The sequence below is a fragment of the Ursus arctos genome, unplaced genomic scaffold (genome assembly GCF_023065955.2).
Source record: "Ursus arctos isolate Adak ecotype North America unplaced genomic scaffold, UrsArc2.0 scaffold_4, whole genome shotgun sequence".
NCBI classification, from domain to species: Eukaryota; Metazoa; Chordata; class Mammalia; order Carnivora; family Ursidae; genus Ursus; species Ursus arctos.
Window position 1 is genome coordinate 81,070,300 of NW_026623056.1, and position 72,089 is coordinate 81,142,388.

The 72,089-nt window shown below is 37.4% G+C and overlaps 5 protein-coding genes across 5 annotated transcripts; 2 read left to right on the forward strand and 3 right to left on the reverse strand.

Moving 5' to 3' along the window:
- Window positions 1–16,909: 16,909 nt before the first annotated feature.
- Window positions 16,910–17,161, forward strand: LOC113255817 (keratin-associated protein 6-1-like). Its single transcript, XM_048215077.1, has one exon. The coding sequence runs from the start codon at window positions 16,910–16,912 to the stop codon at window positions 17,159–17,161; it is 252 nt and encodes an 83-aa protein (XP_048071034.1).
- Window positions 17,162–24,615: 7,454 nt separating this feature from the next.
- LOC113255809 (keratin-associated protein 6-1-like) lies at window positions 24,616–25,178 on the forward strand. Its single transcript, XM_026499584.2, has one exon. It carries the CDS (start codon window positions 24,616–24,618, stop codon window positions 24,946–24,948), a length of 333 nt encoding a protein of 110 aa, XP_026355369.1. The 3' UTR covers window positions 24,949–25,178.
- Window positions 25,179–32,063: 6,885 nt separating this feature from the next.
- On the reverse strand, window positions 32,064–33,148 carry LOC113256860 (keratin-associated protein 6-1-like). Its single transcript, XM_026500816.3, has 2 exons — window positions 33,075–33,148; window positions 32,064–32,391 (listed from the first exon to the last, which is right to left on the reverse strand). The coding sequence occupies exons 1-2, from the start codon at window positions 33,146–33,148 to the stop codon at window positions 32,064–32,066; spliced, it is 402 nt and encodes a 133-aa protein (XP_026356601.2).
- A 12,324-nt stretch (window positions 33,149–45,472) lies between these two features.
- LOC113256855 (keratin-associated protein 6-2-like) lies at window positions 45,473–45,832 on the reverse strand. Its single transcript, XM_026500801.2, has one exon. It carries the CDS (start codon window positions 45,830–45,832, stop codon window positions 45,473–45,475), a length of 360 nt encoding a protein of 119 aa, XP_026356586.2.
- Window positions 45,833–60,658: 14,826 nt separating this feature from the next.
- Window positions 60,659–64,295, reverse strand: LOC125281492 (keratin-associated protein 21-1-like). The gene is made up of 2 exons (XM_048215078.2): window positions 64,141–64,295; window positions 60,659–61,311 (listed from the first exon to the last, which is right to left on the reverse strand). The coding sequence occupies exons 1-2, from the start codon at window positions 64,293–64,295 to the stop codon at window positions 60,945–60,947; spliced, it is 522 nt and encodes a 173-aa protein (XP_048071035.1). The 3' UTR covers window positions 60,659–60,944.
- Between the last annotated feature and the right edge of the window lie 7,794 nt (window positions 64,296–72,089).

Below are 72,089 nucleotides of genomic sequence, written 5' to 3' on the forward strand. Positions count from 1 at the left end.
CAAAAGTTTTAATTTAAATTGATAATTTAAAAGGATTAAAATTTACATTATCAATATCTGGAATCAAAGAGTTGACATCACCACAGATCTGACAGACATGATTAACATATACAGGGATGGGTGAATAATTTTGTAACAATAAATTCAATAACTTAGATGAAATAGAAAAATCTCTTGAAAGACTCACATAATTAAAACTAGTACAAAACAAATATAAAATCTAAATAGCCTATATCTTTAAAACATACACATATTTTTAAGTGTTCTTACACACACCCACACACACACAAACACTCAAGCCAACATGGCTTAAATGATACATTTTATCAAATATTGAATTTAATAGTATCTATTTCATATTGAAGAAGGGGGAACATTTTTCCATGACAATTCATGAGACCAATATTACCAGAGATGTTTAAGAAATATTTGCGTAATATCTCTTTGCCAAATTAAAGTTAAACTAGGAAGGCAACATTTGTTTACCATGTGATAGTATATTTCACCATATGGACGGAACAAATAAGGCAAAGGATATCAACAATCATCCCAACAGATGCAGAAAAAACATTTAAAGAAATTAATTCAGGGGCGCCTGGGTGGCTCAGTTAAGTGTCTGCCTTTGGCTCAGGTCATGATCCTGGAGTCCTGGGATCAAGCCCTGCATTGGGCTCCCTGCTCAGTGGGGAGCCTGCATCTCCCTCTCCCTCTGCCATCCTCCTGCTTGTGCTCTCGCTCGCTCTCTGTCAAATAAATGAATTCAGTCTTTTAAAAAAATTAATTTATACTCATGTTCCCCGAAGATAACCACTATTCTTATTTCTATCATCCATAATTAGTTTTGCCTGTTCTTTAACTTCCTATAATTTGATACAAATAAGGCATATGGTCTGTATATTTGGTACCATCATCCTAGACACAAAATATTTTGTTCACTGACTTAAGGTCCCTGGGTTCCAAGCTACCAGAGTAAATACCTTGACACCCATTTACACAATAAGTTAATAATTAAGAAATATTATGCAAAATTACAATGGCATCCATCACATTCTAGATCACTAACTTGTATCAGGAACAAGATATGTGGGCAGGAATAAATACATATGATGTTCAGTTCTGCACAATTTCAATAAAAATCCTTCAAGTTTACCTTTCTGAGAATTGGTTTAATTTGGCATAGCTAAAATAGAAATTAAAGTGATTAACCTATAAATGTGTTGATTCATGAGAGGGGATAATTTATGCAAATACCAAGCAGAGGCCCAACATATATTTTATTAAGGAGAAATCACTTCCCTCTTCTCTTCATATTTCCTTGAAGGAATGATCACCAACTTTACCCAGTCACTGGTTCAGAAAGTAAAGTTAGCACTTCATAATGGATTGACTTTTTCACTTTGTGGAGGAAGGACAGACACCAACACAAGACCAAGAAATTCTTGCCTCTGTTTGCTTTTAGAAAGCCTGCAGTTAGGGACCAGGGTGGAGAATGCCAGTCTGTCATGTTGATCTACGAAGTATAATCCCTACATGGATCTTTTTATCATTGATGGGCCTGCTACATTCAAGAGTAGTAAATGGGGGCGCCTGGGGGGCTCAGCCATTAAGCGTCTGCCTTCGGCTCAGGTCATGATCCCAGGGTCCTGGGATCAAGCCCCACATTGGGCTCCCTGCTCAATGGGAAGCCCGCTCTTGCCTCTCCCACTCCCCCTGCTTGCGCTCCCTCTCTCGCTGTCTCTCTCTGTCAAATAAATAAATAAAATCTTTAAAAAAAAAAAAAAAGAGTAGTAAATGAAAGAATAGTAGCTATTGTTTCTTTATGTTTTATTGCCATTTCTTTATATTTTTAGTGACTAATTAAGACTATCAATAAATAAAGGAAATAAAAGGAGCAATTCATTACCGGGAGCATCATTGAAAGTCAATGAAGCTACCAGGATCGAGGCCGTATTATTCAGCATGCATTTGGGCCACACATGTGTTTTGTATGGTGACCACCACCTTCTGGTAACAGGGACTCTGCCAGGAGATGACTAGAGTCTGACACACTCAAAACACTCACTGAGACCTCAAAATGAGGTGATCTTTGCTGTGGGGATATCAGATTACCAGGCATATCAAGCAGCTACATAGAGAGATTCTTATCTGTGAGTGAAAATTAGTACAAGCACACGGCGCAGGGGGGAATCATCTGTATAGAGGCACGTTTCAGGGTAGACTCTCAGTCCAGAGAAAATTGCGATAGAAAATACGATATTTGGTGGGCAATAGTGCTACTGTTTTTACCCAGTGACCTGGACCAAACACGGAATTTTCCTCAAATGACACTTACATTAGACTAACGCAGAACATAGTCACTCCTGGAGCCGCGCGTGAAAATACTTTTACACAGTCGCTCCTTGGAAAAACCATTAGCCATGACTTACCTGTTTCGCCACATCAGTTCAATAGTCACCAGGCCAGCAGTATCTCTCTCTCTCTCCCGCCCCGCCTCTCCGCCCCCCTCCGCCACCATGTATGCACACATACATTCCCAAGAAGATGCAAATAATCGAGAGAAAGGACTATTTATGACAAGCACTATATATTGTGAAAGTTATTACTTTATCGAAAAACAAAACTAGAAATTTTTCCACATGAAAAATTTTAGTATTATACGTAAACAAACATATAACAATAACAAAATATCAAAGCCTTGTTCCCCCCCCCAATTGATAAGAAATTTCACGAATCAGTGCAGTTACGACCCATAGTCATTAAAGATTAGATTGGGTCCAATTTGGACAGACAATAGCAATATTTGTATAACATTTCCACAGGGAAAATTTCATTTTATGTATGGGAGAAATTACACTGATATCGTCAAGATCTGTCTGCTAATAATGTTTCTACCAAGAAGGACACTACATAACATTTTGTCACAATAATGTGTTTATATATTTTATTTACAAAAATATACTCACAAAGACACATATTTAGAAAGGAAACATTTTGAGTGGATAAAAAATTATTCCATTTGTTGGTTTGTTTGTGTTAAAATCCAATTTCCTTATTTGAGTTTCTTATCAAGGCAGATGAAGTCAGTGACATAAAGATTTTGTGTCCTCAATCCTCTGCTAATTAGGACAGAGCTGAATGAGATACAGAGGGTCTCCCAAATTGCCTTCCTACTCTACTCTAATCTTCATTCTATTCTTTAATCTCATCACTGTTACTTAAGCCACACAACACTATCTGACTCTGGCCTGGAACCAGAGTTAAAGCTGTACTATGGAGGACAATATAATTTTAGAGGGTCAAAGAGAAAAAAGAATTATGGTCAAGAGCAAGTCAATTGAAACCATTGAAAATGTTCCCTGTGTTATATGGTACCTGGTTATAGAATTTTAGGGTGAAGATTTGTTATGAAAGAGAGCTTTGTTAGTGTGACTCTACCATCTTATTAAAGGTCTTCGGTTGGTTAAAGCAAGCCTCCTGAATGCCTTCAGGCATTAGGCTCCGGTCCTGAAACAACACGCTAATTAGATGAGTCATAAAAATAGCCAAGGACATGAGCACATGTGGTGGGGCCCCCTCATCCTGAGGCATATAAAAGGCCCTCAGCAAGGAGAAATCCACACTGAAGTAACACTTCTCCTCTCCTCCTCTAACCAAGCACAACCTCAACAACCAACACCATGTGTGGCAGCTACTACGGAAACTCCTGCGGGGGCTGTGGCTACGGAGGCTGCGGTTATGGAGGCTGCGGCTATGGAGGCTATGGCTACGGAGGCCTGGGCTGTGGCTATGGCTCCAGCTATGGCTGTGGCTTCCGCAGACTGGGCTGTGGCTACGGCTGTGGCTCTGGCTGTGGCTACGGCAATGGCTCCCGCTCCCTCTGTGGCTATGGATGTGGCTCCGGCTCCGGCTACGGCTCTGGCTTTGGCTGCTACTAACTGAGGTCGCCATGGGAGACTGTCACCCTCCACACCTGGACGTGGGAGTCACCAGTTCGGAGCCCCACACGTTCTGAGCCTTTCCCTTGGGTGATGATAGCCTGCAAGCTGAAAGTCTAGCACGGTCTGTTGTCGCCTACAGCCTAACCTACAGATTCCCCGAATTTACACAGGAAGTGGGAGATGGTGAAATTCACCTGTGACCCCCACAGTTCTGTTTTCATTAGGATGATGGTGTCAGAGCAACCGCCTCGATGATATTCAGGCTGGAGCTCGTTTCTGTGTTGACCTAATAAACTTGTTCAATCCAAACAGCAACCCTGGTTTTATGTCAGTCATTTGATGTCCCAAATGTCTTACTGAAATTTTTTGGTTTCCGTTTAGAAGAAAGTGAACAACGATCTCCTTAGGGAACTATTTCCCTAATATTTTCTAGGTCAGCTTCTTGACCAATTCCTTTGTCAATTGTCTTAGGAAAGTAATTTATTTTTGGTAAACTTCAGTTTCCTCCTCTGGTACTGAGGGAATAATATTTGTTATGGGTAACTCTTAGCAACAAATGCAATATTATTTTATGAATTATAAATTAAGCTTCATGCAGTATATGGTAAATAATTAAGAAAAATAATAACTTCCCCAATTTTATATTCATAGATGTGGTAATATTCTTCTCTACTTTGAATCTTTAAAAAAATATTTTAATAAAAGAAACAACCTAAGGAATATTTTTATAGTCTATTACTTCTTAAGGTAGTAGTAGACTAAAACCATTTGGCACATACAGTGGGCCATAATAACTAGATAAAAATTGCATTTCAGACAGTTTCAGGTCTCACAATTCAGTAACGAAGATGTTTGCCAGGTGTTTGATCTCATCTGGGTCTCAACTAAGAAAGGGTCTTCCTTCAAGCTCACATACTTAGCAGAATACAATCCCTCAACATTAACTGTTGCTTGACATTAACTGTGGCGAGAGGCCTTTGCAGAATGTCTGCGGGAGACTACCCTCAGCTCCAAAGCTGCCCATAGCCCCTTGCCATGTGGATTCCCACATGCGGTTGCTGGATTTCTCAAAGCCAGGCAGGAAGGGGAGAGAGACTCCAACAAGAAAGGTGCTATAATTCCATACGAATTTATGCAACATAATCACATAGACATGATGATACGTATTTTACTACCTTTGCTATATTTTATTTATTAGAGGTAAATCACAAGTTTTGCTCACACTCAAAAAGAGGGGATCGTACAAGGCATTGACATACAGAGGCAGAAATCACAATTATCTGTCTACCACCAATATTGATGGTGTACATCCTTCCTAATAGGAAGTGGGAAGTTCTCATTCACCTCCGATGCTCTGGAACTATTTATAGCACATTCAGAGTATTTTGTCTCTAAAGATTTAGTAGAATTTCACTGAGAAAAATATCTGGATCTGGAATTTTTTGTGGGTCATTTCCTTACTTTTCTGTTTGTTCTATGAAAATTAATCTCTTTATAATTTCTAAATGTAATGGTATTGGTTTTGGTAATCCGTATTCCCCTAAGAATGTAAGTTTTCAAATCTATATCCATAAAAATCAGCAAAGTAAATTTATATAATTTTAAAACTTCTTGTTTACATATTTATTTCTTTATTGCTATTTATTTTGCATATGCCTCTTCCCTTTTACCCTTGACCAAATTAGCAAGTGATTTAGAAATGTTAATCTTTTCAAATAATAGCATTTTGAGTCATTTAAAATTTCTTTTGTCTTTTCTCTACTTCATTAATTTCTGCTTATCTGTTTTTTTATTATTTATTTAAAGTGTTTCCTTGTACTTTCTTTGGTTTACTTAGTTGTTCTTTATGAAGTTTTTCTTAACTGGGATGTTAAGTTATTTACGTTATTTCTTTCATTTTCACTGACAAAAGTGTTTAGTACTATGATTTTTTCTCTAATTACTGCTTGAAATTTTTTCATTCTATTAACTACTATTTTCATTACTGCTATTTATTTTAAAATGCTATAACCTGGGGCACCTGGGTGGCTCAGTGAGTTGAGCATTCAACTCTTGGTTTCAGCTCAGGTCATGATCTCAGGGGATTGAACCTGTGTCAGGCTTCACACTCAGTGGGGAGTCTGCTTGAGATTCTGTCTCTCCCTCTGCCCCTCCCCCCTTGCTTGCTTGTGCTCTCTTTCTCTATCTCAAATAAATAAATCTTTTAAAAAATAAAATACTGTAATCTCATATTATATTTCCTTTTTCACAGGAGAGTTGTTTAACCAAAGATTTACTTTCCAGGTGAAGAAATTTTCTGTTCTTTGTTTTTGTTAACAATTTTTAATGGGCTAGCCCAGTGATGGGTAGTAAGGAGGGCATGCATTGCATGGAGCACTGGGTGTTATAAGCAAACAACGAACTATGGAACATTACATTGAAAACTAATGATGTCCTGTATGGTGACTAACATAACATAATAAAAAAAATTAAAGAAACAAACAATTTTTAGCTTTATTGGATAGAAATCCGAGAGTGTTTGTGCAGTATTTTTACTTTAAACATTTATTAATTTTTTTCTTTGTGACTTAATATATGAATAATTTTTGTGTATTTTCAGTAGAAGCTTGAGAAAGTTTATCCTGTACTATATGTGAAGAGGTGTATACATATCCATTAAAGCTACCTTTTATTAATTATATTGCTTAGATGTTTTCTCTGCTTACTTACTTTTTCTACTTGATTCTGTTTTGTGAGAGTGGGTATATTAAAGTCTTCCATTTTTAGTGTGTTTCTATCTACATCTCATTGATAGATAGATGATACAGATAGAAATAAAGATAGAGATGGACATATGAATTCTTCATAAAAACGGTTTCTGTGTTTTGGGTATGAAAATTAAATACTAAAAAAACAAAAACAAAAACAAACAAACAAAAATATAAGTGTAACATACCTCTGCTCAGTATCACTTCTGGAGAAAAAAGATTGGGGTTCAAGTACCAAGGCTTCTGCCATTTTCTTAAGTTACACGTAAGAATGTGGTATAAATATTTAATAGAATTTTTCAGTGAAGACACCTGGACTTAGAGTTTTCTTTTTGGAAAAGCATTTTTAATTAATTCCTTTTCTTTATTAGATATAGTGTTACTCAGATTGGGGTCAATTTTGGTAATTTGAATATTTAAAGGAAATTTACCATTGCATCTGTATTGTGGAATTTATTGGCATAACAGCCTTCATAATACTGATTTTTCCTTTTTGTTGCCTGTAGAATCTTAAAAAAACATTAATTCTTTTATTCTTCTTATTGGTGATTTGTATTCCTTCTCTTACATTCTTGACCAATCTCTCTGGAATTTTTCTATTTGGTTGATTTGTTCTAAGTACCAACTTTGGGTATTATCCATTTTCTTTTCTTTTTAAGTTTTTATTTAAATTCCAGTTAGTTAACATATGGTGTAGTATTAGTTTCAGGTATATAATATAGTGATTCAACACTTCCATACAACACCCAGTACTCATCACAACAAGTGCACTCCTTAATCCCCATCACCTATTTCATCCATCTCCTCACCCACCTCTCTTCTAGAAACCATCAGTTTGTTCTCTGTAGTTAAGAGTCTGTTTCGTGGTTTGCCTCTCTCTCTCTTTTCTTTTTTCTTTTTGCTCCTTTATTTGGTTTCTTAAATTCCACATATGAGTGATCATAGGGAACTACCCTATGATTCAGCAATTGTGCTATTAGGTATTTACCCAAAAAATACAAACATATTAATTCAGAGGGATACATGCATCCCTATGTTTATAGCAGCATTACTTATAATAACTGAATTATGGAAACAGCCCAAGTGTCCATTGACTGATGAATGGATAAAGAAGATGTGATTGATATATATATATAATGGAATATTACTCAGCCATAAAGAAGAATGAAATCTTGCCCTTTGCAGTGACAGGGATGGAGCTAGAGAGGATTGTGCTAAGTGAAATAAGTCAGAGAAAGACAAATACTGTATTATTAATTTTCTTTATACTTTGTTCATTTTCTATTGAGTTGATTACACTCCTGTCTTTATTTTTCTTTCATTCTTCTTACTTTATATTTAATCTTTCCTTCATTTCTAGCTTTTTAAGAAAGCTGAGAGCACTGATTTTTAACATGTTCTTTTTTCTAACATAAATATTTAAAGCTATAAATGTCCTTCTCATCACTTCTTCAGTGGTAAGCCATACATTTGGAATGTTGTACTTCTTTATTAATCAATTCAAAATATCTTCTAACTCCCCATGTGATTTCTTTTTTCAACTATGTTATTTAATGGGAGTTGTTTACTGATCCAGAAAGACTATCCTCATGTATCTGAGACCCTCCTGCCCCCCACAAGAGACCTCTTGGCAGTGAGGGAGGTAGGTGGGGATTCTCACCATGCCACTACTCCACCAAAAGACGCACAGCAGATGGCCTGGTGAAACTCCTTCCACAATTTCAGGTAGCAATGGCAGGGGCCATGGGACAGCCAGTGGGACAAGATAAACCAAACAGACCAAAATAACACTGCAATAACTCTGAAAATTATGAATCATTACCCACAAGACCCATGTGCTAAACCCAAGCAGGGTGACTACCTGCTTTTGAAAAAAAATTTTTAATAGGATCAAGATGCTTCTAATACACAAAATTACTATCATACCCATCATACCAAGAAACAAGAAAATTACAACTTGAATGAGAAAAGATAATTAACTGACCCTAACACTAATCAGGTTTTCCATTTGTATAATACAAATTTTACAGTAACTGTCAAAAAATGTTTCAACAATCAAATTCTCTTGAAATAAAAGAAAGTAAAAGAATGGAAATACATATACATATTATGCAAATAGCAACTATTAAGAAAGCTGGAGTGGCTATAACGATATCAGATTAAATATACTTTAAAGCCAAAAACATTTAATAGAGATAAAGGGAGAAATTTTCAGATGATAAGTAGGGTAATCTTTCAGAAAGATATAATGAACGCACTGGTGTTAAATCCACTTGGTGCTAACAACAGAGCACCAAAATAAACAAATCAAAAAATTGACAGAATTGAAAGAAAAAAAAAAGGACTGCATTAATAATAATTGAAGGTGTCAAAATCTCACTTTGAATAATGGATACAGCAACTACATAAAAGATTATAATATACATAAACTTGGAAAAAAACACTATAAACCAGCTAGAAACTAACACTCCTCTAGACAGCATTTTACCCAACTGCAAGAAAACACAAGTCTCTTTTAAGTGCACATATAGAATGTTCTCCAAGATAGATCATATGTTAGGCCAAAAACAAGAGCCAATGAATTTAAAATAATTGAAATTGCACATAGTCCCATGTGTTATCTTCAGCTTATCAAAGAAAACATATCTACCTAATTCTCTTCACTAGATGCTTTTAGAAAACATGCATTTGGGGGCAGGTTAGGATTTTGGCCACCCTCATAATCTGGTCTCTATTCAGAAAGTAATTTTGTCAGTCTGAATTTTACCAAATTCCACCATTAGTTCCTAAAATACTGATAGATATTATTGATTTATATTTTATTATTGCTGACATTATTGTTATTTAGTAGTAATAAATTGAGTGAATTAAGAGAAGTTATTATAAACAGCTTTACTGAACAGACTATTAGGATCAGGGATACACTTTGCAGCCTATATTTTGGATCAGACCTAAGCTTACATTATTTTTGTCCACATAAGCCACTGCCTTGTTATGAAACAGGCAAGCAGATATTTACCAAGATGCAAGCAGAGATTCACCTCTTGAAAACTTCACCAAAATAAACTTCAAATTCTATATCTTCCTCAGTATTTTTCACAGGACTAGAACAAATAATCCTAAAATTTGTATGAACCACAAAAGACCCTGAGTAACCAAAGCAAACTTGAAAAAGAAAAACAAAACTGGAGGTATCACAATTCCTGACTTTAAGTTATTTACAAAGCTATAGTAATCAAAACAGTATGGTACTGGCACAAAAGTAGACTCCTAAATCAATGGAACAGAATAGAAAGCCCGGAAATCAACCCATAATTATATGGTCAATTAATATTTGACAAAGGAGAAAAGAATATGCAATGAGAAAAAGTCTCTTCAACAAATGGTCTTGGGAAAACTGGCCAGCCACATGCCAAAGAATGAAACTGGACCACTTTCTTACATCATATACAAAAATAAACTCAAAATGGATTAAGGGACTAAATATGAGACCTGAAATGATAAAAATCCTAGAAGAGAGAAGAGGCAGTAATGTCTTTGACATTAGTCGTACAAACATTTTTCTAGATATGTCTCCTGAAGCAAAGGAAACAAAAGCAAAACGAAATCATTAGGACTACATCAAAATAAAAATCTTCTGCATAGCGAAGGAAACAATCAAAAAATCTAAAAGACAACCTACTGAATGGGAGAAGATATTTGCAAATGACATATCCAATAAAGGATTAGTATACAAAATATGTCAAAAATTTATACAACTCAACACCAAAAGAACAAATAATCCAATTTAATATTGGCAGAAGACATGAACAGACATTTTTCCAAAGAAGACCTGTGGATAGCCAACAGACACGTGAAGAAATGCTCAACATCACCCATCAACAGAAAAATGCAAATCCAAACTGCAATGAGATATCACCTCACACCTGTCAGAATGGCTAAAAACAAAAGAAACCACAAGTATTGGTGAAGATGTGGAGAAAAATGAACACTCATGCCCTGTTGGTGGGAATGCAAACTGGTACAGCCACTCTAGAAAACAGTATGGAGTTTCCTCAAAAAGTTAAAAATAGAACTACCATATGATCTAGTAATTTCACTACTGAGCATTCACCTGAAGAATACAAAAACACTAATTCAAAAAGATAATGCACCCCTGTGTTTACGGCTGCATTACTTATAATAGCCAAGTAATGGAAGCACCCCAGGTGTTTATGGATAGATGAATGGATAAAGAAGATGTGGTATAGATATACAACAGGATATTATTCAGCCATAAAAAAGGATTGAAATCTTTGCATTTGCAAAGACATGGATGCAGCTAGAAAGTATAATGCTAAGTGAAATAAGTCGGTAAAAGACAAATACCATATGATTTCACTCATACATGGAATTTAAGAAACAAAAAAAGAGAGAGAGAGAGAGAGAAATAAGCCAAGAAACAGACTCTTAACTGTTGAAAACAAACTGATAGTTACCAGAGAGAAGGTGGATGGGGGGATGGGTGAAATAGGTGAGGGGATTAAGGAGCACACTTGCTGTGATGAGCACTGGGTGGTATGAAATTGTTGAATCACGATATTGTTCACCTAAAACAAGTATGACACTGTATGTTAACTATACTGGAATTATAATAAAATAAAACAAATAAAAAATAAATGCACTATATGAATAACTCTATTCAACCACACATCTAATTTATGAACTATAGATAACCAAAAGGGTCAACAACCACACACACACACACACACACACACACACACACGCACAGAAGAAATCTAAATAAATAAATATGCACAAAATGCTGTGGGTATCAAACACTACTTTTTTTTAATTAAAATATTTTATTTATTTATTTGAGAGAGAAAGTGTGCACAGGAAAGAGCACAAGGGGCGGGGGCAGAGGGAGAAGCAGACTCCCTGCTGAACAGGGAGCCTGATGTGGAACTCGATCCCAGGAGCCTGGGATCATGACCTGAGCCAAAGGCAGACGTTTAACCAACTGAGCCACCCAGGTGCCCTGCAAACACTACTTTTAATGAAAAATGAATTTAGACATTTTTCCCAAATGGAAATGGTGAATATTGTTTGTGTTCAATCATGTAATAGTAAAGATCAAATGAATATTTTTCTCAATTGTTGAAAACTCAAGTGATTTCTATCAAAAAAGTTCTTATGTTACATGGTAGTCTAAGATTTGACAGTCATTATTTGAACAGACAATAACATGGTTATTGTAAATAATGCAGGGGATACATATAGGACCTCATAGGAAAATTCCCTAAACAAATCAGTAATTTAGAATTTCTCAGAAGAAGCCAGAAGACCAGCATCCTCCATAGCAGCATGGACGGTAAGAGGCATAACCATAGCCACCATAACCACATCCATAGCCACAGCCCAGGCCACCATAGTGGTTGTTGTAGAAGCTCATAGTGTAAGGAGAAGTCTCAGTTGAATAGCAGAATCAATTTCTAGGATTTTAAGTTTATAATCTATACAGGGCCTGATATACCAACTGACTGGTATGTAGGGCAAACCACAAGCACTATTGGATTCACGCTTCAAACTAATTGGCCTTCTAACCATCTTAAGAGTTCCTCATAACCAATGTATCCAAGACAATTTTGCTGTGTGTCAGGATGCTTGTAATGAAATCATGTGCCTTTAATGAAAGGGTTTTCTCCTACTTTTGTGACTTGTTTACTCCAGATGTGAGATCTCAACTATGTTACTAGCTACATGAGCTCATATAACCCATACATGTTCCACTTCTTCAAAATTCTTTTTCCTTTAATAACATCCTCCTTCCTAGCTGCATATATGCACCCTTGGGAGTAAAAGTATGGTTTCAAAGATGTAAGGAAGGTTGGAAAATTTGTGGAGAAGACACGGCAGAAGTCACATAGACTACATAGAGAAGACATGGCAAGCTTCGGTTGTAAATATCTGAATGATTAATGTGTTTTATTGTGGGTTTTTGTGTTTTTTTATGGAGCAGTATTAGCCACTTTGGTTTATACTTCACATGTATTTGCATCTATCATTTTGTACATGATCAAAAACCATGGTAGAATCCCTGAAGTTGAAATCCATGGACCATGTCTATATTTACTGTATTAGTAATCTGAGCTTAAAAATCGATTCCAGAAACTTTTAAAGATTTACTGCCATCATGTAACCCCTGCTATGACACAATGAAATAGGTATGCCTCTTTTGGTATTCTTGCCCCAAATGTCTAGCCTCAACTTTGTTATAAGAAAACAAACAAACCCAAATTGAGCAACATACTACAGAACACTTGACTTTTTAATTTGTTAATGCCATAAAAGTGAAGAAAAGACAGAAACTGTCACCAATTCGAGGGAGACTAAAGAAATAAAACAGTCGAATGCCAAGTAGGATCTTGAATTGGGTCCTGGATCAGAAAAAGTACACTAGTGAAAAAAATGGCAAACCCAACTAAAAGGTATATATTAGTTAAGAATATTGTGCAAGGTTAATTTCTTAGTTTTGATTCTTAGTACTTGATTATGAAAGGTGTTAACATAGTTGTGTAACTGGGTGAAGGGTATATGGGAATGTTCTATATATTTTTTGCAACTTTTGGTAACTGAAATTATTTTCAAAATAAAAGAATTTTAAAATGCTATTTGATTGCTTTGATTCGGCCATTTATTAATCTTTTCATGCATCAAACTTTTAAGACTCAATTACCTGTTAAGCACTACTGTGAGTGTTGGGAATGGAGCAGTGAACAGGACAGACAAGCTCCCTATTGTTATGGAGCTTAAAGTCTAGATTGAGCAAGGGCAGGAAATGCAGTCGGATATTTGAAAGCAAATATGACATGTGAAGGAGATCGTTTCTGATAGCGATAACCAATCAAGGCAAGGTAAGGTAAATTTAAAAAGCGCACTGGTGAGGGATTACTTCAACCTGGAGGGTAAGGGAAGGGAAGAAAAGGTCCTAGCCATTTTTGCTATCACTTTCAAGGTATCAGCAACCCCCAAGCAGAAGTTTTAAGTTGGGAACAAATTTGGTACATCTGAAGAACAAGAAGACTACTAATTTCTGTGTACTATAAAGAGAGGAAGAGTGTTCCAAGAGACACTCATAGATCTGGTCAAAGCTGTAACCGGGCAGCCCATAAAGGCTGTGTTTCTAAGCTTTGGGTTACTAGATATAGGAAATAAAAATTTGATTTTCAGATAAACAATTTTTTTGTATAAGCATATCCCATGTAATATTTAGGAAATTCAATATTCTGAATTTCAACATTCTGAAATTCAAATTTAACTGGGAATCCAGTGCACTCTAGCAACCTTAATGTGGAAAGGCAGTAAAGGATAAACCACGGGGAGGAACTTCATCTGACTTATGTCTTGTATGCTTTAAGATGTAGGAAAATAAAGAAAGAAAGAGAGAAGGAAAGAAAGAAAAGTAAGAGAAAGAAAGAAAGAAAGAAAGAAAGAAAGAAAGAAAGAAAGAAAGAAAGGGAAAGAAAGAAAGAAAAGAAAGGAAGGAAGGAAGGAAGGAAGGAAGGAAGGAAGGAAGGAAGGAAGGAATAATTGGGGCAATGAAGAATCTAGAACTTAGTTTCATTTTATTACATTTTTGATGACTGTTATCAATCTAAGAGATGTCAAGTGATCATTTGGATACAACCAGAATTGGAAATGTGAATTGAGATTAATTGGCTAGAATAATGTATCCAAAGTAATCCTGAAAGAAAGTTTAAATACTATATTGAATACTACAAAACCAATATAACACAGACTCTGTGTTATCTACACTGGAGTTAAAAGAAAAAAACAATTAAAAAAAAAAGTGTTTAAATGTAAACTACAGGCAGGGCACACACCTAGCTGGGCACCCCCACATTTGAAAACAAGATCTGAAGAAGACAAGAGAAAAAGGATATTAAAAGGAGCACTTGCTGATACTGGAATTAAATCCAATGTGTGCAGTAGGTTGTAGGTAAGTGTCGGGGAGTCTTTCAGGAATGAAAAGAGAAACTGGTCAATTTGAACGCTACTCAGAATCTTAGTAAAATGAAGACTGGCTCTCTGGCTTTGACAAGATTGGAGTGTTGGTGATCCCCGCAGGAATGTTTTGGTGGAGTGGTGAGGACCAAAGACCAAAAGGTGTGAGGAAAGTTGTAAAGAGAAAGCTACCATGGAAATAGATGTGAAGTTATGCAATGAAACAGAAGAAAATGGGAGAGTACCTGGAAAGGACCAAGGACACAAGAAGGGTTGTTTCATTCTGCTTTTGATCATGGAATGTACTTCAGAACTAAATATGGTTCAGAAAATCACAGTAGAAAACAAATTGTTAATGGAATCTCCTTGGGTACAAGCTCTCAGTTATGATCAGAGACAACTCGGTTCTTCAAAAGAAACAAATTAGCTCCAGGAAGTAAATTCTATAAGAAATAACCCCATAAATGCTATTATTAGGAACATTGTATTGCACAAAACAATAATGTCTTTTGTAACCATATTAATCAAATACCAAAAAAGAAAGTTAATTATAGTTTGTTTGTTTGTTTGTTTGTTTGTTTGTTTGTTTTTTTAACTGACTGGTCCAATTTAGTAATACCAATTTCGAGTGATGTTCTAAGATCTTAGCCTAGAAGAAGACTGATCAACATGTTATTTAAATTAGTTTTTACTGAAAACTTATTCTAACTTATTACTTCATTGACTGTGATAGTTGAGGCTACTTTTAATTTCTGAATGGAAAATCTGAAAACGATATCGTATAGATGCCCTCTCCTTCTAAGATCTCAATCCAGTAAATGGTGATTAAAATGACACAATAATATGCCCATTTTACAACAATGAAGCTACCAAAAGACACACATGGAAAGAACATTCAAAACACACACTAAATGAAAGGTCGAATGTGTTTGATCAGATCCTTAGTACGAAAACATTCTATTATTAAAAGGCGTTTTTGTCTCCTTAGATATATTTAAAAAGTCAGATGAATTGGAAAATTTTTAAAAATCTTTTGTCTTCATTCTCATAATCTATGGAGAAGAGTTAACTAAAATATAGAGAGTTTTACTCCCTGTCTCGGCCTATGGTCATGAGGGGATGCATAAAAATAATAGTTTGACTCAGAAATATCATTAGAATAACAGAAATACACTGACAGATTACATATGATGTGTGGATAATGACACCTCCCCACATACATTCTTATAAAGACACAAACGTGTATTTTTTTAACTGTCACATGGAACTATTTTCACTTTTCCAGTGCCTCCCAATGGGAAGAATTATCACATTAATTTGAATAAAAACTAATAATGGTAGGTCTATGCCAGAGAATCCAGTATGATCAGTTACAAAGAGAATCATGACTGGGTATTTTGATAAAGGAACAGACTTCTGTGTGATAACATTGATAAACGTAAATATGCGAAGTTAAGCCTATTGGATAGTTTCTTAGAATATAATTCTAATATTAACGAGAATACTTATTTGTATAATTGTATGCTGAATGTAGAGAGAGAAAAGCAGAGCAATTGGATTCCAAGGAATAACTTATTTTGTAGTTCTTTGGTAGAAATTAAATGTAAATGGGAATTAGACTCATTGATACACATAGAAAAGGGTAATGCATCTTGCTCAGACTCAGTATTTTGGAAAATTTAATTGGATTATTATCAACATCATGGGGATGAAAGATACATTATGGTTTTAGTATAAAAAGGAACTGAATTCCTGCAGAAAACAATCAACTTGGATCAAAAAAAGAAATATTTGTGAGTCAATAGTAGTATTTTTCTTATGAAATGTTAACAATGTTAGTGAAACTAGTGCCAAGAGCAAATAAGATTGAGACTAATAAATGTATTCTTTCTTGATATAAAGAATGGTTACAGGAGCTAAAGTTGAATTCTAATTTGGGGCTGGGCTGCATAGGTGTGAGTGTGCCTCCTCTCGTTGAAGCCCTTGATTGGCTAAGCGGGAGTCCAAACTGAGAACCAAACACAGCGAGCCTCCCAAATACCTCTAAGACTTATTTTATGGTTGAGGAACAACAAACTAATTAGATTAGTCATAAAATTAGCCAATAGCATGGCATATACGGTGGGTTACACCCACATCGAGGGTATATAAAAGGTCTCTGCTGGGGGCAGTTGTCCACACTGAAGTGACACTTCTCTTCTCCTTCTTTACCCAAGCACAACCTCAACAAACAACACCATGTGTGGCAGCTACTACGGAAACTCCTGCGGGGGCTGTGGCTACGGACGCTGTGGCTACGGAGGCTGCGGCTACGGAGGCTATGGCTACGGAGGCCTGGGCTGTGGCTATGGCTCCAGCTATGGCTGTGGCTTCCGCAGACTGGGCTGTGGCTACGGCTGTGGCTCTGGCTGTGGCTACGGCTATGGCTCCCGCTCCATCTGTGGCTATGGATGCGGCTCCGGCTACGGCTCTGGCTTTGGCTGCTACTAACTGAGGTCGCCATGGGAGACTGTCACCCTCCACACCTGGACGTGGGATTCACCAGTTCCGAGCCCCACACGTTCTGAACTTTGCTGAAGACTTGCCTTCTGGAGCCCTTCTGGTCGGGTACAGCAATCTTTTTCCTTCCTGTATTTAACTCATGAGAAGTGGGAGCATGTGAAACTCATCCTGAGAACTGTGTGGTCTCTCCTTGGAATGAAGCTGCCACAGATCCTGCCTCTTGATGTTCGTGCAGGAACCATTTCTCTAATTTCCTAATAAACTCATTCAGTCTGGAATAATAAACCTGGCTTTCTCGTCATTTAAAGTCCAATATTGGTCACTTCGGCTTTTTTTCCCCCTGGATGAATTAAAGGAAAGAATTGCCTTATTGGGGAGACGTCTTGTTTTACTGTTCCTACTTCAGTTGTTTTACCAGATCCTTGATTTGCAACATTAAGGAAGGGACAGACTTGAAGCCCTCATTTTTCCGCTTTGGTAAGGCACTGAGGATGAAAACAGGTAATTTGATGATGTAGTTAAGCATTGCCTGAAAACATTATATATTCCAAGTGCTTTTACACCAAAACCTTAATGGTGGAATCTTTTAGAAGATGAGAAAGTTGGCACAGAATTGTCCAATTCTAGTCTGTTTTGAGGCTTATTTATGTATTTATGAGAGACAGAGAGAGAGAGAAAGAGAGAGAAATCATGAGCATCGAGGGGCAGAGGACAGGGAAAGAGAGAATCCCAAGCAGGTTCTGCACTGATCTCAGGACCCTGAGACCATGACCTGAGCTGAAATCAAGACTCAGATGCTTAACCAACTGAGCCATCCAGGCACCCCAATGTTTTGGGTCATATTTAAAGAAGAAGCATTTCCCCTGCTTGCTCAACGCAAGAGGTAAAGAAGTTTAAACCCACTCTTGCACCTAACTTCAATGTGTCTGGAAATGCACAGCTTTTTTTCAGTGACACCTGTTCTACCATCCATTACGTATTCAAGTTTAGAGCCACTTGATGGTTTTCTCGAGATTTCTTTTTCTGTTATTTATGTGATTTCACAGTTGTAGCCATAATCATTTGTTTCTCCACTAATTTTCTGTGACTAATGTATCTGTTAACTTGGCAATTATCTTCTCTTGATAGAGTATTTCGAGCTTTCATGTTAGACATGAACGAGTTTAAGTAGCGTTTTAGTGTAAGTTAATGGATATGTCCCAATTCATTTTGACTGGTCCGAGATAGTAAAAAAGTTGAAGCCATGGAAGGAATAAAGATCCCTGGAAAAATCATAACACAGAAGAAAGTCCTTTTTTCCTTTAAAACCACTATTTTATGAAGACTTGTCTTTCCTATTTACTTTATTCTGGAAGCTTAGAATTCTCTATTTAATATTATGCAAAATGGAGATGGTTTATGCTTGCCCATCTCAAGCAATGGTAGATTTTTTTAAAATTATTTTGGTCTACTTGGTAGGTCATAACAATTGAACACAAAGAAATTGGGTATTGACTTGAGTTAGGGAATAAATGCTTAACTATCGGCTCACGAGACCAGGCTGTTACTGAATATAGTTTTCCAAGATCTGCTGTTACACTGTCTTAGCGTGAGCCTATGTGGTTGACACGTTAGCTTCTCTGAATATTTCACTTCAAGCAAAATGCCACTACTCACAGCCCCAAACAAGCATCTACTTGGTATTCATGTTGGCTTGTTTGCTCCTTTAAAGGCTTCAAATTATGAATAACTCCAACTGAAACTGAAAAACATAAGATTCTTTTACATTTTACCCCATTCTGGAGTTGCTTCTTTCTCTCTTACAGTGAAAACTCTGGGCCCCGACAACATCCCTGTGTTATGTCTATTCAAACCTGTGCACAGTATACGCTCTGAACTGCACTCTGAAAGCAATACCCCCGAGCAACCTGCTAAAATTTCTTAGCAGTGTTTTTAGCATCAGAAGCGATCCCACTAAGAATGGACAGAATATTGTGCTCAACATTTATATGAATTAATTTTCTTCCTGAGTAGTTATGCTATTCACTTTATGGATAGATTTCTTTTGTTTCCATTTATATTCGATTTCAGGTGTATTTATTCTGTTTTTAAAATATATTGAGTATTTCCATGGTTCAGAAATCAAAACTATATAAAAAGATATACTCAGAAATAGTCTCGCTCTCGTTTTTATCCCTTCCACCCATTCCCAGTCACCCTGTTTGTAAGGATTTTCATTTTGTTCTGCTTTCTTAATACAGAAGCAAGCATACATATCATATTCATGTATTATTTTCCCTCTGTGTTACCTAGAGGTTGCATACTTTTTACACTCTTTCATTTTTATTTTTTATGTTTTTTATTTTCCCTTTTACTTTTTTTACCCTTTATGCTCATATTCAAGCTTTCAAACAGGAGTCATTTACATTTAGGCATTAAAGAAATGACTCACTGCAAATTTTAGTACTCCAAAAAATAATGTTTTTCTCTATATCAATTCGTTTCTCCCGGCATTTACTTTTGAAAAATTTCAAACCCTCAATTAAGTTGGAAAGAGATATAATGAACAGTTAAATACTCTTCACCTAGATTTGGCAATTTTTGGTATTTTGCCAGTTTGGTTTCCCCTTTCTGCCTATCTGCTCTCTGTCTGTCTCTCTCTCCTTCTGTGTCTGTGTGTCTCTCACCACACACACACACACACACACACACACACACACTTATTCCTGAACAATATTATTATATAATTCATAGTCCATGGCCAATTTTTTTAAGTGTCTTTTATAGCTTTTATTTCTGATACAGAATCCAATAAGTGAAAACCATCATACTTTGCAATTTATTGTCTGTTATAATCTAGCATTTCATGAAACATAGAGCACTTCTTAGCCTCTTATTATTTTATGATATTAATACATTTTAACATTGCAAGATAATTATTTACTAAAATAAGTCACAATCTATTTTTTCTGACTATATCAATATAATAATTATGTATTTCCAAAACCAATATTTTTAAGACAGAGATTAAGGTCATTCGATATGCCAAAAATAAGGAAATTTGTGCCAATATTAGGTCAATCAAGCATTGAGTAAATACAAAGCAACTTCGTGTTCTTTTTTGGGGGGGCAACTTTGTGTTCTACAATAAATTCCGAGAACAAAATTCAAGTATGAACTGTCAAAATCGTATCACTGAGAATCCTGGGTAATAGGTGGATTACTTAAGAGCTTTATACCAGATTTGTTAATATTTATAACTGGATCACCCCCAGCATATATGTAAGTTTAAATGGTGTGCATTCATCTTCGGTCCCCATCTTCTGGGACTGTTTTGTACAACAGTACTCTATTCCTCTGCAGCAATGAAGAAATGACTCTCCAGTTGCTGGGGGTGTTACAGGCAGAGTACCTTCAGCTGAAGAGCACCCTTAACGCAAGACAGTACCCATTTCCTGCAGCCAGACTCCCGTGATTGATCAGTGGAGGGTATAAGGATACACCTTCTTGCCCTAACCTCCAACTATTCTTCTGGGAAATCGCAACTTTGGAATCTTCCATATTGTTTCCTGAGCCTTCCATTGAGCCTACTGCCAACTCAGCTCTCCTCCCTACCCCAATCTGCCTCCTCCTCTTCCTTTCTACAATATTCATTCCAAAAAGTAATTGCTGTAATAATGTTCTTATAGAAAAATAATCTAATCTAGGGTCACAAATGCACCCAGTTGTCACACTGTTTAAATTCTCTAACCTGACTTTAATATTTGTACAGATGATAGGAGATATTTTCTTTTAGAATATTCCTCCATTCTGATTTGCCTAATGTTTCTTCCTGATTAGAACAAGGTTATGCATTTTGCCAAGTGAATAAAGGAAGCACTGATGTTTGATTTTTTGCCCTCCTCTACTGGTTGGCACTGGAAGTTGATTTGATCCATCACTGACGGGATTAATTTCATACTTCATCCATATGGTGACTACCAGATTTCTCTACCTGAAAGCTACTTTTATTATTCTTTCAGCCATTAAGTATTGTGGTAGAGCTATTTTGCAACTATATAAATATTCCATTCAAATCCCCAAATTTATCATTAGTCTTAGCACTTATTTTTCTTTCTTGACTGAATTATTTATTATGATGATGGATTGCAAATGTTGATTTTTCTGATTTTCTTTTTTTTATCAAATATATTAGCTGGCATTCTGCAAGGAAGTTTTTCCACTTCATTGTTCATTTATTTACATCAGTCTAAATTCATGCATTTCTGTGATAAATAATCCATTATTATAAAGGGATAGCAGCTCCTAGGCTCTCTCACGAGGCAAAAAGTGAGTATAAATATATTGCATTGTGTGAGATTTACATTCTGCCACTTAGCTGCCTATAACATGGGGCAAATTATGTAAATTCTTCGGCCTTGTTATTCTTACATAAAAATCACCACCTACAGTTTGATGTTTTTATGAGAATTAAATGTGTTAAGATATGTAAAGCATTTAAACATGCCTGGAATTTAATCAATCTACGTATGTGTTATCATGTACTATTATACACATGGTTTCTTTCTGTTCTTCCTATATATAGGAATATTCTCTGTTTATCTTGCCTGGTGCTGTTCATGGAATTCTTATGTCAGAACTCTGTGTGACAATTTACAATTATTATTTTAATAACAATAACAATTAAATAGCATTTACAAGCTGTTTACCACAGAGAAGATACTGTGTGAAATCCCTTACACGCATTATCTCACATCATCCTCAGAACAAGTCTGAGATGTGTTAAAACTATCACCAGTTTACAACTGAAAGAAGTAGTGACTAAGGAATGTGCTCAAGGGGCAGTTCTCATAACTACAGGATTTTTGTCTCTTAAGATATAAATGTAAAATATTTTTTCCTGCCTAGGTAATATTTTCCCCAGAAAAGGCAAAGAAGCTCCCAGGACACTTAAATATTAGTATCTTTAATTATTAATATCTGATATGAAACTAAATATATGATTTTGTTTTAGGAATCCCCCACCTAAAAGTGTCTTTCTTTACGTGTTTCCCCACTCCTCTTTTCTGTTTATCACTTTTTTTTTTTAAGATTTTATTTATTTATTTGACAGAGAGACAGCCAGCGAGAGAGGGAACACAAGCAGGGGGAGTGGGAGAGGAAGAAGCAGGCTCCCAGCAGAGGAGCCTGATGTGGGGCTCGATCCCAGAATGCCGGGATCACACCCTGAGCCGAAGGCAGATGCTTAACCGCTGTGCCACCCAGGCGCCGCCTGTTTATCACTTTTTAGGTGTGTGATTCTTACTCTACCATATTAGATATCTAGAATCTGTTCTACACATCTCTTCTATTTTTGTAAATTTTTTCTTATTATAGTTTTATTCTAAATTTTAGGAGAATTTCTGAATTTGCCCCCCATCTCAACTCAGATTTGTATTTGTCTGCCTTTAATGAATCTTTACAATTGGAAGTCAACTCTTTCATGACAAACATGTATTTTCTCTTTCCAGATTTTGCCATTTGCATGTATTCTTGCTATACTTTTCTAAATTATTTGGCTTTTAAACATTAGTAAGTTAAAAAAAAAAAAAGTCTGAGAGCGTTGTCCTTGTCTTATAATAAAACTATTTCAAAAGTTGGAGTCATTCTGAGCCCTCAGATTGATGTCCTGATTTGGAATAGCTAGTTCTTTTCAGATAGTTCTATCCTTAAGAAGATTGATCTATACATACTCAGTGCTGAGACTAGAGATTTATTCTATCGGAATTTACATGTGTTCATATGTAAACCTCTCAAACACAGACACCTAAAAGAAAAATATTGAGATTTCCCTCATTTTAGTTTGCCTAATTAGGAATATCCATTATTATCAAGAGAGACAATGTGATAGGCAAAGCTAGTTCTTTCTAATACCATGTAAAAGACTTTATACACATGTTCATTGATGTTCTACTTCAGATTCCTTCCACCTTCTCCCTAAGTGAGATTTTCTTTCTTATACAAAGAATCCTAAGTTATTGTGATGTTCTTTCATCCTAACTGTTTGTAGTTAGGTCAGCAAGCAACACACTTCAGATTCTTATAGGAGATACTTGGTGTCCCAACCCTATTCCTTTGAATGAATCACGCACACAGTATACATATGCTCACACGAAGAGATGGCAGAGGTAAATGAATATACATGTCAAAATATGCTTCCAAAGGAGTTTATATTAAAAAAATAATAAATAAGAATTTTTTCCTGAAGAATAATTGAGTGATTATGTGCAAACATTGAGTAACACACATTTTATACTTACCAAATATGTTCTATTGACTCCTAGGAGTTGATTTTTCTAGAAGTTCAGAGTGGTTATTTGACTTTTTCATTGACTTCAACAATGAACTTCATTGTAGTAAAAGTAATAACATAATAATAATATTAATAACAATGCATTTCTCATATTTTTCAGAGTATGGAATATTTTACCAAGAACCTGTTTGTTAGGGAAAATCTATTAGATTCTATGAAAAGGTATCTCTGGCAGTATTATTGTTTTGAAACACTATACTCCACTCAGATCACAAAGAGTTCAAACTTTTTTAAAAAAATTTCATGAAAATTAAATGTCATTTCATGTCATTTCATAAATTAAATGAAACCTTGTCATTTCCCTTTTTTTCTGACTGTGAATTCAGGATATAAGTTTGAGACCATGAGGGCACACATTGCATGGTGCACTGGGTGTTATACACAAGTAATGAATCATGGAACTTTACATCAAAAACTAAGGATGTACTGTATGGTGACTAGCATAATATAATAAAAAAAACATAAAAATAAAAAAATAAATTTGAGACCATGGGGAAAATATTTCATGCTTTAAAATAAAATGTTAAAAGTTTAAGAAATATTAATGTAAATGAGAAAGTCCAGTTTTCTTAGGCCTGTTATTTCAAGATTTTAAACTACTTGCTTTTTATCAAAAGCATCATGAAACTAAGCAATAAATTTTTGGCTTTTAGTGGCAAAACATCTCTTGCATGAAAATGAGAAGAATCCCTCATGGAAAACAATAGGTTTGGGCCAGGAGGTAATAGATGGAGAATTTGGGGTTAAAGGAGTATACTATGATCTGCCGAATGTCAATATAACGAAGTAAAATTATTTATCTGGAGCATGTCAGAGTTTTTCAATAAAAATGCTATTTCGTCTCAAAGAGATTGGTTACAAGGGATAATTGAAGATTTCATGAGTAAAGCTTTGAGGATGAGACAACTGATTCTCATTAATGGCCCAAAGAATGGTTCAGATGTGGTGAAACAAAGCAGATTTCTTCATTGCCTCTGAAGCCATGTCTAAAACCAGAAGTCAACAAATTACTCACATTGACCCTGCAAATTAGCCAATGACAAGACACGTGTGCGGCTGACACCCACTCTGAGAACATATAAAAGGCCTCTGCGGGGCAAAAATGTCCACAATGAAGTGCACTTCTCACCTTCTCTACCCAAGGAGAACCTCAACAATCAACACCATGTGTGGCAGCTACTACGGAGGCTGTGGCTACAGAGGCTGTGGCTACGGAGGCTGCGGTTATGGAGGCTATGGTTATGGAGGCTGCGGTTATGGAGGCTGCGGCTACGGAGGCTACGGTTACGGAGGCCTGGGCTGTGGCTATGGCTCCAGCTATGGCTGTGGCTTCCGCAGACTGGGCTGTGGCTCTGGCTGTGGCTACGGCTATGGCTCCCGCTCCCTCTGTGGCTGTGGCTATGGATGCGGCTCCAGCTACGGCTCTGGCTTTGGTTGCTACTAAGTGAGGATGCCGTAGGAGACACTCACCCTCTATACCTTCACTTAATGACTCAGAAGTTCTAAACCACACACATATTTTGCCTTACCCCCACATGATGTTTGTTCTACCCTACACTGCAAACTTCTGATATGATTTGGTAAAGGTCTGATGTCTGGAACTGATACCATTTGATGTCTGGAAGAATATGAAATTCAACCTGTGAATTCATGTTCCAACAAGATGATGTTGGGATAGCTCTTATTTTTGTAATTTTATGTTAAATTTGTTTCTCTGATTTCCTAATAAATTTTGAATTTCCTCATAAATGTGAAAGAGAAAACTTTTTTAAAATTAATTTATTATGCAGAGTTTGACTTTGCTTTTTTGGGTTATTAATAGTGTAACAATTACTTTTCTTTGGGAAATAATGTTCCTCAGTACTCATCTTGTTTTTGCTGTACTGATTCCAGTATTTGTGACTACAGAAAAATCTGTGACCTTTGTAAATCTTAATTTCTTGTCTGGTAAAGAGAGGGAAACATATATATATATTTTCTTATAATGATTTTAACTCTTTATGTTTCTTGCTCTATAAATTCTACAGTTTCTTAATTGATACTTTAGTTTGTCAATAGGGACCTGGCATGTTGGGAAGAAGTTGACTTCCCTTACATGGCCCGAGATCTGTGAGTGCTGATATTGTCAATAATTTTTATTAATAGTGCTTAGATAGGATATATGGAATTTTGTCAGGTGCGTGTCAAACCTACAATGCAGAAAGCCCTAGATGAATTCTCTCCACTGGAATCCATACAGAGCCCTAGCTTGACTTATACCTAGTAGCTCACAAGCCCTATCAACCATTCAGATCAGGCAAAGAAAATTGTATTTAGGAATGGAGGGAAAAATAATATGGTACAGGTTGCCCAATTGCTCTATTCAAAAGATTTAGAATCTGCCATAGATATGGGTTAATATCAATATTTCAGCAAGTTATTTGACACTAATTTTTATGGGTTCATAATAGACAGGAGATATTGCAGCCTGAGAACATATTATATGAACATAGCTGAATGTATAAAATCATACCTTCTGCCTTCAGGATTCTTCTTTAGCTTTGATATATATAACATATTCAATCATGACTTTGAGACAGAAATTATAGTGGGATGAAGCTTACTGGGCTAATCTCCTGCTAACGGAAACCATCGATAACAACAAATAACATTTCTCAAGATTTTAAACAAGATCCTGATAATCACAACATAATATTCAAAATGTCCAAGATATAATATAAAATCATACGGTGTACAAAAACCTAGTAATTGTGATCAATTTTCAAGGGGGAAGAACACTGAGACAGGCCCCACTTTGGCATATATAGTAAGATGGCCCACATTTTCCCCACCTACTGATATTCACACCCTTATATTACCCCTCCTACTTCTGTGTGACAGGACCTGTGGCATCTTCTAATCAATAAAGTATAAAAGGGTTATAGGATATTACTTTCATGATTATTTTATGTAAGACCATAATGTCCATCTTTCTTATATACTTTCCTCTTTGCAGGCTATGATTAAGCATATAGCTATGTTGTGTGCTGCCTAATGGAGGCCCACTTGAAAAGCAACTGAAAGTGGCCTCTGGCCAATAGCCTGCAAGAAACTGAGGCCCTAGGGGCATTTGGATGGCTCAGTTGATTAAGCATCCAACTCTTGATTTTAGCTCAGGTCACATCTCAGCGTTGTGAGATCAAGCCCAGTGTCAGGCTCTATACTATGAATCCTGCTTAATATTCTCTCTCTCTTTCTCCCTCTGCCCCTCCCCCTTTCAGGTGCACTCTCTAACAAAAACAAACAAACAAAACAAAAGGGTAAGAAACTGAGGCCCTCAGTTCCACAATGCAAGAGTCACTGAATTGTGCCAACAACCATGTGGACTTAAAAATGGATCCCTCCCCAGTCAATTTTTGAGTCAGTCCTGGGTTTTAGACCCAGCTGACACCTTGACCACAGCCTTGTGAGAAATCCTTAAAAAGCAGAGCCAGCTAAGTCATGCCTATAGCAGAAACTAACAAAAAATGTGAAATAATAAATGTTTGATTTTTAAGCTGTAAGTTTGTGGTAACAACAATAGATAAACTATTATAGATGCAGAGCTCAATCTCACAATGCTGAGATCATGACCCTGAGATCATGACCTGAACTGAAATCAAGAGTCAGACACTTAACTCTCTGAACCATGCAGGTGCCCCTAAGCAGCTTTATAACTATGATCCATAGGATAAAGATAAACATTGAATGAAAAGAAAAGGAAAAAAAAGGTATCTTCAACAGAGAAATAGAAATGTAAAAAGTACCAAATGAAAAGCTTATAACTAAAAAGTACAATACATGAAATTTTTAAAAAGATTCTTTGGATGGGTTCACTAGCAGAATTGAGATATCAGAGGAAAGAGTCAGAAAATCTGATGATAAATCAGAAGAAATTATTGAATGCAAAAAGAAACAAGGAAATACAATTTAAAACTATGAATAAAAAGTCTCAGGAATTTATGGGACATACCAACATTTCTAACATTCATAGCACTAGAGGGGGAATATTGATTGGCACAGAAAACATATTTGAAGAAATAATGGTTGAAATTTTCTCAAAGTTGGTAAAATTCACAAATTTAGAGAGTCAAGAAGTTGTAAATCCCAATTAGAACATACTAAAAAAAAAAAAAAAAAAAAACTATGTCCATATGTAAATGAACCAAAGTGAGTTTGCTCCTTGGTGAGTCAGAAACTGCACCAGGTTGAGTTGTCACACGAAGAAACTTCTATTTGCAATAAATCAGGAGATCATGGGAATGGCTTCCAAAGCCATGATGCCCCAAGAGAGGGTGAATGGATTCCTTTTGTTTAGGGTTATGGTGAATATTTAGGTAGTGAAGACTTGTCATATACGTAGAGGCAGGCATAAGATGGCACATACATCTTAAGGAAACATGCCTATACATTCATCATATGTTATGTAAATTAGGCTGAGGCTCCTCCCAAGGCAGAGATATTAGTATTATAATGAGGTAAAGGTGATGGTAGGTCATTCCAGAGGTCACTCATGGTCCATCTGCAAAGGTGCAAGTCAGGTTTAGCTCAAAGAGTCTGGATGGTCTGGACAGAAGGGAGGTTTGTCAGGGCAGTTGCCATCACCTGGGGGTTTCATTTGTCTGAGTTAAAGGGAAAGTCTGAAAGAAGAGCTTAGGGAAAAACGTTTAAGACAAAGGTTAGTGAGTAAGAGCAGGTGAGCAATAAAGGCCAGGTCTTAGGGTCTAGCTGGTGACACATATACATCATAGTCAAGCTTCTGATAATCAAAAAAGAGAAAAATTCTTGAAAGCAGCTAGAGATAAATAATATGTTACATATAGGAAATGATGATTCCAATTACCGTGGATTTCTTATCAGAAACGGAATCCAAAAGACAGTGAAAAATATACCTAACATGCTAATAAAAAAGATTCCCACATTCTATACTTAAAAATATGCTTTAGGAATACAAGTGAACTAAAAACTTTCTCAGATGAAGGAAAACTAAGAGAATTTGTGTCCAGGAGATTTTTTCTAAAAGATATGTTAAAGAAAATTTTTCAGGCTATAGATATTTATACTGAAGGGATAGCTGGAACTTCAGAAATGAAGCGAAAGTAATAGAAAGTTTATACATTTGGGTAAATAAAATAGACTACTCTTTCCCTCTTAAATTCTTTAAAATATGTATAACTACTAAAAGAAAATATTAAAATACTGAATGAGGGCGTTTGAAGGTAGGCTGACATAATATATATAATAAATGTAATAAGAGGAGGCAATGGTAAAGGGACATTTCAGTTTGTAAGCCTTATACCTTTTACTTAAAGTAGTAAAATATGAGCTCTGAGAACACTGTGAAACATTAGTTATGTATATTGCAATCTCAAAATTAACCAATAAAAAATAGAGATATGGCCAAAAGGTAACTAGATAAATTAAAAACTAATATTAAAAATACTCAAATAATACAAAGTAGGAAATGAAGTGGAACTGAGAATTGGAAAACAGAAAAAAAATAGTAAAATGATAGAACTGATTCCAACCATACCAACAATTAAATAATATGTGAATATCCAAATAATCAATGAAAAGACAGAGATTGTCAGATTGGCTAGTATTAGACCTATCTATATATTGTTTATAAGAAAATCACTTCAAATACAAGTGTGTGTGTGTGTGTGTGTGTGTGTGTAAGAGAAAATGTAAAGGTATGTTAAAAATATTTCGAATTGAAGGAAAATTAAAATATAAGTTAGCAGAATTTGTGAGATGTAAATAAAATAGTGTTTGAAGGGAAATTTATAGAAATTAATTTTATATTGAAAAAGAAAAAATTCTCAAATCAGTAATCCAAGATTCCTCCAAACTAATTAGCAAAGAAGTTCAATAAAAGGAAAAGGAAAATAATACAGCTAATAGCTGGAATCAGTATAATCTAAAACAGAAGATTGAGGGGGGGAAATGAAGCCAAAAACTAATGAAGCCAAAAACTGATTCTACGAAAATTTCAAGCAAATTGATAAACTGTAACAAGACTCACAAAGAAACAAAAGAAGACACTACTACCAATAATAGTAATAAAATAGGGACATCACTACAGACCCTATAATCATCTCAAAAACAATAAGGGAACACAGGGAATAATATGCTCATAAATTTGATCACTTATATAAATAGACCTGTTCCTTAAAAGACAGAACATTGTCAAAAACTTGATCAAAAGGAAACATATCATCTGAACAGCCACATAACTCATGGGAAAATACATCTTGTGATTAAAATCTTTCCAAAAAAAGAAAACTCCCAATTCATATAATTTCACTGATAAATTGCACCAAACATGAAAGGAAGAAATAATACTAGTTATATGGAAACTCTCCAGGAAAGAGAGTAAAAAAAAAAGAGGAGGGAATGCAGGTGCATTTATTTTATGAAATCAGCATTACCCTGAAACCAAATCTAGGAACTTGGATGTCAGAAGTGTTCGCACCATTCCCTAACTGATAAGCAGATTCATTGTGACTAGATTGTTTGTATAAACAATGTGTTTTTTGCTGAATACATGTTTTCGTTCTGGGAGTCTGAAATTTTGCTGATGCCTTTTTTTACCTGTCCCCAGTAAAACTTTTGGGCATTGAGTCTCTCATGGGCTTCCTTGAGCAGAAATATCACCCACAGAATGCTTCATTTCTATTGCTGGGGGAAGAGCAAGCTCTGTGTGGCCCCTCCTGCAGGGAGAAAGCATAACAACATCTTCACATGGATACCGCCAGAACCTGCCTGGGTCTTTTTCCCTTATCTAGCTATGTATCACTACCACTTAGCTATAATAAATCTTACCCAAGAGCACAATTATATGCGGAGTCCCATGTGTCCTTCTAACAAATTTCCAAAACTGTGGGCAGTCTTGGGGACCTCCAACACAATATGACCTTCTGGAAAAGGAAAAAGTAGAGATGGATTGAAGAATCACTTATTTACAGGGTTTAGGAGTATGAGGAAGGCTTGATTGCAAAGGGGTTTGGAAAAAGCATGAAGGACTTCCATAGTGTTTTCCAGAATGTCTGCACCAGTTTGCATTCTCACCAACTATGTAAAAGGGTTCCCCTTTCTCCACATCCTAGTCAACATCTGTTGTTTCCTGTGTTGTTAATTTTAGCCATTCTTACAGGTGTGAGGTGATACCTCCTTGTAGTTTTGATTTATGTTGCCCTGATGTGAGTGACATTGAGCATGTTTTCTTGTCATTTGCAATGGTGTCAATGGAGCTGGGTGTATTATGCTAAGCGAAGTAAGCCAATCAGAGAAAGACAAATACCATATGATTTCACTCATATGTGGATTCAAGAAACGAAACAGATGAACAGAGGGGGAAGGGAAAGTGAGATGCAAACCATAATACAGACTCCTAACTACGGAGAATAAACTGAGGGTGCTGGAGGAGAGGTGGACAGGGGATGGGTTAATGGGTGATGGGGATTAAGGAGGGCACTTGTCGTGATGAGCACTGGGTATTATATATAAGTGAGGAATCATTTAATTCTACTCCTGAAACTAATATTACACTATATGTTAGCTAACTGGAATTTAAATAAAAACTTGAAACTACCAAAAAAAAAAAAAAAAAAGCACGAGGGATTTTGTGGGGAGAATGATGGCACTGTTTTTTATCTTGACTTTGATGGTTGTACCACAACACTATGCATTTTTCAAAATCACAGAGCTATACACCAAGGGAATGAATATTTCTGTCTGTAATTTAAAAATAAAACATTAAAAAAAAGATTTGAGGAGGCATAGAACTTTGCAGATGATGGTTTGTGAAAGGAAAAGATATGCAGAATATTTGCCATGAGATAAGCAACAATAAACTAATTGACAAATGCTACCTCATGTAGTCTAAAAACTCCCAGCAACAGAGACATAACGGAACTGGTGGAGCAACTAAAGTAGAATCAGCAAAAGAATATATGTCAAAAACAGGTCATTGCAATCTTTCTTGAAATCAAGCAAATGCACCTTTTTTTTTTTTAATAAAATAAATTCTGGGGCACCTGGGTGGCTCAGTGGGTTTAGCCTCTGACTCTTGATTTCAGCTCAGGTCATGATCTCGAGGTCCTGGAATGGAGACAGAATCAGGCTCCAAGCTCAGCAGGGAATCTGCTAAAGGATTCTTTCTCCCTCTGCCCCTCCCCCCACTCTTTTGTTTGCTCTCTCTCTCTCTCAAATAAATAAATCTTTAAAAATAGATAAATGCAATAAATTCTATTACTTGTAATAAATAGAAAGAAAACCAAGAGTTTTATTTCAAGTTAGCCAAATTTATTAGGGAACACTGGGAAACAGAATGATGCATGAAAATAATCAAGCAAGATCAGTCACTGGTAAAAGGAGGTAAATGGGTTCACAGGATGAATATCACATTCTGCTTATCATGAAGCAAAGGTTGGGAATAAATAACCAGAATTATCCCAACCTAGTGTAGGAACACAACGGCGTGGGAGTCAAGGTTGGCAGTGTTACATGTGTGGGAGAGAAAAGACTCCCACGGCATCCTCAATAGTAACAGCCAAAGCCAGAGCCGTAGCTGGAGCCACATCCATAGCCACAGCCACAGAGGGAGCGGGAGCTGTAGCCATAGCCACAGCCACAGCCACAGCCACAGCCACAGCCATAGCCACAGCCCAGTCTGCGGAAGCCACAGCCATAGCTGGAGCCATAGCCACAGCCCAGGCCTCCGTAGCCGCAGCCTCCATAGCCACAGCCTCCGTAGCCGCAGCCTCCGTAGCCACAGCGTCCATAACCGCAGCCTCCATAACCGCAGCCCCCATAGCCACAGCGTCCGTAGTAGCTGCCACACATGGTGTTGGTTGTTGAGGTTGTGCTTGGGTAGAGGAGGAGAAGAGAAGTATCAGTTTACTGTGGACAATTCCCCTGCAGAGACCTTTTATATACCCTCGATGTGGGTGGGATCCACCACCCAAGTCATGCCACTGGCTAATCTCATGACTAATCTAATTAGTTTGTTGTTTCTCAACCATAAGATAAAACCCCAGAGGAATTAAAGAAGTTTGTTTTATTTGGTGACTCGGGACTCCCCCTAAACAATTCAGGTCAATAATGACAGGAGATAGTCGTACATACAAATTCCTGCATTACACCAAATCTCATTTTAACCTGGATAAACACATCATTTCAAGAAGTGGCATTTGCAGCAGGCCAATTTTGACTTGCGCTTGGCACAAAATAAAACCTATAGTCTTCTCCTTGTCTTTCCAAACACCAATAGCACTCATTTTTGACCAATGAGTCTTGCCTCTACTTTGCTTCAAAACATTTTTTCCTCTTCAGTGTTTCAGCTGTCTCTCCACCTCCGAAAGATGCAGCTCAGAAAATCACGCCAGTTCACCTCTGTAATACAATTAACAAAGAGCCCGCTTATTCATGTCTTGAAAAACCACCCTGAGCCAACTGCATTTCTAGTTTTTTACTTATACAAATTATTGTTTTATTTTTTATGCCTAATTCTTCTGCAGGACAGTAAAAATAGTTTATCCCGTGGATTACAATTTCTGATCAGAACCTACCACCAGAGTGATAACAATGGATCCCATTTTACTGAGTTTGCTATCAATTGCCATTTTCAATTGATACCATTTTTTAACTTTTGAGAAATTTAAGAATTTTTGCCAGTTACATGCTTATGGGCTTTGCTTATCTGACATGTCAGTGCTTCCCATTTTTGTTTTGTTTTGTTTTGTTTTTAATTCCTCACTGGTCAACAGGGAGATCTGTTCACATTTGGGGATATACAATTATCAGCTAATATTCTGATTTCTTTTACCTTCAGATACTTGATTTTTCCCATTATCAAAAGGAAAGTTCATTTGTAAAGGCATACAATGTTAAATAGGTAATCTATTTTTAATCAGGCACAAGAAACTCTCTTAAATAATCATTGATTTTTTTTTTTACTTCATTGTTTTCACTGAATGATCCAGGCTATTAGGAGGTACAGAAAAGCCCAGAGAACCTTGTTTTTGTCTGAAAACAACTAGATCTTATGTCTTTGGGAAGATTCAGGAAAGACGTATGATTATGCACAGAAATCCATAATCAATGACCAAGGTGGTCACAATACAATGATGTTCTGTGTTTAAAGACTTTTAGTACGTATCTCTTCATATAACCTTAAAGCATAACCAAAGAGTGTAAGATTGGGTTATCCAATAGTGAAGAGGGTTCAAGATTGGAAACTATTTAGACTTAGTTAACCTTCCGCCAGAATTCAGTACCCGAGCTCTTTGTAATTCATTCAGCTCGTCTGCTTTGAGAAGTAATTCAAATTAGTCAAGGGGAAAAAGCCTCTAATAGAACAAAGCAATAAATTACATGAATAATCAGGTTAAACACATCGCTTATCCACTTACCATGCATTTTAATGTATTTTCTATTTATTTTTATTGATAAATGTATTTCCACAAACTAGAGACATTGTTATGGTTGCATATCATTCCAGTCCCTCCTTCACTGAGGTAATAACTGTTAGAAAATCTCAACTACATCAGATACTTGTTTCACATTATCATCCTTTAGATTCATCAAAAAGTTACTATTCGATTGAGAATAATTTTTTAATGAACACCAGTTGAAATAATGTGATTGCCATTTTTTTTTTTTTAGATTTAAGTCCTGTACATTGAATAAATTCATGGGCCAGAAAGGTGTATGACTAAATTCTATTAGTTAACAAAATAATCATTTAGCAAGTAGTTTTGCAACCAGTTAAAGGGATTGTGGAAGGTCCCATCTATCCCATAACTGTCAACATCTGGAACCAGAATGGTAACATTTATTACAACTGATGGACCTACATTGACACATTATTATCGCTGAGTCTAAAGTTTAAATTAGGGTTCACTCTTCATTTTATACCTTCTGTGGTTTTGACAAATGTGTAATGACATGTAGCCACCATTGTAGTATCATAGAACAGCCTCACTGCCCTAAAAATCCTCTGTGCTCTATGTATGTATCATGGCACTCTTTTTTTTTTAAGTGTTGTTGCCCTAATTCTCTGAAATATAATTAGTGCTAATTACCTCTCATGGAACACAAAGCAAACATCAAGCAAATCTTTCCCCAAGAAAATTCCTTTGAGTTTCCCAAGGTAACTCCTTAATTCACTATTCCTCTTCATAGAAATTTCAAAAATGTATTTCTAAGATTACATCTTCCACTGTCTCATGTTCTTTTCCCTCAAACATTTAGACTGTTGACCCACCACTCCACTGAAACGCACCTGTCATGTCTTGCCAAATCTAAATATGGTTTGATTCTCTGTATTCATTTTACCAGAGTTCTGAAAATTCAGGTCAGTTGAACTCTTCTTTCTTGACAGACTGTCTCTCTCTGAATGAGATACACTGTACTCACTTACTTTGCCTCCAACTTCAGCTTTCCAGGAATTTTTGTATTATCTTCTCCGTAATTTGACTCTAAACTCAGAGCATTGTTTTTGGTCTTCCTATGTTCTTTATCTTCACCCTTTTATAGATGTCTAGTCAACTGTCTACCTGATAATTCAATTATTATCTTAGTCACCAGAAATTTAATATTCCCCACAAAGGATCCATGACCCCTCATGACACCAAATGTATTCTCTTCCAATATCTCAATCTCATGGCTCAAGAAAAATTAAATTACACCCTTCCCCTGGAGCATACCTCCACAGGCTTCTCATTGCATTTAGAATATCCTACAATAAACTATCTTCTCTGACATCATCTCCTACCATTTTCTTTCTCATTTTCCATATTCCAAACACAGTGACTTTTCAGCATCTCAGACCAAGTTGTCTCCCTCCTTAAGAGCTTTGCTGTTGTACTGCTGACCCCTCTTTCTGGAAATTGCAGCGGGAATGCTTGAATCCTTCTCTTCATTCAGGTTTCAAGGAAAGTGCCATCTCCTCAGATGTCTTCTTTGACCATTCAATTTAAAATTAACTCCCCCAGGGGCACCTGGGTAGCTAAGTTGATTAGGCATCCCCCTTCAGCTCAGGTCATGATCTCCAGGTCCTAGGATTGGGCTCTCGGCTCAGCGGGGAGTCTGCCTGTACCTTCCCGTCTGCCTCCTCCCCCCTGCTCACGCGCTCTTTCTTTCTCTCTTTCTCTAAAATAAATAAATAAATAAAATATTTTTTAAAATAAAATAAATTAAATTAAAGATAAATAAGCAAAATTAACTCCCCAAGTTACAAATAAGCTTATTCAACTCATTGTTTTTTTATTGTTTTTCAGGTATTCATTATCAGAATTTAACATATTTATTTCAGAATTTAATTGCTATTGTGTGTCTGTCACAAAAAAATAACTGAAAAAAATGAAAAAAATCAACAAAGTAGAATAGTTTTCTAAACTGAGATTTCTGGTAGAATACATATTTCTCTCCATGTCTAAGGCCCATAAAGACAAATGGCACAAACTCAGCCATAAAAAAAGAAGACAACTCTGCCATTTGCAGAAACATAAATCAACCTGGAGGGCATTATGCTAAGTGAGATAAGCTAGACAGAGAAAAATAAATACTGTATGGTATCAGTCATGCATAGGAGCTAAAACAAAAATGAAAAGGAATTTTATAGGCACAGACAATAGAATGGTGTTGGCTAGGGGCTGCAAAAAGGGGAAAATGGGGTGATGTGGTTCAAAGGATACAAATTTTCGCTTATAAATTCTGAGGAACACATGTACAACAGGGTGACTATAGTTAATATCGGCTGTATGCTTTAAAGTTGTTGAGAGAAGATCTTATGCACTCTTACTGTGGTTGAAAGCCAACCTCTGTGCTCCGGAGCTAAATACAACATGAAGACAGAGTTTGGGGATGAAGAGGAACAATAGTGGGGGCACTTGGTGTTTCGGTCGGTTAAACATCTGCCTTTGGCTCAGGTCATGATTTCAGGGTCCTGAGATGGAGCCCCGCCTTGGGCCCCCTGCTCAGCTGGGAGTCTGCTTTTCCCTCTCCCACTGCCCTCTCTCTTCCCCGCCCCATTCATGCCTTCTCCCTCTCTCAAATAAATAAATAAAATCTTTTTTTAAAAAAATTAGAGGAACAATAGTTTTATTACTTTGCCAGGCAAAGGAGGCTGTAGCTGGCTAATGCCTTCAAAATTGCAGACCCACTGGGATAACAGGCAGAGGGGTTTTGTAGGAAAATACAGGACCTGGGTGGTTTCGTTAGAAATCTGGTAGGTGCTGCCAGCTGCACACACCATGACTTCGAGGTGGTTTCATGACTAGCACTGGTGCTGGCATCCTAGTCTCCTTACTACATATATGTCAGGGTCAGTGAAATATCAGTATTGACAGAAAGTTTCTGGAACAAAGGATTCTCAGAAAAACATCTAAAGGGGAGGGGGAGCCTTCAAGGATAAGGAAGAGAAAAATCTGTTCAGTTTAAAGTCAAGCCAGGCTGAAGCACTAGTATGTCCATCCATCTTTATGTTTCCATAGCGGGTTCATTACCACACACACGTGAAAAGAGTTAATGACATAAGGTAATAGACATGCTAGTTATCTTGAGCTTGGTAATCATTCCACAATGAATATGCACATCAGATCATCATGTTGTACACTTTAAATGTATACCATTATATTTGTCAATTATTCATCAATAAAGTGTAAAAAAAGGAATTACCTATCATATCTTTGAGAAACCTAATCAATGGTTACCAGAGGGGAGGTGGGTGAAACAGAAATTAAGGAGGGCACTTGTGACGAGCACCACGTAACTTATGGAAGAGTTGAATCACTATATTGTGCACATAAAACTCGTATTACGCTGTATGTTAACTAACTAGAATTTAAATAAAAACTTCAAAAAATTCAAATCAAACCAACAACAATAATAATAACAGAGATGAGGTTTGCATTGCTCATAAGATCTCATGGAAGCTGGGTTCTTAAGTAAGCAAATGTGGTGTAATTAGGAAATAAGTTTTTTTTAGAGGCACATGACACTGTATACAGCAACAGAGTCCTGAATACATTGGTTATAAAGAATTCTTCAGATTTTTTTAGAAATGTCCGTTTGTTTGGAAATGAGTCAATCCTGTTGGTGGTCTTCCCACATACCACTCAGGTTGTATAAAAGGCTCCGCGCAGATTATGAAATTCAAACTCAAAGAACTCATTCTGCTCCTCAACTGAACCCTCTGCTCCTGACACCATGTGCTACTACGGCAACTATTATGGCGGCCTGGGCTATGGCTACAGTGGCCTGGGCTGTGGCTATGGCTGCGGCTGTGGTAGCTATGGTTATGCCTGCTACCGTCCACGCTGCTTTGGAAGATACTGGTGTTCTGGCTTCTACTGAGCTGTTCCAGTTTGCTGATCCCTTGGATAGGTCCTGTTGTTATTTATATAAAGATTCTCTATTATACTAGTATTATTTTCTATTCTAACACTAATATCTAAATCCTAGGCCACCTATGATAAGAGAGTCACCCACTCATGAATTATCTAGAATACCCAATGATTATGTGGGGTAAAAATATCCATTCACTTTTGTATGTTTGCACAAATCCAATTTTGGGAAAATTCTGATTTTATTTATTATTTGCTTATTTTTCATTAAATGTAAATTCATTGGCAAGTGTACAGTATGTTTTTATATATATTCATTATCTTCATCACTTCTGAGTATAAGAATGTGTGTGTGTGTGTGTGTGTGTGTGTGTGTGTGTGTGTGTGTATGTGTGTGTGTGGCTGCATAGCTGCTATTTTTCCATCAGCTGAAGTCTGGCCAAAGACATGAATTCATTGGCACTTGAAGGGACAAAGGCATCATTCTGAGAACTTGAACAGCTTGCAAGAGGAAGCCATCAGCATGACTGAAATGGATGCAGAGTGTTTACTGATGAGGCACCGACAAAAACCTTCCAGAGTTTACTCTCTGCATCACTCAGGTGCAGGCATATCTCACGCTATGGTCAATCTCTTCTATCACCGCTTCTTAAAGACAATAGCTAGTCATGAATTTTCAAAACACAAAACCAAATTGAACAGCAGCAAAAAGATTAGTCGGACAAGCTAAAGTCCCTTTTCAGCTACAAATTGGTTTCTAAGCAGTAATTGACATTCATCATCTCTGTCCTTTATTACCCGTTCTACATTGCCCTCATAGTTTGCTGGCACTTCTGCTGGTCTAGGTAGCTAAAACTATATCCCCGAGAAGTTGGAGCCCTCGTCTCAATTCCTGTGCCCTTGTGTAGCAGTCCTTTGGGAATGGAAGCAATCCCAACAAATCCTGTGAATTTCTGACATGTCTCTTCAAACTCCCACTATACAGCAGAGCTATATCTCTTCACACTACTCAATACTGTAATTAATTTCTCTGCTGATCTACTTGTATGTGGAGCCCACTGTTATCAGGTAGGCAACAACCTGATAGCAATTTATTAAATGAGTCCCAGGGAGTGATGGTGAAAGAGAACAATTTTCTTCAACAGGTTCCCCCCCCCCCCCAGATCTCTATATTCTAGTTAGTAGGGACAGGGTAGTATTAGTTAAAAATATATTCTACATTGTACAAAAAATACAAATCTCACAGAGTATAATGCTCAGCTCATTCATTAGCTGCATTTTAAGAAGCCATTTCAACTGGTTGCTGTGATATGTGCTAAGATGAATAGATCTCATAGCCATGGGTGCATTATTTCATCTTCTTCTCAGAAACTGTCTCAGTCCACAGTAATGTTTGCAGGATTCTGTGATAATAAATGAGCCAGCACATATCTCAGAGCTTGGTGATGGTCATGTCACTGTGGGCAGTAAAGGCAAACCCATACCCAAAGATCTATCATTCCTATTAAATAGCAATTTCCATCTATATGGAAGGAGACTGATAAAATCAACTTGCCATCAAGAGCTGCTTGGAATCCTCTAAGTGTGGTGCCTCATTAAGGGCTCAGTGAAATCTTTTGATGCTTGCAGATTAGACATTCCATCTCCAATCCATTTTGTAAAAGGAGACCCATCTTTACCACTATAGTAATTCTATTTTTGAGCCCCCTTGCACACGCGCTGGTATTGCAGATGACAGAAGCCGTTAGACATTTCCTAGCTGAGTTACTGTCCACCTGGTTGTTTTGTACAACCTTCTCTGATGTAGATGCACTATGGTGAAAAGTGACATCAAACTCAAAAATCTACATAATTTTTATCCACTCTGATATGTCCATCTACACAATTCCTCCTCAGATTGCTTGGTTTAAGCATACTCTTTCTGACCCCTGAAAAACTAGCCAAACTATTAATAACTGTCCAGATGTCTTTGTATGTTCTTAGCTTAGACCACACCTCCTTCCACATAAAATTAATGATTGGGTATACTGCACGAAAGTTCTGCCTATTGGGGACATCTCACCTAACTACTCGTTCTCAGAGCGATTCTTAGTGCAACAGCAGTCCATTTTCAGGCTAATTCCAACATATGGAGAAGACCCATCCATGAACCAGTCCTGGGTATATTCTTGCTCTGCCATTTAGTCATCGGAGCACCCCCATGGGGCTATAAGAGTGAGCTTACAGAAAGGTTTTAGTGCTACAGGTAGACTTTAGGCTAGATAGGGTTTTAAGTAGGTAACAAGTGCAACTCACTCATGACCTTTGCACCTGCTCTGACTCTGAATCTATATTACCACTTAACATAAGATTCCTACTGCTAAGTCTACCAGAATTTATGGCTCGGTGGATCTGAGAGTACTCAGTCATGAAGGTCAGCACCATCGTCATTTGCTGTTGCACTGTGACAGATGTTCAGTCTCTGCTTGGCTCCATTAGTATGCCAGGAGTTTCTTTTTGAGCTGTGAATATATTCTGCCACAATATGGCTTTGCTCCAGAAACCTAGCAATCTGTGCTGCAACTCACACATGGGGGTTTGCCAAAAACTAAATTCTGCAGGAGGAACAATAATGAATCAAACGTGTATACGATGACTACCACAATTCCTACATCCTCTACGTCTTTAATGGTGGCGATAATCTGTCATTCTATACTGTGATGCTTAATTTTATGTGTTAACTTGACTGGGCTAATGGATGCCCAGATAGCTAGTAAAACATTATTTCTGGACGTGTCTGTGAGGATGTTTCTAGATGAGATTAGCATTTGAGATCATAAACTAAATAGAGGTCACCCTCACCAATGTGATTGGGCAACTTCCAACCTGTTGAGGGCATAAATAGAACAACAACAACAAAAAAAAAGCAGAAAAGGGGCAAATTTTTTCTCTGCCTGAATCAGGACACCCTTCCTCTCCTGACTCCAGACATTGGTGATCCTGGTTCCCAAGGCCCCCAGACTCAGACTAAATTACACCACTGGCTTTCCTGGTTCTCCAGCTTGTAGATGGCAGACTGTGGGACTTTTCAGCCTCCATAATTGTATGAGACAATTCCTGTAAAAAACCCTCCTTTCTCTCTTTCTATGTATTTCTTCAGGGTCTTCCATTTGAACATTCCCACTATAATTTACAGGTGAGGGAACCATGTAAAGATTTAGTTAGCTTCTATGTATATCCATGCTACTTATACCCACAAGACTGCAAAAATTACTACACAAGGGGAGTAGGGGACAATTAATCCCATTTTGAGACATATTTGGACCAGAACTCTGATTGACATCTGGTCTTTGTGTGCCTTCAACCTAATGAGAGGTAACTCTTGCATTTGGGGTCTCTATGCAAACATGAGCTCAGATCCTATGACAATAGCACTCTAAAAATTTAGATATTCTCTTTTGCTAGTATTCAGTTACTCTGATAAATGCCCAAAGTTTCTTCAAAAAGAGATTGGAAACATATCCCTTTAAAAAGAAATTAGTTGGATAGATAGATGACAGATGGACCAATAGACAGATGGACAGAGAGATAGATATGTCCTATGGCACTGCAGCACACTTTCTCAATGGAGCCCAAATTCAGGTGGGAGAACTGTGGGCAAGCAAGTGACCTCCCTTAGGGTACTGGGCAAGGAAGTAACTCACCTAGGGGGAAAATAGAATGAATCTGAAGTAGAACATCACTAACACCTAGCATAGACCAGCAAGACAGCCACAATAAACATAAGCAATAACACACTTTATGTAGTGTTAGAAATGACTACTTCCACTTGCCCACACCATAAGGTCTTCCTTAAGAATCATACATATTGCTGGGGTGCCTGGGTAGCTCAGTCGGTTAAGAATCCGACTCGATTTTGGCTCAGGTCATGATCTCAGGGTCATGGGATCGAGCCCTTCCTTTGGGCTCCGCGTTGAGCCTGCTTGAGATTCTCTCTCCCTCTCCCTTTACCCCTCTCCCTGGTCTCACTCACACTCTCTCTCTAAAATAAATAAATCTTTTTTTAAAAAAAAGAATAATAGATATTGGTAAATAGGCTAAATAAAATTAAAAATCTAAGCATTTTCCTTACAGTTGTCTGTGTAGGAAAGTTTGCATATGAATACACATAAATTCTAATGGAACAAGTACTGAACATAAGTACTGGGTATGTAGATTATTCTTTTAAAGGCTAAAACTGTATGAAAAGAACTTGCTATGAAAAATCAAAGAATGGATCTAAGGGTTCAGCATATGCCCACCTGTCAAAATAGCACTATTGCAAAGGAAGGGAGAACGCTTTAACAGACTTTTTTAATTCTAAAATTCATAAGAGACACAGAATGGATAACACTATTACAAGAATCTAAGCAAATAGCAAAATCTAAAAAGAAGAAATATGTATTTGCCATGAAAAATGTATGGTCTTTCCTGAAAATAGAAAATTTAACATAAGCTGAGATAGGGGAAGGGACTAACAGGCTTTCCTAGAATTTGGAGCTAAAGCATAAGAAGACAACAGTTATGCCAAGTAGAGAAAGATATGTACATCAAAGATTCTAGATGTCTAGTGAAGGAGAGTTGGAATTTCATAATTAAAGTGGCAGGTGGAGAAAAAAGGATAAAGGAAGAAAGACTTTTTATTGGGGGAAAAGTTAAAAATAAACTTGGTCATCAATTTATTAATTTCATATTATTCAATAATAAGTGGTACTAGTAACTAAACTCATCTCAGGAGAGTCTTTTGCATTTAGTGGGGGAGAAAAAAGTCCTTGCAATTATCTAGGCAGGAAAACCAACAACGTTTTATATTCACATGCACAGAGACAACAAACAGGTAATTATGAGACATCTCCTTGCCACATTAAAGCTGCCAGTGAGAAAATTAACTCATTCTTCTTTTATGCAGCTGTAAAACTGGGTAATTTTAACACATTGTAGAGTTTTTCTGGGGCTTATGTAGGATAATGTGCATAAAGGACTTGGCAAGTGATTGTCCTATGATAAACAGCTAAAAAATGCTACTTATTATTATTATTTAGATTATAAATATATGTTATTTCAGAGAGCTTTGGAATATGAATTACATAAACAGCATAGAACAAGTTTGACAGAAAATGACTCTTTTATATGCAAAGAATCAGAAAATAAACCACGCATGAAATAGTAAAATGTTACATTCACTAGATGCTAACATTCGCAGAGCAATCCAAGAACCCTGGTTCTATCATTATTCCTAACATTTTCATAAGAACACCAGTTTCCAAGAGGGTCCATAATTTGTCAAATGTCACGAGCCAGTAAGAGGCAGACCTATGCTTTATGTTTTAGGGTGGTGATTTAGGAAGTATTTTGTGTGTGCTGGTGGATAGGGTGAACGCAATGATGTTGAGGTCGAGGTTTGTCACTGTAAAAAAAGAGAGACATAAATAAGGAATAGTGTAAAGTGTAAAAGATGCCCATGTATTTCAATTTCAATTGGAGATATTCGTATTTTGAAGACTTTAAAGAAGTGGACCATCCAATGTGAGTACAAAAATGGATGTTTATTTGGGGATGATAATGATAGCATTTAACTTCAGTTTCAATATGGTAGAGCTGCTAAGAATGTTAATCAATCCTAGGTGACATTAAAGCATATGTTGGGGGAAAATCATGGGAAACCATAACCAAAAGGATTCTTGGCTTGTAACCCTACATCCAAGACATCACACTTGTGTCCAACTCTTATGACTTACCAAGCAAGCCAAAACAATTGTAAAACCTACTATTTCTTTAGATGTGTAAGCATCGATCAACTAATCTCTACTAACATCAAACAAAAATGCCAAGCTTCAAAAATAAAGTAAATAAGAAAAACAAGTCCTCATATAAGTATACATGGAGGAAAATATGCTGTCTTTTGGAGTTTGATATTTTCAAGGATCTTAATTCCTTCTTGCGAGGTCAACAATTTCAAACTTGAACCTGACAACCTGCCCCATGATGGGGGCCCATCCATTACCTTAAATACTTCACTTCAACTCATTCGTGTCCAAGATTGAGAATCACGTTTCAAGAAAAAATAATTGACAAGTTCACAGACATATCACACACACACACACACACACACACACACACACACACACACGGAAAAGGCAAACAACTGCAGCAACAACTGAAACCACACACCAGACAGGGAAGAAATGACTCAGGACAAACAAGTATGGAGGATGCCATGAGGCAGCTTTAAACATAAACACGTAATGGGTTTTAGAGCAGGTGTCATCTTTTAAAAATAATTTCTTAAACCATAGCAAGACTTTTTAGGTGGAAACAGGCTGGGATGTGTTTAAACTACTCTACCTCTTGAGCTGAACTACCATAAGCAACACTTCTTGCTTTCATATGCCCAACCCAAAGATGAGAAAACCAGAATCATGCGTCAACACTCACACCTGGTTTTTTTCTTTCAAGATTTTATTTAGGGGCACCTGGGTGGCTCAGTCAATTAAGCGCCTGCCTTCAGCTCAGGTCATGATCCCAGGGTCCTGGAATCGAGTCCCGCATGGGGCTCCCTGCTCAGCAGGGAGTCTGTTTCTCCCTCTCCCTCTCCCCAACTCATGCGCTCTCTCTCTCTCTTTCAAATAAATAAATCTTTTTTTAAAAAGATTTTATTTAGATACAAATCAGTTAACATATAGTATAGTATTAACTTCAGGGGCAGAGTTTAGTGATTCATCATTTGCATATAACACCCAGTGCTCATCACCAGTGCCCTCCTTAATGCCCATCACCCATTTTGCTCATCCCCCACCTACCTCTCCTCCAGCAACCTTCAGTTTGTTCCCTATAATTAAGAGTCTCTTATGGTTTGCCTCCCTCCCTGTTTTTATCTTATTTTATTTTTCCTTCCAACACTCTTACAAGGAATTTCAATAGATGAAGATTTTGATGCAAAAGCACTTGGAATATATAGTGTTTCCAGACAGTGCTTAACTAAATTGGCAAATATTATCTCGTTTATCTTAACAATAACCCAGCATCACACATTATTACAGCTTAACCAGAGTAGAAAACGGACAGCTGCAAAGATTGGTACTTTCTTGATGTCACAAATCAAGGATTTGGTAGAGCAACTGAATTAGAAATATAAAAAGAAGATATCCCCTAAAGAAGGCAATTGTCTCCTTTAATACAAATAATTTCTAAAAAGCTCAAAACATAGCTATTAATATTAAATGAAAAGAGAACTGAGATCGTTATGCCACATTGAAGAAGTTTATTAGAAAAATGGAGAAAAACAATCAGTATGAAAATCAAAAGGCAGAATCTGTGACAACACCATCCAGACGAGACACCTGGCAGGAGCTCACAGGATCATTTTCACATTCTACTTTCCACGAGTTATAACAAGAAAGGAAGGACTTGTAGTTCAGACAAAGAGAGACGAAGAGTTCGAGTCTTCAAAAAGAGTCATGTCTAACACCTGTGATGTAGGATAATCCGCACCCAACCATGAGGCTCAGAACGTGTGGGGCTCAGAGTTGGTGAATCCCACGTCCAGGTGTGGAGGATGAGGGTCTCCCACAGCATTCCCAGTTAGTAGCAGCCGAAGCCACAGCCATAGCTGGAGCCATAGCCACAGCCCAGGCCTCCGTAGCCATAGCCTCCGTAGCCGCAGCCTCCGTAGCCACAGCCTCCATAACCGCAGCCTCCGTAGCCGCAGCCTCCATAACCGCAGCCTCCATAACCGCAGCGTCCGTAGCCGCAGCCTCCGTAGCCGCAGCCTCCGTAACCGCAGCCTCCATAACCGCAGCGTCCGTAGCCGCAGCCTCCGTAACCGCAGCCTCCGTAGCCGCAGCCTCCGTAGCCACAGCCTCCATAACCGCAGCCTCCGTAGCCGCAGCCTCCGTAGCCGCAGCCTCCATAGCCACAGCGTCCGTAGTAGCTGCCACACATGGTGTTGGTTGCTGAGGTTGTGCTTGGGTAGAGAAGCAGTGGAGAGGTGTCACTTCAGTGTGGTGTGGACATTTCTCGTTGCAGAGGCCTTTTATATGCGCTCAGTGTGGGTGTCACCCACCACACGTGTCATGTCATTGGCTAGTTTTATGATTAATTGCTTTAGTTTGTTTTTCCTCAACCATCAGATAAAACCTCAGAGGTATTAAAGTGATTTGCTTTGTTTGGACTTTTTATCCAGTTTAGGGCTTGAATGCGGGGAGACACTCATGCACTCTACACAGTCCTGCCCCAAATTAGACTTTCATTTTAACCTCCTATAATCATCCTTTATTTCAAAAAAGAATGCATTTGTTAGGGTCTTGGCCCCCAAATAATTATATTATTGTATAGCATTTCACAGAGAATAACATTTCTTTTTATTCATGAGTTTTTCTTCTCTCTTGATCCAAATAATTAATTTCTTCTAATGACTTTTTCTGTATTGAAAGCATAACGTATCTTTCATGCTCGTGATGTTGAAAATAATTTAACTCATTAAAATCCGAGGAAACAGGTCTGAACAAAGTATCTTCTACTTTCCTGTTTATACCCATGAGTTTTATTCTCATTTATGTCCAACTTCTAGTGAAAGACAAGAAAATGTAAGTTATTCTGTGGAAGGCAATTTTTTTCTTCTTTTTTTTTTAATCCTAATTGTATATGCAATAATTAGTCAATATTTGAAGTAACTATCCAATAAGCTTAGCTTATTATCAGCCACACTGATTTTTGATATTTAATTACAGTTCTTCAGCAAAATATCATTTTATGTATTCCTTCAAGTAACCTTAGGCTGGGCTTATAGAATGAACTTGGTAATGGTTTATATCACGGGGAACATGGCTCAAGAAAGTTAGACACCCTCTGCATTTTAATCAACTCTCTCTGGAGATCATCAGAATAAGAACACAAGTGTTTCAAATAACGCCTTCATCTTACATGGTAACTATTTCAAATGAGTTAAAAGAAAATAGCATCTTAATGAAACAAAAAAAATTTTCGTACTAACAATCGCATCAACACATTCATCTACTCAGTGATCATATGTCTTTGAATGTACTTTCCATGTGTGTTTCTTGGTAGGTGCGTTTTTGTAAAGCACCACATTATCGTGAAATTTTAGTCTCTCTCTGCTGGATCAAGATATTATAGGCGGAGGACATCCTCACCCCATTATATTCAAATTTTCCATATAGACAATTGCAATAGTCAATTCTCACAGTTCAGAGCCTTGTGAGCAATAAGTTTTTAGCAAAAACTAGTTGAAATAGCATGATTTTTATTCTTCTTTAAATATAGTTAAGTTCTTAGAACATTGCCTAAATTTGGTAGACCTGAATTGCAATCAGTTAATTAAAAAAAAACTATAATTAACCTGTTTTTTTATATTTTATTTAAAAGCATATCGAATACACTGTATTTTGTACAAACGATGTCTCTAATAACATTTGCTAGAGTTTTTTTCTCCCTAGATTCTTAATTTTAGAAATTAATTCCCAAAATTAAAGCATTCCTTCTGGAGAATTAAGTTGTTCTCTTTGATCATAGCATGAGAGCTTCAAGTGCATGCCATTCTTTTCTTTCCTATCTTTTCTGGTGGCTGTGCTGTTCTGCATAAACTCAATTCTCATATATACTCCATAATCAGAAACTAAACAAGCTTTCTTTCACTCTTCGCACTCCTCAGACTAATCCCCATTTCTGTATTCCGCTTCCTAACAGAACCTCACAAGCGTATTTCCACGGCAGTGTTCTAAGAACCCTTTCTCTCTCTGCTCCTGTGTTTTGATCTTTCCTCTCCACTACTCTCCTGAGACCCCTCTTACGGAGATCATCAGGACCTCCGTCCTGACAGATCTAGAGGTCAAGTATTTTGTTCAGCTTCTCAGCAGCGGTCAGATTCCCCAACTTCTCTCTTCACTCCTGAGAGGATCGCCAACCTTTACCTTCCTCCTGCCATGCACACTTGGTTGAATGCCAGCCTCAGCAGCTGCTCCTTCTCAGCGTCCTTTCTCTTTTCTCCTCAGATTTTACCCTCAAATGTGAGAATGCCTCACTAGCTGTTTGCCTCACCTATGGTCTCTAGTCTCTACCTAAACTCTTGTTAGATGGATTGCTTGGGATATATTCTTTTCTCCAATCAGTCTCAATTTATATTTCCAATCTTGTTATATATATTTTATATTTTATGTATATATGTATGTAATGGATATATGTACATATATACATATATATAATTTCATATATTTCCAATCTTAATATGTATAAATGTGTATGTGTGTATATATATATTATATAATGTATATATATTATATATTATATATGTGTATATATATTATATATATTATATATGTGTGTATATATTATATATCTATATCTTCATATATTACTCTTTATTAGAAATTTAACAAGACTGGGGCACCTGGGTGGCTCAGTTTTTAAGTGTCTGCCTTCAGCTCAGGGCGTGATCCCGGCTTTCTGAGATCGAGCCCCACATCGGGCTCCCTGCTTCTCTGGGAGCCTGCTTCTTCCTCTCCCACTCCCCCTGCTTGTGTTCCCTCTCTCGCTGGCTGTCTCTCTCTGTCAAATAAATAAATAAAATCTTTAAAAAAAAAAAAAAGAAATTTAACAAGACAAAATTAAGTTGATGATTCTTTGTACTACTCAGACTTCTTCATTCTTTGCTTCTAGGTCTCAAAGCATGCATGGCACAGATCAGATCATGACCCTCCCTGACCATAATCCTTCAATGGCTGCCCACATTAGGATGGCTAGAGTATGTACCAGCCGTGCAGTTAAATTTGAATAATATTTGTTTGCTGCATCTGGCAACCCGAAGCTTAGAAAACACAGCTGACATGACCCTGCATGCCACAGCCTTGACTACATCTATGAGCTCATCTGCTCACCCTGCTCCTGTCCATTACAATATATAGATCACGGTGGCTTCTCAGCTCTTCAGATGGGCCTGCTTATTTCCACCTTAAAGGCTCTGCCTTTGAGCTCTTGAAGTAATAGTGAGAATGGCTTCGTCTTCTCTCTTGGTTCTCTCAGTGAGGCTTTCCCTGACCACTCAGTCTGAAGTAATCCTTCACCAACAACTAAGTTTTCCTTGGTTCATCTTGATTTATTATTTACACAGACTCATCACTATTTGAAATTATCTAATTCACTTAATCTTTGTATGTCTTGAATTACCTGCCCCTGCTTAATCTAGAATATAAGCTCCATCACAATAGTGTCCTTGCCTGTCCTATCCATTGCTCCATCCCAGTGCTCATAATAGTGCCTGGTATTGGGGCGCTTGGGTGGCTCAGTTGAGTAAGCATCCAACTCTTGAATTCTGCTCAGGTCATGATCTCAGGGTCATGGGATCAAGCCCCAAGGTCATGGGGCATCGCCATACGTGAGGAACCTGCTTAAGATTCTCACTCTCCTTCTCCCTCTGCCCCTCCCCCAACTGTTTTCTCTCTCTCTCTCTCTCTCTCTCTCTCTCAAATAAACAAATAATCTTCAAATAAAAAAGTAGGGGCGCCTGGGTGGCACAGCGGTTAAGCGTCTGCCTTCGGCTCAGGGCGTGATCCCGGCGTTATGGGATCGAGCCCCACATCAGGCTCCTCCGCTATGAGTCTGCTTCTTCCTCTCCCACTCCCCCTGCTTGTGTTCCGTCTCTAGCTGGCTGTCTCTGTCAAATAAATAAATAAAATCTTTAAAAAAAAAAAAAAGTAGTGCCTACTATATAATTGGTTCTCAATAAAGTTTGATAAGTGAATTAGTAAATGATCAAATTGATGAAATGAAAGATGATTTTTATATTTCCTTTAAATGTCATATTTTGGAATAACTTTAGCCCTATAGAAAGTTCCAAAATAGTACAGAAAATTCTTATAGACCCAGCACTCAATGTTCCCTAGTGTTAATGTCTTTCATAACCCTAGTACACTTATCAAGTCAAAGAAATTAACTTTATATAATACTCTTAACTATAGCTTTTATTTCATCGTTTTTTTCCATTCATATCTTTTTTCTTTTCCATAATCCAAATCACATTGCATTTAGTTGTAGGACTTTTTTAGTCTCTTTAATTAGTGACAGTTCCTCTGTCTTTATTGGCTTTCATGGCCTGGACAGTTTGAAAGAGTTGAGTGTTTTGTAGAATATTCCCCGGTTTGGGTTTCTCTGAAGTCTTATCACACCTAGATTGAGGTTGTATATTTTGACCGAGAATACCAAAAGAGATACGTCTTTTTCAGTGCAACATATCCAGTGGTGCGTGACATCAATAAATCATTTGAGAGTTTCTGGAATCCATTAAAACTCAAATTTCTAGTCAAATAAGTCTCTCTTTTTCTATGTATTCAGGGCTAATGGGGTCAAACTTCAAGGGCTCTGTCATGGTTTGGGGTCATGTATACATGGATATGTGAAGTATAAACCAAAGCTAATAACATTGCTCCACAAAAAAAACATAAAACACTTAGTCATTCAGTGTTTACAAGTGAGTCCTGGCACCATGTCTTCTCTTCCACAGTCTTTCCATCCTTTTTCCCTTTGAAACTACCCTTTTGTTCCCAAGGCAGCAAATATGCAGGTATAAGACGTATATTATTAAATAAAGCTAGGATTTTCAACAGGTAGAATCTGCATGGGTTATATGATGCTGTGGTAGCAGTAACATAGTCCAAATTTGGGATCCGGAATAAATAAGTCACCAAAACGGAAGACTCTCTCATCAAAGGCGCATGATTTCATTACAGGCCTTGTGACACACAACAAAGTTGTCTTGGATACATTAGCTATGAGAAATTCTTGAGATGGTTTTAATGTCAATTAGTTTGAAACACGGATCCAACAGTTCCTGTGGTTTGCCCCACCTACCACTCAGTTGGTTTATAAGATCCTGTGTAGATGACAAACTTCAAACTCTAGAAACTGACTCTGCTTCTCTGAGCCTTCTTCTCACACTTGAGCTTCCACAGCAACTACTATGGTGGCCTGAGGTATGGCCATGAAGGCCTGGGATGTGCCTCTGGTGGCTATGGATATGCCCCTCACCATCCATGCTGCTATGAAAGATTCTGGTCTTCTGGATTCTTCTAAGAAATTCTAGATTGCTGAACTCTTTAGATCATTGTCCTGTGAGGCACTATGTATATCTCCTCTATTATTTGTAATCATGATATTATGGGCTGTTCAAGGACAACCAGATCTTAGCCTACAATACCACGTCAGAATTTCTTTGGTCAATTATCTGGAGTTTCCAACAATTTAAAACAAAAGCCTCAATGTCGTGTTATTAGTACATGATTAAATATAAGCAACCTGAACTATCTCCATTTGGGAAAATGTCTAAAGTCATTTTTCATTGAAAGTAATCTTATACTACAAATGCACAGCATATATTATATACATCATATAGCACAGCATATATATTATATATATTATGTAATATTATATATGCAGTATATAATATTACAAATGCACAGCTTATGTATTATATATGTATATAATGTCTGCTGCTGTATGTGTATGTGTCTGTGTATATGTGAAAGACAGAGAAAGAGTTTGATCACCCTTTGGCAATCTACAGTTGATGATACGGATGTGTTAGGCCTGACTGATAGCTATATTCAACCCGCACTTTTGCAAAATGTGTTTTCATGAGAAGATCCAAAAGCTACTATAATATACCTTGATCTTATCAAAGCCTCATCTTCAGTGTAGCCAATGTTTGACTAAAATCATTGGTTAAAAACAGCACCCCCTTTCTTAACACTTCATCCAATTTCATTTTTTTTTGGATACTCAGCAGTTGAATTTGTGGCTCCAGGCAACTGTAACTGTGTTCCCCTAAATCATATATCATGGCTGTTTCTTTTTCCTCACTGACAAAATATAGCTTTGAACTCAAGCTATGTGTGGTGGCTGCACAGGTGGCTATCCTCTGCTGGCACAGAGACATGACTGAGTTTAAGTCAGCTTCACTAAATTTATCGCAGAAGTTGATATTTCCCTGCCTTCAAGCCCACGAGCTTTTATCCTTCATAACAAAGCCGTGGCTTAGGTAGACCAAATTCACCAAACACAAGTCTGATCCAAACTGGAGGCTGGAGAGTGTAGCCTTGATCCTTCTAGCTTGGTCCATGTTCATTCCACTCATCAAGTGTTAATGATGACATCAATAATGATAAAGTATAAGGCAACATTATCTTCTAAACTTTTAGTGACTAATGTTAGAATTAGGGGCTTCTACAACTAATTTAAGATCCATCCAAAATTACTTTCTGAATGGCTATTAAAGTATGAAGCTGGCTAAACTCTTAACCAGCTAAGAAATGTGTGTTTCGTGAAGGCCTTCAGAGGAAGGAATCATACAGGGTTGTCTGTTTATCCTCCACCAATTGAAAACAGGCAACACATAGCGCTGTGCCCCCCTGACATCTCCGGACATTGACAGGCAGTGAAACTGGAAGGAGAGACACTAAGGTAAGTCCCTTTTCTAATAGGCTTAACTTCGGTCCTGCCATAGTGGGCAGCAGTCTTAATAGGCAGGTCAACAGAGGGCCCTGTGTTACAGTGGTCAAAAGATGAGAGTGGAAGCCATGTAGAAGCTGTGACTTTTGACTCAATCCCACCATACTTAAAAAAGTGGCCGTCAGATATCAGGCCTTCTTCAGATACGTTACATACTTAAAAAAATTCAGGTCTTTGGAAATTGCCCTAAGGACACAAAACAAATGAAGAAACATTCATTCAAGACAATCAACTGAATCTAGGTTTAGTGAGAGTCTTGATCTATTTAAGCCACAATCTGTCCTTTCCATCCTCCCTCCTCCAAGTTAACATGGCAGAAGCTCAACTCTGGGCAGAGGAGGCCACAAAAACAGTATTCCCTCCCCTTGTCGAAGGCTACATTATCTCTCCTATCTGGGCAGACCATTAGTATATCTCATGGTCTCTTGTTCTATGTTGCAGTGGCTAAATTCCAAGTGAACATGGCCAAAGGGATGTGGTTCCCTTCATCTACCCGGTTCCCTCTTGTAGTGCCAAGCTCTACCGATCACCCTACAAGCTAACAATCTTGAGGCCCTGTCTTGCTTTCCATCACCCTAGGCCACTCATAGGAAGGAGGTTTCATCACAAGTGCATCAGGCTTAAAAAGCTAGAGGCGACCGCCCAAGCCCAGGGATTGCTAGTAATACAGATGCGTCTTTATGAGAGAATAAGCAAGCAACTGTTCCTATCCCCAGTTTTGGAGTAGCTGTTCAGATATTTTGCACAAAGCAAGAGGCAAGCCACAAAAACAGAGAGCTCTGACTCTTTCCTCAAATGAACTAATTTATTTAGAATAGTGTGTGGGAAATTCAAGCTTAAGGGTATGCTTGAAAACAACATGGATTTTGAGGATGAGCAATTAAGAGGAACTTTGTTGCTCTGTGACAGCAACAAGCTAAGCCATAGGCCAGCAGGTTTATCAGAGAGAACCAGGGGGAAAGACAGCTAAGAGCAGCCCTCCTGGGTGCAGGGAAAACCTTAAAGACTGGCCTCAAAATATATACATACTTTCATTGAAAATATATATATTCTCATTGCTGGGTGAAGAATTCTATATATGAAAAACTCTTTTCTCTGATTGTGTTGCTCAGATCATCTGTCCCCAGGTGATTTTCTGCATACTAGTTCTATCAGTTTCTCAGAAGGTGAGCTGAAAATACCCAAGTATAATTGTAAATTTCTCTATTTCTTTTTTCAATTCTATCACTTCGTATTCATATATTTTGAAACTCTATTGTTTGGTGTACACTTAGAATTATTATTTCTTCCTGGTGGATTAATCCTTATACCATATGTAATATGTCTCTTTGTCTTTAGCAATTTTCTTTGGTCTGAGGTCTATTTTATCTGGTGTTAAAATAGCCACCTCCTGCTTTAGTTTATTAACGATTGCATGACGTAACTTTTTCATCCTTTTACTTGTAGCCTGCCTATGTCAATGAATTTGAAGTAAGTTTCTTCTAAAAAGAATATAGAAAGGTCATGTTGGATTTTTTAATCCACTTTTCCAATCTTTGTCTTTTGGCTGATGTATTTAGATCATGCCTATTCAATGTAATTATTAATATGCTAGCATTTAAGTCTGTCATTTTATTATTTGTTTTCTATTTGTTTCTAATTCTTGTTACTCTGTTTCTTTTTCTTGCCTTTCTATGTTTTTTGAACATTTCATAGTATTGCATCTTAATTTATTTATGGCATTTTGAGTGCATATATTTGCATAGTTTTTATAATGCTTCCTCTGGGTATTACAATATGCACATGCAACTTATAACAGTGTACTGGTATCAATATTTATGGCCACAAGTGAAGTGTTGGGCATTTACTTGGATTTAGATCCCCTTATCATGTCTTGTTTTACTATTATTGCCTTGATTATAGCGTTATAATTTTTATTTCAACCACCAAACATGATTTCTAAAACTCATGAGGAAGAGATTAGTCTATTGTAGGTACTCATATTCTTGTTTTTTCCATTGTGCTTTCTTGATGTTTCAAGACCCCTTCCTTTAGCATTTCTTTTCTGTTCAGAGAAATTTTCAAGTCAATCTTTAAATGTAGGTTTGCTAATGACAAATTATTTTTTTTCCTTCTGAGGATGTTTTTATTTCCCCTTCATTCTTTTTTTTTTAATTTTTTTTATTATATTATGTTAGTCACCATACAGTACATCCCTGGTTTTTGATGTAAAGTTCGATGATTCATTAGTTGCGTATAACACCCAGTGCACCTTGCAATACGTGCCCTCCTTACTACCCATCACCAGCCTATTCCATTCCCCCACCCCCTCCCCTCTGAAGCCCTCAGTTTGTTTCTCAGAGTTTATAGTCTCTCATGCTTCATTCCGCCTTCTGATTACCCCCCCTTTCTTTATCCCTTTCTTCTCCTACCGATCTTCCTAGTTCTTATGTTCCATAGCTGAGAGAAACCATAGGATAATTGTCTTTCTCTGCTTGACTTATTTCACTTAGCATTATCTCCTCCAGTGCCGTCCATGTTGCAGCAAATGTTGAGAAATCATTCTTTTTGATAGCTGAATAATATTCCATTGTATATATGGACCACAGCTTCTTAATCCAGTCATCTGTTGAAGGGCATCTCGGCTCCTTCCACAATTTAGCTATTGTGGACAGAGCTGCTATGAATATTGGGGTGCATATGGCCCTTCTCTTCACTACGTCTGTATCTTTGGGGTAAACACCCAGTAGTGCAATGGCTGGATCATAGGGTAGCTCAATTTTTAACTCTTTAAGGGACCTCCACACTGTTTTCCAGAGTGGCTGTACCAACTTGCATTCCCACCAACAATGTAGGAGGGATCCCCTTTCTCCACATCCTCTCCAGCAATTTTTGTTTCTTGCCTTGTCAATTTTTGCCATTCTAACTGGAGTAAGGTGGTATCTTAGTGTGGTTTTGATTTGAAGTTCCCTGATGGCTAATGATTTTGAATATTTTTTCATGTCTCTGTTAGCCATTTGTATGTCTTCATTGGAAAAGTGTCTGTTCATATCTTCTGCCCATTTTATGATTTGTTTATTTGTTTCTCATATTGAGTTTGAGAAGTTCTTTGTAGATCTTGGATACCAGTCTTTTATCTGTAGTATCATTTGCAAATATATTCTCCCATTCTGTGGGCTGCCTCTTAGTTTTTTTGACTGTTTCCCCTTCATTTTTGAAAGATAGTTTTGCAAGATGTAAAATACATGGATGACATTTCTTCTCTTTCACCATTTGATAACTACTACGCCATTTTTCATTACTCCATTCAGATGACAAAGCAACTGTCATTCAAATTGCTGTTATTCTTTAGATAATGTGTTGTGTCTCTCTGGCTACTTTCAAGACTTTTTTCTTTGCCATTACTTGTCAAGTATTTAATTATGATGCATTTTTGGTGTTTATTTTGTTTGATCTAAAAATACTCATTGACAGGTCCTAACGGTAACAGAATATTAATTCAAAATTATTAATCATAAGATACATGCTATTGAAATATTATATTTCAATGACAAAGAAGGCTTACTCAAGGCTTTTAGACAATCAAATAATTTACAAAGGATAAAGAATTAAGCTATTAATCAGAATTTTCAAAAGTTACACTCAAAGAAGAGAGAGCATTTAAAGACTAATAAAAGCAAGCATTAACTAAAGACTTATAGCTAATGAAGCTGTCTTTCATGTAACAATGTATTAGAGTAACACCAGTGTAGAAGAAATGCAGCAAAATGTTGGAGACACATAGATATAGATATGTGTATATTTACATGTCTGTGTATAAACATATACGTATATGTGACTACATATGTGTGTGTGTGCAGTGGTATATATTTAGTGTAATATATAACCAAATCAAACACATGGATTAAATTTGAGGATTAATAATATATAAATATGTTGTGATGACAAAGTAGTAGTAATAAAGCAACTAAAAGACAAGGGAGTAGCAGGAGAGGGAGAGAGAAGAACAAATTAATCTGCTATTGTATAGACAACAGTGGAAGTTAAGAATATGAATATAACTAGTATATCACATAATAAAATGTTGAACAAGAAAAGGAAGAACTTAGCACATTAAAATTGTTAACCCAAGTAATAACTAGAAAACTACAAACCATTCAAATGCCATTTTTTAAATTTATTAAAGTGTATTGAGTTTTGAAACATATCAGTCTTATCAATACATATGAATTGGCTTCATTTATTTATTAAAGAAAACATTTTAAATTTGGCTTATGAAGCAAAACATCACTATATGCTGTATATATACCTAAACAAAATGATTCAGAATAACGAAAAATGGAGGCATATACGAAGGTGTCTGGGCAAAATGTCACAAGAAAACATAGAAACCCTGATATCAACCAAATAGAATTCAGGCCCAAAATCATTAACTATGACAAAGAAGAGAGCTTTGTCATGCAAATTCTAAACAAATCACAAGAAATATTTTATTCATATGTGTCACATCTTCTTTATCCATTCATTAATCGATAGGTATTTGAGCTTTTCCATAATTTGGCTAGTGTAGATAATTCTGCTGTAAACATCTGTGTGTGTGTGTGTGTGTCCCTTCGAATCAGTATTTTTGTATCCTTTGGGCAAATACCTAGTAGTGCAATTGCTGGATCATAGGGTAGTTCTATTTTTAACTTTGAGGAAACTCCATACTGTTCTCTACAGTGGCTGCACCAGTTTGCATTCCCATCAACAGAGCAAGAGGGTTCCCCTTTCTCCACAGCCTCACCAACACCTGTTGTTTCCTGTGTTGTTAATTTTAGCAATCCTGATGGGTGTACGGTGGCATCTCATGGTAGTTTTCATTTGTACTTCCCTGATGATGAGTGATGTTGAGCATGTTTTCACGTGTCTGTTGGCCATCTGTATGTCGTCTTTGGAAAAATGCCTATTCATGTCTTCTGCCCATTTTTAACTGGATTATTTGTTTTCGGGGTATTGAGTTTCATAAGTTCTTTATAGATTTTGGATACTAGCCCTTTATCAAAGATGTCATTTGAAAATATTTCTCCCATTTCATAGGTAGCCTTTTAGTTTTATTGGTTGTCCTTTGCTGTACAGAAGCTTTTTTTCCTTGATGAAGTCTTAACAGTTCATTTTTGCTTTGGTTTCCCTTGCCTTTGGCAACATATCTAGTAAGAAGTTGTTACAGTCAACGTCAAAGAAGTTACTACCTGTGTTCTTCTCCAGGATTTTGATGGTTTCCTGTCTCACATTTAGGTCTTTCATCCATTTTGAATTTATTTTTGTGTGTGGTGTATGATAGTGGTCCAGTTTCATTCTTCTGCATGTTGCTGTTCAGTTTTCCCAATATCTTACGTAGAAGAGACTGTCTTTCCCATTGGATATTCTTTCCTGGTTTGTTGAAGATTAGTTGACCATATAGCTCTGGATTCATTTCTGGGTTTTCTGTTCTGTTCCCTATTACTCAGCCATAAAAAAGAATGAAATCTTGCTCTTTGCAATGACATGGATGGAACTAGAAAGTATAATGCTAAGCAAAATAAGTCAGAGAAACGCAAGTTCTCTCGTATGTGGAATTTAAGAAATAAAACAAATGAACACGGGGGAAAAAAGAGAGGCAAACCATAAAACAGACTCTTAACTATAGAGAAAAAACTGAGGGTTGCTGGAGGGGAGGTTCGGTGGAGGGATGGGTTAAGCAGGTGATGGGGATTAAGGAGGGCACTTTGTAGTGATGAGCACTGGGTGGGTGTTGTACGTAAGTGAGAAATCACTAAATTCTACACCTGAAACTAATATTGCACTATTGTGAACTAACTGGAATTTAAATAAAAACTTGGAGGGAAAAAAAAAGAAATATCTCACACTTACCAACATATATACACCAAATAATATGCACACCCTCTTTGTGAAGATATGGTTATATGAAACCAAGACATAGATAGAAGCACACTAGTAATGGGAGACTCTAAAACAGCACTTTCAGAACAAGACAAATGGAGTGGAAAAAGTAACATTATCAATATTATCAATATAACAATGTTATCAATAAAGATAGCTTTTATGGCTCTATGTTGACTTTATACCCTAAAATAATATACTCTAATAATAGAGAATAAACCTTCTTCTCAGCTCCCACAGAACATCCACGAAAACTGACCACGTATTTTGTCACACAGAAAGCATTACTAAGTTTTGTAAAGTAGAAATACTAGTAAAGAAATACTCTCTGATGTCAGACAACAAAACTAATAGTTGCTAACAAAAACAAAGAACAGAAAGCCCTTTAAAAATAAAATCAGTGAAAATAAACAAAAACAAAAACACCCATTAACATGGAAAATAAAAAGCCTTCCATTAAAAAATTCTCAGGTGAGAAAGGGAGGTCATATGAATGAAATGACACATTTTTAAATAACTAATAATAATGAAAATGGCCCATAACAGGGTCTATGAGAAATATTTAAGGCAGTTTTTAGAGAAAAATTCATAGCATGAGCACTTTCATCAGTAAAAATGAAAGGAAATAAATTAATATTTCATAATATTATATTTTATAACACAAAGAAAATGTTAAAAAAGAAGGCACAAAGTTAGAAATAATAAATAGTAAAGCAGAAATTAATGAGGCAGATGTTCAGAAAAAAAGGTGACTTAAATAATGAACCAAATGAAAGAATTAACAGAACTTGATAACTTGAAGGAAAAAAAGAGACAGAAACCATATAAAAAATAAATAGCAAGAGGGAACATTAAAATAGAAGAAATTTTAAACATCATATGAGACAACTTTTCAGAGCTCTATGTATATAAATTTGAAAACCTAGATGAAATAGATAATTTCCTAGGAAAATATGTATTACTAAAACGGATACCATTCGATTTAGAAATCAAAAACAGTCCACTTTCCTTGCAAGTAATAAAGAAAATTATTAACAAATAATTCACCTAAAATCCAAGACCCAGAGATCTCTCAGAATTCTACCAAATTAGAGGACGAGATGGTGCTAATATTACCTACGTTGTTGAAGAGCATTGAAAATGAAGGACAACTTGATAATGCCTATGATGAAGGATGAATAATATTGAGTCTGTGGTAGGCAGATTCACTGCATGCCCCCTTGATTCCTGCCTCTTGATGCAAATGCCCTTATAGGACCCCTCCCTGTGAATATGAGGGAGACCCGTGACTTGCTTCGTAACCAATAAAATATGGCAAATGTAAATGGTTGTGTGTGATTATGCCACATAAGATCATAGCATTCATCTTACTAGAGTCATTCTTCTTCCTTGCTGGTTCTGAGAAAACAAGCAGCCATGTTGGAAATTTACTTAGCCAGGAACTGTGGGCAACATTTTGTAGCTGAGGGTGACTTCCAGCAGAGAGCCTGCAAGAGCCTCTGGCCAAAAACCAGCAAGAAAATGGGCCTTTCTTTCCTACAAGTACAATGACCTGAGATCAGCCAACAGCAGCATGAGTCTGGAAAGGAATCCACCCCCAGCTAAGCCTCGGGCATGACCACAGCCCCCATCCAACATCTTGAACTGAAATCTCATGAGACCCTGAAACTTTTCAGCCTACATCTGAAATAGAGTTATCCAAATATGATGGCCCACCATGCATGGCAAACAGCGATACCTTTAAAATGGTAGATTAAAAGAAGAGAAGGATAGGGCGCCTGGGTGGCTCAGTCAGTTAAGTGTCTGCCTTAGGCTCAGGTCATGATCCCAGGGTCTTGGGATCAAGTCCCGCATCAAGCTCTCTCTTCAGTGGGAGCCTCCTTCTCCCTCTCCCTCTACCCCCCCCCCCCCCCCCCCCGCACTCATGCGCGCTCTCTCTCTTGGTCTCTTTCTCTCAAATAAATAAATAAAATGTAAAAAAAAAAAAAAAGGAAGAAGAAGAGGAAGAAGAAGAGACGGATATAGGAACAATGTTCATTTATTTTAAGGAACGTGAATATGAAAGTTGGGGAAATTAATTTTTTTCTTTATTATGTACTATATGCCAGGCAATGCTTAAGCTAACGTAAGTAATACTTGATTTAGTGTTAGTCTTGAAACTGAAGTTTACAAGAAAAAAATTACTTTTCCAAGACAACTGACCTAAAAATAATAAGAGAAAAATACCTCCTAAATAAAGTAAGTGTTAGCTTTCTTGAAAACAGAAATGAACAAAAATGTTAATCCTAGGCATCGAATGACTGACATAAAACCAGGGTTGCTGTTTGGATTGAACAAGTTTATTAGGTCAACACAGAAACGAGCTCCAGCCTGAATATCATCGAGGCGGTTGCTCTGACACCATCATCCTGATGAAAACAGAACTGTGGGGGTCACAGGTGAATTTCACCATCTCCCACTTCCTGTGTAAATTCGGGGAATCTGTAGGTTAGGCTGTAGACGACAACAGACCGTGCTAGACTTTCAGCATGCAGGCTATCATCACCCAAGGGAAAGGCTCAGAACGTGTGGGGCTCCGAACTGGTGACTCCCACGTCCAGGTGTGGAGGGTGACAGTCTCCCATGGCGACCTCAGTTAGTAGCAGCCAAAGCCAGAGCCGTAGCCGGAGCCGGAGCCACATCCATAGCCACAGACGGAGCGGGAGCCATAGCCGTAGCCACAGCCAGAGCCACAGCCGTAGCCACAGCCCAGTCTGCGGAAGCCACAGCCATAGCTGGAGCCATAGCCACAGCCCAGGCCTCCGTAACCGCAGCCTCCGTAGCCGCAGCCTCCATAGCCGCAGCCTTTATAACCGCAGCCTCCGTAACCGCAGCCTCCGTAGCCGCAGCCTCCGTAGCCGCAGCCTCCGTAGCCGCAGCCTCCGTAGCCGCAGCGTCCGTAGTAGCTGCCACACATGGTGTTGGTTGTTGAGGTTGGGTAGAGAAAGAGAGGAGAAGTGTCACTTCAGTGTGGACAACTGCCCCCTGCAGAGACCTTTTATATACCCTCGATGTGGGTGGGATCCACCACACAAGTCTTCTCATTGGTTACTTCGCAAGACCTCTGTGAGTAACTTGTTGACTCCTGGTTTTAGGGTAGGGCTTTGGGGGCAATGACATTTGCTATTATTTAGCCACATTGAATCATTTGTGAGTCATTAATAAGAATCAGTTGTCCCGAGGCGCCTGGGTAGCGCAGTCGTTAAAGCGTCTGCCTTCGGCTCAGGGCGTGATCCCGGCGTATCGGGATCGAGTCCCACATCGGGCTCCTCCGCTATGAGCCTGCTTCTTCCTCTCCCACTCCTCCTGCTGTGTTCCCTCTCTCGCTGGCTGTCTCTCTGTCACATAAATAAATAAAATCTTAAAAAAAAAAAAAAAAAAAAAAAAGAATCAGTTGTCCCCGCTTCAAAACCCTCCTTATACGAGACCTTCAAGTTAGCAATTTGTAACTAGTGTTTATGACAAGAAATAGCATTTGTAGTAGACATCCTGACCTCCAAACAACCCGCCTTCTTTTGGCTGGCATTCAACAGGTCATTATAATCTGCCTTAAGTTGAGATTCTCCATCTCTTCTTTTCTGTTCCAAACTCATTTTTTTTTTCCTTTAGGGATTTTCCTTATTTTCACATGAGAAGTGACTTACTAAGAAAAGGCAAAAAGTATCACTCAACTTCATGAGACTACTGACAAAAAGCCAGTAGTTTGAAATTCTGGAACACCAGGCCTGAGAAAACTGGGCTTTTCTTTCTCATTTACATTAATATTTCCTTTTATGACTCTACATCAATTTTCAAATTTACGTCCTGAATCTATAGCCAGAAAGTAGAAATGAGAATTTATTTCCTTTATAAAATTGCATTTTCATGAAAGAGTTCTCTTTAAAATTCAACGTATCTGTAATATTTGTGTTTTGACTCAAAGATGAATATAGGCATTTCTTTAATAATACTGGCAAAGATATCTTTCATGGCACTAATAGATTTTCCCCAACAAACAATGAAGTCTTGGTAAAATATCTTGCACTATGAGAAACATATTACTAATGGCCAGCTTTTTGTTAATGCAATAAAGCTCAGAGCTTAACTCAATGATTATGTGAACTAGCCCTCTAATCTTATGTTCTTGGTAAGATGACTTTATAGGAGTCAGTAGAACATAATAGATATGAATAAAATTTCTGAAATCAGCTCTCTGGTTTCAAATCTTATTTCTACCATTTGTAGCTTTGTGACCACTATAATGGTGTGCCTCAGTTGCTCTATCTGCAAATGGGATAGTAATAATAACGCCTACCCCACAAGACAATGTCGAAGGTCAAATTAGCTAGTGTGTGTCAAGCACGAACAACAGTGTCTGGCACCTAGTAGCAGTAGAATAATCTTTGCTATTATTATTTATTTCATCCCCTGTTTCCCTGGATATAAGCTTTAGTGGAGAGTGGATGAGTTGAACAGAACTGAGACACAGTTAAATCCTCATTTAGGGGTCCTGGGTCATTGCAGCTGAAGGAAAAAGAAACCCTACCTTATGGCTGTGCTTCTAGAAGTAGAGAAAAGCACATTCTAATTTTCCCGAGAAGGAGCAAGTCCCATGAGTGACCCAACAAACAACACATGCAGGTAGAGAATATAACAATTAGTGCCTATCCCCATGGATTTGAGTTCAGACTCATTATTTTCCCAAATGCAGTGAAAAACTCTTCTGACTGTAGAGCCACAAAGAAGTAGCACTGAATGGCAGGTAATGCACTGAGCAGAGGAGTTTTTTGGTTAATGGCCATGGGAAAAGGCAATCTGCGCTATGCAGCCCCACGAGTCAGCGCAGGACAGATGAAGGAACTCCCTTCCGATCAGGAACATCTGTCTGCACATGAGAGTCCTTCTCAGGAAAAGGAGGAGTGGTGAGACCCTTAATTCAATTCATTCTGCAGACTAGAATGTCACTGAACTCTGTTTTTACCTGGAAGGGACAGGAATAAATGTTTTGCCATGTAGTGGAAATGGTGACTCAAGATAGAATTTGGTAAAATATGAAAACAAAGCATATTTGTATACTTGTAAAGTTTTTTCTTAAAAAATGTTACCTGGGGGGCACCTGGGTGGCTCAGTTGGTTAAACGTCTGCCTTCAGCTCAGGTCACGATCTTGGGGTCCCGGGATCAAGCCCTGCGTTGGGCTCAGCGCTCAGCGGGGAGTCTGCTTCACCCTCTCCCTTTGTACCTCCCCTTGCTCATACTCTCTTTCTCTTCTCTCTCTCTGCTCTCTCTCTCTCAAATAAATGAAATAAGATAAAATGTTACCTGAATTATGTATTTAAAATAAAATGAATTATTTTATCTTTAAAAGAAGTATTGGGCAATATTATATATCTCATACTTTAAATAAAACTCACTCCTTAGCACTTCTATTTTTCCAAAGCTAAACAAGAGTAACTTTTTCAACTGCAATGGGCAGATGAATTTGAGGTTATTAATACACCCAAAACAATTGGAATTAATTACAGTTTGCGTAGTTTTTGTGATTTCATAGAATTTCATTATGGAATTTAAATTTGGGCACCCAGTGAGAAAAACAAGTCAAAGATTCATCATTCAACAGGCATGATCTGACTGTGAACATGTTGACACAGCAGCAGAGTAGTTGTGGCCATGAAGGCCTCACTCTGCTTAATGAAATGAGAGATCCAGGAGAGTTTCGCTGTTGGTGTTGTTCGTAGTTAATGCAAAATAATTTGTTATAAGGGCCACATTGCCTGTGACTTCCCGCACCTACTACTAATGATATATAAAAGACCTTATGAAGATAGTGATATTCAAACTCAGGGAAGCATCTTCCTCTTCTGCACCATCCTCCCTCACACCATGACCTAGCACAGCAACTGCTCTGGGGGCTAAGGCTACGGTGGGCTTGCCCATGTCTACAGCTGTGGCTATGACTGTGGCTATCATGGGTATGGTAGCTACGGATATGGCTCCTGCTGCCCATCTTGCTATGGAAGATATTGGTCATATGGATTCTACTGGAAAATTCTAGAACAACAGAATCCTTGAACCATGGATCTGCTGCTGGTCTTGTTTACCCCATCCCATCTCTTCAAAAGAGCAAAAATCTCAATCTAGCCTATCGTGAAAGAAGCACAGATGTCAGCTTTCTCTGGTTCCATTGTGCAAGATCATAAAGAATCTTTTTAAAAATGCAGCAGAAATTTCTCCTTGATCTCTAAGTACTTCTTTCAATAAATTTAATCTTTTTGCAGAGATGATATGCTTTCACATTTATTTAGTTTCATTGTCATTTTTGCGTATGGATGATTGTAAGATAAAAATGTGTGTGTGGTTCCTCTCCCAAGGGAGTGACGCTACTTTCCTTCATTTGTTTTTTTGTTTGTTTGTTTTTTGTTTTGGGGGTTTTTTTGTCCCTCTACATATTTCCCATACTATTTGAAGCTGAGCTTGTGTGTGACACAGCTGATTGTTTCCTCCTCAATAAATTTGGCTTCTCTTTAATTCACGGACCAAATTCAAAACACACCTGAATTCTGATAGCTGCACAGAGCTGGCTGTCTGCCCTGGTTTCGCCAGAACACAGAGGAACACACCCACATTTTAAGTGGTGCTTCTATGAGTTTTCCGGGCGTCTGCTTTCTGGTAGCTTTACAAGAAAGCTTCTCGGATGCCTGATGTCATACACATAGAATTCATCTCTGCCTGGAACTGGACGTAGGTAGTGCTGTACGAGTCCTGAGAACCTGGCTGTCTTTAGCAAATCTCTTTATGTGAGATCATATTGGTTATGAAGTCCATTTCATATGTTTTTTCTGTTTTCCATTCATTCAATACTCACTGTGTAAAGAATGCCAAGCACACTGCTGTGTTGGGAAGAGAGCATTTTGTAAATGATTATTTTAGATTGTTTCCATTGTCATGTTACTGAGTTGCTGTTGTTTTTTTTTTAAGATTTAATTTTTTATTTGAGTGAGAGAGCACAAGAAGGGGGAGGGGCAGAGGGAGAGGGAGAAGCAGATTCCCCACTAAGCAGAGAGCCAGATGCAGGGCTTGATCCCAGGACTCCAAGACAAAGGCAGACATTTAACCAACTGAGCCACCCAGGTGCCCCACATTACTGAGTTTTATATAGATGTACCATCTGTAAGTCCCTGATATCTATGTAATATTAAAATGTGAAAATAGAACATTCTAATGTTTTTACATTTTTCTAAATGAAGAGTTGAAGAGGGTTTTGAGCCTATTTATATAAAAACAAAGCCTCTCAAAATAATTTGTAAAATCAAACTGTTCAAATTACGGAGGATATATATTTATTAGTCAAATTCCAAAAATAAATTATATAGCTAGATAATGGGATTCAGATTGATTCAAAAAATTTTAAAATATGATTTGGTGAGTATCGTAAATAATATATTTTTTCTAATAATTATAATAAACTGAATTGAGAACCAAAACTTCAAATTTCTTTCTTTTTTTTTTTTTTTTAAGATTTTATTTATTTATTCGACAGAGATAGAGACAGCCAGTGAGAGAGGGAACACAAGCAGGGGGAGTGGGAGAAGAAGAAGCAGGCTCATAGCGGAGGAGCCTGATGTGGGGCTCAATCCCAGAACGCCGGGATCACGCCCTGAGCCGAAGGCAGACGCTTAACCGCTGTGCCACCCAGGTGCCCCAAAACTTCAAATTTCTATATGACAAAATCTTAAAAATGTTCTAACATGTTAAAGCATAACCTACCATAATGTGAGTTCTTATTGGTATAGATAGTTTTATATGTTTTATATTCAATGATTGTTTATCAGTAATTAATGCATGAAACAAATTATAAGTAAATAGTTATATTCAAATTTTGGATGTAGGCTCCAAATATTTACTGGTCTAGCTTTCTTTCTTAAAAGTTTGAAGAACACTGCTCTAGACCAGGGCTTATCAAATTGACACCTGTGGGATCCAAAGACCCTTTCAAGGAGTTCATAAGCCCCAAACTATTTTCATTATATATATATTTGCCTATTCCAATCTAATGAGCCCATGAATATACACTAGAGTTTTCCAGCTAAGTGCTATGTATGACATGTGACCACAACAGACTGAATGCATAGGCAGGTATGAGAAATCCATGTTCCATGTTTCTTCTGCCACTATTTCAAGTAAACCTGCCTGGAGAAATCCAATGATGACTTTAAAGCCAATTTGAGTATATGAGAACCCAAAAGGTAAAGGAGGGAGGACACCTAGCATGAATATTTGAATTTCTAAGTAAATGCTTAATTGCATAATATAATGGTGTATCCTATAGAAAGTCATGGTTCACAAATAGATAAAAGTTTCAGGATGGAAAAAATGCAGATTTACATCACTTTAATGTAAATATAGTCAGTTCATCATCAGTAAGTAGTAGAAAATATTTGGTGTGAAGAGTCACTTGCCTGACAGAAAGGAATTATATACTTTAAAAGATATTTTACTTCAGATAATGCCTCACTTTTATCACTTCCTCACTCAAATAGATACACTCTCAGTTCCTTAACTGTATATCTAAATATGCCATAGAAATTACTATTTTAAGAAAAAAAAACAAGGAAAATTGGGTCTAAGGGCTTGAATATCAACATTTCAAGGAACCTGAATATAGACTTTAATAACAAAACCAGAGTGAGAAGATCCCTAAAATACAAGAAGAATCTAGTTAAGGACATGTGACATGATTATTAGATTCCAAGAAAAATGGTTAATAATATTTGCTATAAGGACATCTCCTTGTTTATTGACACAAGTGTTTCATGAAGCTTTATTATTAAACTTTGCCTGAAATATGAGGTCATACTGCCTCATACACCACAGAAGGTGTGTAAAATTCCATATGCAGATGTTGACATTCAAATTGAGGAAAACAGTTCCCTGCTCTACAATGGAAACCTCTCCTCCTGACACCATGCACCATCACAGCAACTACTACGGCCGCCTGCCCTGTGGCTCTGGCTCTGGCTGTGGGTAGGGTGGATGTGGGCATGGCTGAGGCTGCCATCTTGCTGGGCAGATAGTGGACCTATGGATTCAACTGAGGAACATCCAGAGCAGCTCAGTCTACTGGACTCCTTCACCTGTGATTTCCTGACTCTGCTTCTGTGGTTTTTCCCAAGAGTAATTCAATTCTATGCCCTGTACAAACTGTGACAAGCTCATCCGTGGTAACCTGGAAAACACAAGGTTCAGATCTGATGTACTTCTCAATTGATGAAAATAGCCAGGAAAGTGTCAAAAAATTACAGAGAACTTTTACCTTTGATACTATGTTACCAACATATCTTTTCTATTTTTAAAAATATTTTATTTATTTATTTGAGGGAGAGAGAGCATGAGCATGAGCGGGAGGAGGGTCAGAGACAGAGGGAGAAGTTGACTCCCCCATTGAGCAGGGACCCTGATGTGGGGCTCCATCCCAGGACCCCAGGATCATGACCTGAGCCGAAAGCAGATGCTAAACTGACTGAGCCACCCAGGTGCCCCTCTCTTTTCTATTTTTTTTTTAAGATTTTATTTGTATATTTGACAGAGAGAGAGAGAGCCAGCGAGAGAGGGAACACAAGCAGGGGGAGTGGGAGAGAAGAAGCAGGCTCATAGCGGAGGAGCCTGATGTGGGGCTTGATCCCAGAACGCCGGGATCATGCCCTGAGCCGAAGGCAGACGCTTAACCGCTGTGCCACCCAGGCGCCCCCCCCTTTTCTATTTTTGACCAATATATTTCATGCTATAAAATTTTACGTTAATTTTTTAATGAACTCGCTTTTTCATACTCAGTACTAGTGCCCTCCATGTAGATCGATTTGTAGGACTATGTGGGGAACGGCCTTTGGACCTTGACTTTGTCTTTATTCTGAGATGATCATTTTCCAAAAACTAAGGATATGGCCATCATTCCTTTATAACAACATCCTATAAAAACTTTGCTTTCATATATACCTTTAGGCACCAATATTGTTCGTACTTAAACAAGTTAAATGCCATCTCATACAGTAAAAGCACTGTTTTCTATAAACGTGTACTAGAGGTATCTGGCTTTGGCTGTTCTTCTAAAACCCCAGTTAGGTCGTATCATTCAGCTTTGTGCCTTTGGATGTGTATAAGGGCTTTATTCTGCCTCTCCGACTTCTTCCTATTCCTCTGAATTCAACAGCAAGAGTACAATACATGCCTGCGTACTTGGTGGGTCTGTTCCCATTTTAGAGATCTAGGAGTAAAAGCCATCTGGCTCCCTTCTTGGTAAACAGTGTTCTAGCAAGCTGGATCATCACCTTTCATTTGCATTAGGGATATTAACCTTGTTCTTCCAACTTCCAATTTGAAGAAAACAAAACTGCTCTTCCCAATTATTCTTGTTTTCTTCCCCAAGCAAATGAAGAAAAGGAACCTCCATGAGACATCCATGAGGAGCAATGTCTCTGAACACCCAGACAGTATTCTCAGATATTGACACATGTGGCTGAAAGCACACTAGATATTTCAAAAATGTATTATCATTTGAAGGACTTTCAGGAAATGTGCATACTTTATATTATATTACATTATATTTGAAGTTCTATTTTCTCAGCAACTGAGACAACTCAAGGAATTCTCCCCTAATTTTCCCTCTGGGATGGTGGATGTTTCTCAAAGGCCCTGTATAACTGACACATACTCAAGTAATGAATAATAAAAAAGATATTTCACACAATATCATTGATAAAGGATCGTAGCCCTGTGGTGAGAAAAGTTGCTAGCCCAAGGTATGTGCCTAATAAATATTTTTAACAAATGAATTAACGACCAAGAATGAAGTTGAAAAATGTCTCCCCGGAATTTTATATTCTACTTTAGCAGAAAATGAGAAAGTAGGGATGTAAACTATCTCCAGGGTCTTAATGTACTAATAATGTTATTTTTCCCAGAAAGTATCAATAGTCTCTTTATGTGCTCTCAGTGGAGTACTCAGAATGGAACACAGTTTTATCATAAGAAGAAAACAGACATTCTCCGTCCCTCACTCAACTATATTTTGACTAAGAGACTGGAGACAATGAGTATTACAGATCACTCGCAGTACTTAGGAAGGGTGGATCCAAACCACGTCTTAAAAATAGATTAAGATAACTGTTTAATATGTACTGAATTAAATTTATTAATTCAGCCGCATTTATCTAAACTACCTTTCGGGAGAGATTCTATTTGACTATCATTGTATATAGCTAGATTTCAGTCAACACCACTGTGCCTTCTGCCTTTAGCTTCTTTCAAACCAACTTCTTTCGTTTCTTTCTTCTGGCCAATGTCAGTAAGAAGCACCTCAAACACTGAATTTAAATGTTCATCTTAAAGCCGAACCTGGCTCATAGCCTCTCCTAAGAGAGAATCTATCTCTTTCATGGGTAAGAAATGTGCTTTGTCTGCATCATACACACCCTTCCAGTTGCCTTCAGAATAGAGTCCAAAACTCATGCAAGTCATCATGTGTCCCCTATGTAGATACTCGGTGGCTTTGTGAGGATACTACACTCCAGACCCACCCTCCCAGCCCCCACCCAGGGCAACTATTAAGATGGATGGACCTCAGAAGGTGAATGGGTAGAGAAGTCTCCAGGTCTCTACGTGGACGGACTAAAGGAGCACTATACTGGAACAAATTTGACACACTGTAACAGAGAAAAGCAAAAAGTTCCACCATGTGTCCGGTCTCTGTAACAGTTTGACTGAGGTAGAATTGATACACACACAAAAACTGCACAGAGTATACAATGTAATGAGTTCCAGCATACTATTACAGCCATGAAACCATCACCACAGTCAAGGTAATAGACATATCGATCACCTCCAAAAGTTTTGTCCTGCTTCTTGGGGGTTTTTTGTTATTGAGGTAAGAACACTTAACATACGATCTACACTCTTGCCAAAATTTTAAGTGCACAATACAGAATGACTAGCCACAATGCTGTACAGAAATCTCTAGAACTTATTTATCTTGCATAATTGAAACTTGATACACTTTGAACAGCAACTCCCCATTTTCCCTTCCCCATAATCCTTGCCTACCACCATCTGTTCTCTCTTTCTATGAGTTTGACTATTTTAGATGTCTCTTATAAGAAGACTCATACACTATACCCTTCTGTGACTGACTTATTTTACTTACCAAAATGTCTTCCAGCTTCATCTATGTTGTCACAAATGACAGAATTACCTTCTTTTTTAAGACTGAATAATATTCCGTTATATGTATTACCACATTTTTAATCCATTCTCCATCAATGGAACATTTATGTCGTTTCCGTGTCTTGACCACTGTGAACAATGTTCCAATGGAAGTAAGTGCAGATACCTTGTTAATATCCTGATTTCAATCATTTTGTACATATACCTGGATGTACGCCCAGAAGTGGAACTGCTGGATCATATAATAGTTCTGTTTTTAAATTTCTGAAGAATTACCACTTTTTTTCCATAGTGGCCTTACCACTTTACATTCCCACCAAGAGTTTACAAAGATTCCAATTGCCCCGCATCCTTTTAATACCAGATAGGCAAAACAAATATGTAAGTCAATGTTTCACTTTTTTTTTCAATGCTTCATTTTATAACAAAATTATAAAATTTTCCAGAAATAATAAAAAGTAACATAATTACATATTAAAATACTGGTGCCTTTACAATGGCATTTGAATACACATTTTGTCCATCTATCCAGTACAAAGAATTGAAGAAATATTCTCCTTGGGGAGAGGAATCATAAAAAAAATACAAGCATTTTGATAGAATTTTTACTTTAGTTAGAATATCTGCCCGTGAAATTATAAACTCAAGTGAGGAATCAGCATTCTTTAGAAATCTCATAAAACCGGTCAAAGAAATGTCACTAACTAGCATCGTTTGATGCAGATTTGAAAATATAGCAATTATTTATTATTAGACTCATATGGGTTCAATTGTGAGAATTCTGACCTGAAAGAAAAAAAAAAAAGTCTAGCCTATGAGAGTTTCTTTGCCTAAAAGAAAAACCATGAGCTTAAGGAATTTTTCTGTCATAAATTAGTGTGAATTATGAGTTCCACACTTTCTCTGGTTTGCCCTACCCACCACTGAAGATAAATTAAAGTGCTGGGAAGATGGTAGGAATTCCGACTGAGGATGCTGGTCTGATTATTAGCTGAACCGTTCATTCCTGCCCCCCGGTGTTACTATGGCAGCTACTCTGGTGGCCTGGGCTGTGGCTCCGGTGGGTATGGATATGGCTGCCCATCTTTCTGTAGCAGAAACTGGTCCTGCGGATTTTACTGAAAAACCTCGAGAGGTAGTACTCCAGCCCTCCTCTGTGTTTCCTGAATCCACTTTCTGCATTCTTCTCTTTATGAAATAGTGCTTCTAGCATACTTGGGAAGGAGAGAAGAGTTGCAATTCTACAACCATCAGCTTATTTGAATAAAATCATCTGGAATGTCTTGCTTTATAAAAAACTTCTTCTCTTGTTACTGCATTACAATTCATGCTCTGCATACGTTTTAGTTCAACATTCTTCCTGTGAAACCAAATTTATTTCAATTTTCAAAAAAATCTCCTGTATTGAAAATATTGCTTTTTTTTACATTATTTTTGTTACATCTGTTGCATGCACATGTGCGGGTATTTTTATGATAGAAACGTCGCCTTTCTTAATATGCTAAAAAATTAAAGCCTAAGAATAAATTATTTCTAAATGAAATTTGT

What these genes read in the sequence shown, in the direction of transcription:
- LOC113255817 (XM_048215077.1), top strand. Translation starts at nt 16,910, where the DNA reads ATGTGTGGCAGCTACTACGGAAACTCCTGCGGGGGCTGTGGCTACGGA.
- LOC113255809 (XM_026499584.2), top strand. Translation starts at nt 24,616, where the DNA reads ATGAAGTGCACTTCTCACCTTCTCTACCCAAGGAGAACCTCAACAATC.
- LOC113256860 (XM_026500816.3), bottom strand. Translation starts at nt 33,148, where the DNA reads ATGGCAATTGATAGCAAACTCAGTAAAATGGGATCCATTGTTATCACT. An exon ending in GTAGGTTCTGATCAGAAATT is followed by an intron (nt 32,392 to 33,074) that starts GTAATCCACGGG and finishes CCTCTACCCAAG; the next exon opens with CACAACCTCAACAACCAACA.
- LOC113256855 (XM_026500801.2), bottom strand. Translation starts at nt 45,832, where the DNA reads ATGTGTGGCAGCTACTACGGACGCTGTGGCTATGGAGGCTGCGGCTAC.
- LOC125281492 (XM_048215078.2), bottom strand. Translation starts at nt 64,295, where the DNA reads ATGATAGCCACAGTCATAGCCACAGCTGTAGACATGGGCAAGCCCACC. An exon ending in AATATCACTATCTTCATAAG is followed by an intron (nt 61,312 to 64,140) that starts GTCTTTTATATA and finishes TCCACACTGAAG; the next exon opens with TGACACTTCTCCTCTCTTTC.